General features: G+C 50.1%; 1 protein-coding gene across 1 annotated transcript; it reads right to left on the reverse strand.

Moving 5' to 3' along the window:
- Nucleotides 1-18,141: 18,141 nt before the first annotated feature.
- LOC142260786 (uncharacterized) lies at nt 18,142-52,828 on the reverse strand. Its single transcript, XM_075332082.1, has 6 exons — nt 52,672-52,828; nt 32,039-32,215; nt 31,833-31,956; nt 31,684-31,751; nt 31,380-31,482; nt 18,142-21,812 (listed from the first exon to the last, which is right to left on the reverse strand). Exons 3-6 carry the CDS (start codon nt 31,915-31,917, stop codon nt 20,203-20,205), a joined length of 1,866 nt encoding a protein of 621 aa, XP_075188197.1. The 5' UTR covers nt 31,918-31,956; nt 32,039-32,215; nt 52,672-52,828; the 3' UTR covers nt 18,142-20,202.
- Between the last annotated feature and the right edge of the window lie 19,261 nt (nt 52,829-72,089).

Consider the following 72,089-nt stretch of genomic DNA (forward strand, 5'->3'; position numbering starts at 1 on the left):
ACGAGAAACGGTAGAGGCATTTCACTCTCTCAAAACTCACTTCTCCAGAGCTCCCATCCTTCATCGTCCAGACATCTCCAAACCCTTCCTACTGGAGGTAGACGCCTCTTCGGTCGGTGCAGGTGCAGTCCTGTACCAGAAAAACGAACGAGGAAGGAAGCATCCTTGTTTCTTTTTCTCAAAGACCTTTTCTCCGGCCGAGAGGAACTACTCCATAGGGGATAGGGAGTTACTGGCGATGAAACTAGCATTCCAGGAATGGCGGCATCTCCTGGAGGGTGCGAAGCATCCATTTGAGGTATATTCTGACCACAAAAACCTCACATACCTCCAGACAGCACAACGCCTGAACCCAAGGCAGGCCCGTTGGTCTTTATTCTTCTCCCGGTTCCGCTTTATTATCCGCCACCTGGCCGGTGAGAAGAACGTACGGGCCGATGCCTTGTCACGTTGTATGGTTGTGTTGGAGGAGGACGAGGAGGAGCCTCGTCTTATACTACCCCCGGACAGCTTGAGGATGGTCACTCCCACTTCTTTGGACCAGGTGCCACCTGGCAAAACCCTCGTTCCCCCTGAACTACGGAACGAGGTGCTATCGTGGGCCCATGCCTCCAAGGTCGGGGGTCACTTTGGGGTCAAAAGGACCAGAGACCTGGTGACCAGGCATTATTGGTGGCCGAGACTACCCCAGGACGTACAGGAGTATGTGGGAGCCTGTATGTCGTGTGCTCGGAATAAGCCGTCTCGGCAGAGACCGGCAGGTCTTCTTCACCCACTGCCAGTGCCGGATCGTCCCTGGGAAGTGGTAGGGATGGACTTCCTGGGAGATCTGCCCAAGTCAGCAGGGCACAAGGTCGTATGGGTCATCACGGACCACTTCTCTAAAATGGTCCACTTGGTGCCTCTCCCACGACTCCCGACGTCACGTGCTCTCGCCACCTTGTTCATTCGGCATGTATTTAGGTTGCATGGCATGCCTGACAAGGTGGTGAGTGACCGGGGTCCCCAGTTCGCGTCTCGCTTCTGGAGAGAGCTCTGTAAGCTCCTGCAGATAGAGCTGAACATCTCCTCCGCATACCATCCCGAGACCAATGGACTAGTGGAGAGGACTAATCAAACCTTGGTAACTTACCTCCGCCATTTTATCTCCGCGCATCACGACAACTGGGCTAACCTCCTTCCTTGGGCCGAATTTGCCATTAACAATTCGGTCCATGAATCCTCTGGCCAGACTCCGTTCCTACTCAATAACGGACAACATCCCAGAATCCCGGTTCCGATGCCCATTACGTCACCCGATACTAGAGTGGAGGATTGGGCGACCAAGGCCCGGGAGATCTGGGATGACACCCAAGAGGCTCTTAAGAGGGCTAAAGACCGGATGGTGACAACGGCTGATGTCCGCCGTCGCCCTGCACCATCCTTCGCCCCTGGTGACCTAGTATGGCTGTCCTCTAAGAATGTTAACCTACGGGTACAGGCAGCCAAATTCGCCCCTAGGTATCTGGGTCCGTTTAAGGTACTACAGCAGGTAAACCCGGTGGCATACCGACTCCAGCTCCCTCCACGCTGGGCTATAGCCAACACCTTTCACGTGTCCCTCCTGAAACCCGTACGACTTAATAAATTCTCGGGGTCCCTGCCGGCTCAAACAGACTCCCCGTCCAACGACCCTGAGGTGGCAAAAATTGTGGAGACAAAAGTCATACAGGGCAAGAGGTACTTCCTCGTGGAGTGGGCCGGTCGTGGTCCGGAGCATAGATCCTGGGAGTTGGAGGATCATATCCGCGCCCCGGGGTTGATAGCGGCCTTCGAGCACGGGCAGGGGGGGGCCTAGACGGGGGGGTAATGTTACACCTCGTGGCTCTCCTGTGGCAAGGAATGAGACAGTCTCCTTGCCTGCCACGAGCGCTCCTGCTCAACAGCGCCGAAGGTCTGCCAGACTGCGCAGAGTGCAGGAGAAACCTCCTCAGAGAGGCAGCACGAGAGTGACACCTAGTGGTACTCCTGTTGCAAGAGATGAGGCGGTCTCCCATTCCTTGCCTGCCGCAGCTCCTCCTGCTCAGCAGCCTCGAAGGTCTGTGAGGTTGCGCAATGTGCAGAGGTTTGCTGTTCAGGGAAGCAGTGAGACTCCCGTTATCTCTACACATTATGAGACCGAGGATCCCGCCTCTATTTCCCAGAGGCAGGAGGGTGAGCATGTGCTATGCTTGGTGGATCCTGATTCGCCCACTGACGTCACACGGCTTGATGACAAGGCTGGTGACGTGGTGAATCCTGACTGGCCAGGCTGGGATGTCGTGGATCCTGATTGGGTCAAATCCGTCATCTCCGCCTCGCGCCCGCCCTTGGCTGGAGCTACACCTCCTTAAAAGCTCCTCCTGCCATCATGGCGGCGCGCGACCGTCCTTCTATGTTTGGATGTCTGGCAGCGTGCTGCCACGCCACTGCTCAGGCATTATCGTCTTCTGTGGGCTTGGCCCTTGCTGCTTAGGCAGCACCTGGTTTGCAGGCCGTGTCCCTGCCTTGCTGCTCCGGCAGTAGCTCCTTTGACAGGCCGTGTTCCTGTTCCAGGTGAGCTCCTCGAGTCTCCACCGGACTCACCTGGTTATCGAAAGCACACGTGCGTGGGCACCTCTGTGCTACCCTCGTGCCATATTCTCGTGACTTCCACTGGCACACGTGCGTGGGCACCTCTGTGCTTCCCCGTGCAACAGGTACACCGAGCCGTGTGATCCCTGCCATACAAGGGCAGACCGGTGTACATAGATCGTCTGTGACATTCCAGACGATCGCTAGCAGCAACCCGCTCACTCTTCACCCACCATAGCAGCGGTCCCTTACACCGCACAGTGGACCTTGACCGGCGGAGGCTGTCCATTCCCCATCTTGGCACGCTTCCCCGGGTCCCCCTCGTAACAGTTGTCCAGTCGAGAATGACAAGTCTGCAGTCACTTCGTGTGTCCCTCTGTATGACTGCACATTTGTGAATCCTCCCAGTGCACTCACTGTGTGCTACGAGGATTCTCCGGTGTCTGCACCGGGAACGGCGGTCAAGTATGCGATATGCAGAGTCCAAGCTAGAACCAGTCTAGGGGGCGCCACCTCGCTCAATATAAGTGCATTAAGTGAGGCCGTACCCACTAGACAAGTTCTGACTGCGAGTCTGCATATCGCATACTTGACCATTGTAAGTGCACTGGGAGGATTCACAAGTCTGCAGTCATAGAGTCACACAGACTGACTGCAGACTTGTCATTCTAGACTGGACAACCCTTTTAAGCTAAACTGTGTGTGATTTTTGTAGGGGAATCGTCACTTATATATATGTTTATTTATGTAAATGGTAAAATCATTTCACCCGACAAACAAACATTTTGCTTATGCATCGGGTGATCTGACAGCCGGTTTAGATAGATCAATCGGTTTCCGATTATTGGAAGCGTTGTAAATGCACCTTAAAGAGTAACTAAACTGTCGCGAGAAATTTTAGTTTTATGCCCAATAATTCTGAGCAGATTGGTGGGAATCTGGTCCTGAGACCCCCAACCACAGCTGAAAAGCTCGGGGGACAGAAGAAGAAGCGTTGAGACGTGAAACACGTGTCGGGATGCTGGTCCCCACGTGCACCCCTGGTCCTATGATTACTAAATAGTAAGTTTTTACACTGTAATTGACTGTTTTGGCATGGCTATTTAACTAGGGCAAATTTCTGCACCTGCCTTTTTCCTCTGCCTTGTATACAGCATGACTTACCCATCCTATCATTTAAACATCTATCCAGGGGCACGTGGGGTCTTTTCTATTTCTCCTCTGCACTCTATATACCCGTTGATCCTTGTTTGTCTGATTTATACTATCTTGAAGCATTGTTATAATAAATATTTATATTGCATGAATTTTGGCTTCATGAGATGGCTATTTCACTAGCTTGCAAAATTTAAAGACTTCTTTTTTTGTTCTGTGTTTTGATGTTCCTTGAAGTTGTTGCTTGACACATGATATGAGATTCAGGTCAGGTCCCTGTTTTCTTGTTCTTTATAATTTATTACATCTGTGAATCTATTGAGTTTTCAGGTGGAGGACAGGTTAGGAAACACTGGCATCTTCTTTTAAATTGAAATTGTATGAAGTGCTGGTCAGCAACTTCCTGGTGGCAGCAGCCTGAAAATTGTTCAGTTACTGGTTTTAACCACTTAAGGCTACTTTACACACTGCGATATCGGTCCCGATATCGCTAGCGTGGGTACCCGCCCCTATCTGTTGTGCGACACGGGCAAATCGCTGCCCGTGGCGCACAACATCGCGCAGATGCGTCACACGTACTTACCTGCCCGGCGACGTCGCTGTGACCGGCGAACCGCCTCCTTTCTAATGGGGCGGTTCGTTCGGCGTCACAGCAACGTCACTGAGCGGCCGCCCAGTAGAAGCGGAGGGGCGGAGATGAGCGGGACGTAACATCCCGCCCACCGCCTTCCTTCCTCATAGCGGCCGGGAGGCAGGTAAGGAGAGGTTCCCCGTTCCTGCGGCATCACACATAGCGATGTGTGCTGCCGCAGGAGCGCCGAACTACATCGTTACTGCTGCAGTAACGATAATCGAGAATGGACCCCCACGTCACCGATGAGCGATTTTGCACGTTTTTGCAACGATGCAAAATCGCTCATCGGTGTCACACGCAGCAACATCGCTAATGCGGTCGGATGTGCGTCATAAATTCCGTGACCCCAACGACTATGCATTAGCGATGTCGCAGCGTGTAAAGCCCCCTTTAGTATCTTTGAAAACCTGAAGCTGTTAAAATAAGCTAAATAAAACTGAAGGTATGTGCGGCAAGTGCTGATTTCATTCTTCTAGCGTTTAGCACTTTTTCAAGTGTGTTACAGAGTAGATCCGCATTAAATAGATGTCGTGCGCCCATAATCATAGCGTGAGTTGTCAGTAAGGGGCGCGACCACTTAAAGTGCCAAGGGCAGCACGAAGGCCAAATACAGCCCTGTCTGTAATGTGTACAGGCTCAGAGTGACCCACTAACCCTGACAAATAGTAGAATAATAGCTCCAACCTAAAAAAGCGTGAAAAGCTCGACCAGTGATATAATAACAAAACACCAGAAATCATCACACGGGCTGACAAGAAAGAGGTTCTAGAAAGATAGAGGATCTATGACCTTCCATGTAATGCCGGGGAGGCCGCGGAGTCACTAACAGCCGGAGGTCAGGAGGAAGGGAGACGACTAGTGGGGGCCACTATAGAAGGATTCACAGGGGTAAAACAGCAAATACAATGATTTATACATCTCATGCTCATCACCAGCTTTATTACATGAGAACACGTTGTGTGAAATGTCCGTGACCAACAGAAGAACAATAGTCAAAATATTCTTTAAAAGGGTTGGCCGTTACTTTATACTGTTCATGAGCAGTAACTGCCATACATAAGCTCTTCTGTAAATACTTTCCCAAATCCAGCTACAAAATGATCTGTTCTTCTGATCACATGATCTCTGCCTGAGAATCTCCTGACTGCCTGTGATGGTATATTATATACTGTGTGTATATATTATATATATATATATATATATGTACACACACACACACACACACACACACTACAGTTCAAACGTTTGGGGTCACTTAGATATTTCCTTATTTTTGAAAGAATACCCTTTTTTGTCAATGAAGCCAACATTAAATTAAACAGAAATCTACTCTATACATTGTTAATGTGGTAAATGACTATTCTAGCTACAAACATCTGGTTTTTAATGCAATATCTACATAGGTGTATAGAGGCCCATTTCTAACAACCACCACTCCAGTGTTCTAATGATATGTTGTGTTTGCTGTGTTAGAAGGCTAATGGATGTTTAGAAATCCCTTGAAAACCCTTAGGGTATGTGCGCACGTTGCTTTTTACCTGCTTTTTACCTGCTTTTTTGCTGCTTTTTCTTCTGCGCTGTTTAATGCCAAAATGGATGTGTTCTTCTATTCAAGCAAAGTCTATGGGAATTTGGGTTTCTTGTTCACACTATGTTGTTCAAAATGCTGCCTTTTTGTGGCAGAACTTTGGTCAAAAACTCAGCTTTGCAGTGCAAAACCCAAATGGCAAAAACAATTGACATGTTGCTTCTTTGAAAAGCTGAGTTTTTGACCAAAGTTCTGCCTCAAAAAGGCAGCATTTTGAACAACATAGTGTGAACAAGAAACCCAAATTCCCATAGACTTTGCTTGAATAGAAGAACACATCCATTTTGGCATTAAACAGCGCAGAAGAAAAAGCAGCAAAAAAGCAGGTAAAAAGCAGGTAAAAAGCAACGTGCGCACATACCCTTATGCAAGTATGTTAGCACAGCTGAAAACAGTTATGCTGATTAGTGAAGCTATAAAACTGACCTACCTTGAGCTAGCTGAGAATCTGGAGCATTACATTTGTTGGTTCCATTAAGCCCTTCACGACCGGCCAATTTTGCGCTGGGTTTTTTTTTCCACCATTCTTCTTCTGAGACACGTAACTTTTTTTTTTCAGTCAATATGGTCATGTGAGGGCTTGTTTTTTGCGAAACGAGCTGTACTTTTAAAAGAAACCATGAGTTTTACCATATAGTGCACTGGAAAACAGCAAACAAATTCCAAATGCGGAAAAATTGCAAAAAAAAGTGCGATGGCACGATTGTTTTTGAGATAATTAATTGACTGTGTTCACTATACAGTAAAACTGATGTGTCATTGTGATGCCTCAGGTCAGTGCAAATTCGTAGACACCAAACATGTATAGGTTTACTTTTATTTAAGGGGTTAGAAAAAATCAGAAGTTTGTCCGAAAAAAGTGGCGCACGTTTTACACCATATTCCGTGACCCGTAGCGTTCTCAATTTTCGGGATCTATGGCTAAGTGACAGCTTATTTTTTCTGTCTCGAGCTGACATTTTTAACGGTACCACTTTTGCACAGATGTTACATTTTGATTGCCTGTTATTGCATTTAGCGCAAAATTTGTGGCGACCAAAAAACATAATTTTGGTGTTTGGAATTTTTTTTTACGCTACGCCATTTCCGATCAGATTAATTAACTTTATATTTTGATAGATCGGGCATTTCTGTACGCGGCAATACCAAATGTGTGTAACTTTTTTTAACCCTTTAATTTTCAGTGTGGGTGAAAGGGGGGTGATTTGAAGTTTTAGGTTTTTGTAGTTTTTTTTAAAAGTGTGCGGTTCTCAGCCGGGTGAAACAATAAGTGACTCATGTGAGCTACAGGAGTCATCACATGACCCTGTGCTACCATGACAACCACCGGAAGTCACGTGATCACGTTTGGCCTGTAAGTACACGTTTACCGCGATCACCATTATAATGGCGCTGTCACATATTGACAGCGCCATTTAAGGGGTTAAACGGCACGGGCAGATAGCGATTCCACTCCTACCTAGCAGGCACACATGTTAGCTGTATAAATCAGCTGAAATGTGCAGCGATCTCCCGCTACTGCCGGCGGGAGACCCTATGACCTCTAGGACGTAATTTTACGGCCCGCGGTCGTTATGGGGTTAAACTCTCAAAATGGCCAGAAAAAAAGAATTTTCATGTGAAACTCGACAGTCTATTCTTGTTCTTAGAAATGAAGATGATTTCATGCGAGAAATTGCCAAGAAACTGAAGATTTCCTACAACGGTGTGTACTACTCCCTTCAGAGGAGAGCACAAACAGGTTCTAACCAGAGTAGAAAGAAAAGTGGGAGGCCGTGCTGCACAACTTCGCAACAAGACAAGTACATTAGAGTCTCTAGTTTCAGAAATCGACGCCTCACAGGTCCTCAACTGGCAGCTTCATTAAATAGTACCTGCAAAACGCCATTGTCAACGTCTACAGTGAAGAGGCGACTCCAAGATGCTGGCCTTCAGGGCAGAGTGGCAAAGATAAAACCATATCTAAGACTGGCTAAGGAAAGGAAAAGATTAATATGGGCAAAAGAACACAAACATTGGACAGAGGAAGATTGGAAAAAAGTGTTATGGACAGACGAATTGAGGTTTGAGGTGTTTGGATCACACAGAAGAACATTTATGAGATGCAGAACTGAAAAGATGCTGGAAGAGGTCCTGACACCATCTGTCAAGCATGGTGGAGGTAATGTGATGGTCTGGGGTTGCTTTGCTGCTGGTAAAGTGGGAGATTTGTACAAGGGAAAAGGGATTTTGAATAAGGAAGGCTATCACTCTATTTTGCAATGCCATGCCATACCCTGTGGACAGCGCTTGATTAGAGCTAATTTCATCCTACAACAGGACAATGACCCAAATCACACCTCCAAATTATGCATGAACAATTTAGGGAAGAAGCAGGCAGCTGGTATTCTATCTGTAACATAAGGTGTTTGGAGGCGGTCACCTGACGGCATCAGCTGATCATTTAAGGCCAGCAGTGCAGGTTGGCTTTTTACCACCCAGCCAGTTTAAACATCAGCTGATGCTGTCAGGTGACCGCATCAGCTGATTACCGGCAGATCCTGGAGTGATTGGACGGGAGTCTGTAGACAGGTGAGTATAGTTTTTTTTTTCTAATGATGCATCAGCTGATTGTATAAACGGCTTTTAAACAACCAGGTGATGTCATGTGATTCAGGTCCTTGAACCTCACACTCATCTGATCGCTTTGCCTTACTCCTGGCAAACAGATCAGATGATATTGGATCCGGATTGGACATCGTGGGACCCTCGACCCAGGACTACGGCGGAGAGGGGAGGGGAGATTTAGTTCAATAAAGATGGCGTCACTAATTGTGCTGTGTTTTATTTCTAAAAAAAATATTTTTCTGTGTGTTGTGTTTTTTTATCTTTACTAGAAATTCATGGTGGCCATGTCTACTATTGGCGTGACACCATGAATTCCGGGCTTAGGGCCAGCTGATAATACACAGCTGTCCGGAACCCCATTATTACCCAGCGAGCCAGCCGGCACCAGGGTCGCTGGAAAAGTTGGATACAGCGCCAGAAGATGGCGCTTCTATGAACGCGCCATTTTCTGGGGTGGCTGCGGACTGCAATTCGCAGTGGGGGGCCCAGAAAGCTTGGGCCACCCTGTAATGAGGATTCCAGTCTCCAGCTGCCTAGTCTTACATGACTGTACACAAAAATTGGGCAAAGCCCACGTAGTTTTTTTTTTTTTAATTATTTAATGAAATTTATGAAATAATTAAAAAATGGGCTTCCCTATATTTTTAATGCCCAGCTGTGTACAAATAGGTAGCTGGGGGGTTGGGAGCAGCCCATACCTGCTTGCTGTACCTGGCTGGCATACAAAAATATGGTGAAGCCCATTTCGATTTTTTTTATTTTTTTTTTTAAATAATTAAAAAAAAAACAAAACACATAACCCTAACCCAAAGGTTAGGGGTAAAAATAAATGTGTGTGCTACCGCTGCATTTTCTATTGCTAAGGCTAACCCAAGCAGCTACTGGCTGCTAACCCCCACTGCTTGGTGTTATCTTCACTGGCAATGTTTCCATCCAGGGAAGCCCTTAAAGTTTTTTTCCAAAAAAGTAAAAAAAAAAAAAAAAGACATGGGCTTTGCTATATTTTTGTATGCTAGCCAGGTACAGCAGACAGCTACGGGCTATCCCCAACCCCCAGATGCCTATTTGTACCCAACTGGGAACCAAAAATATAAGGAAGCCCTTTTTTAATTATTTCATGAATTTCTCGATTTTTTTGTTTTTATTTTACTCACTTATTGTCATGTTGACTATTGGATAATGGGGAACCAGGGCACCTGAGCTGAAACTAGGAGTCTTTATGCTATCCCTAATCTCAGGGATACGCCTGATGGTAGACAGGCATGAGTTTCCTTCCTGTCTCTGCTCCTGACCGTTTCTGATCCGATTCCCCCTCCCCCCAGCACATGAGAGTGATGAAACCCACAGATAAAGTCAGACAAGACAAAACTACAACTGTCTCCAAGCATGCACACACAAAGGTAAAGACAATAAGAGATGTAAACTCGGGACTACAGAACAGGAGAAGGACTTAGGTATTCTCATTACAAATAAGCTGAGCAGCAGCACTCAATGTCAAGCAGCAACTGCAAAAGCAAACAAGATTTTAGGGTGTATAAAAAGAGAGATTAGATCCTGTGATCCCAACGTATTGTTACCCCTCTATAAATCACTTGTAAGGCCACATCTAGAATATGGGATCCAGTTTTGGGCTCCACATTTTAAAAAGGACATTCAGAAGTTACAGCCAGTTTAAAGGCAGTTAACTAGACTATTACAAGGACTGGAGGCCTCCCATATGATGACAGGTTGATAAAGTTAGATTGATTTAGCTTAGAAAAAAGACGTCTCAGAGATCTAATTTATACAACCCCTGGCAAAAAATTATGGAATCACCTGGCTCTGACGATGTTCATTCAGTTGTTTAGTTTTGTTTATAAAAAGCAAATCACAGACAGCACAAACTAAATTCATTTCAAATGGCAACTTTCTGGCATTAAGAAACACTAAAAAAAAATCATGAAAACATAATGTGCAGCCAGTAACGGTTACTTTTCAAGACCAAACAGGGTAAAAAATTATGGAATCTCTCAATTATGAGGAAATTATGGAATCATTAAAAACAAACAAAAAGACACTCCAATACATCACTAGTATTTTCTGGCACCACCTCTGGCTTTTATAACAGTTTGCAGTCTCTGAGGCATGGACTTAATGAGTGACAAACAGTCTCTTCATCAATCTAGCTCCAACTTTCTCTGATTGCTGTTGCCAGATCAGCTTTGCAGGTTGGAGCCTTGTCATGGACCATTTTCTTCAACTTCCACCAAAGATTTTGGTGTGGGGATCCACACAGAGGAAATGCTCCAGAAAAATAGATCAGTAATAACGTTCTGTCTCCAATGGCAATTTAGTAGTGGAATTAAGAGGATCAATGTCCCAGATTTCAATAAAAAATATTTATTAAAATTAATAAAATACAATGCATTTCGGCTGTGAACCAGCCTTCTTCAGGCATATAACTCAATTTATTTATTTTACTTATCTAGCGCCGTTAACTCTGCAGGTTTACAAACATTATCACCATTGTTCCCAAAGGAAACAAGGAAAGGACCCCCTAGAGACAGGCTCCTATAGACTTATTTCACTAATTGACCAACACCAAAATATTATGTCTAAAATAATGGCTGAACATTTGGCAGGGGTGCTTCCTCAGTTGGTGAAACTGGCTCAGGTGGGGTTTGCTAAAGGGAGGGCTGCAGTTAAGAACATAAGGAAGGTTTTGACAGTGTTGGACGAGGTAGGATGACAGCAACACTCAGGTGACAGACCAGCTCTCCTAACTCTAGATGCAGAGAAAACATTTGATAACGTCAGTTGCGAATGGTTGGGGGCGACACTGGACACTTTCAATTTAAAAGGCAAATTTAGAACATACTTGGACGGAGTATATAACAGCCATACAGCCAGAATACATACTCCTGGATTCCTCTCTGCTCCTTTTCACCTACACAAAGGGACCAGACAGGGCTGCCCAATGTCGCCATTGCTATTTAACCTGGCCATGGAACCCTTTGCTAGATATGTGGAGGAGACTGATCTATTTGACGGAATTAAAGTAGGCAAGGATATAGTCAAAATTGCTCTTTTTGCAGATTACATCATATTGTTCCTGTCACGACCACTAGCACAGTTAGGGGATATTTTTTATTTTATTCAGAAATTTGGATAATAATAATTAAAAAAAACGGCTTGCGGTCCCCCCAATTTTAATACCAGCTAGATAAAGCCATACGGCTGAAGGCTGGTATTCTCAGGATGGGGAGCTCCACGTTATGGGGAGCCCCCCAGCCTAACAATATCAGTCAGCAGCCGGCCAGAATTGCCGCATACATTAGATGCGACAGTTCTGGGACTGTACCCGGCTCTTCCCGATTTACCCTAGTGCGTTGGCAAATCGGGGTAATAAGGAGTTAATGGCAGCCCATAGCTGCCACTAAATCCTAGATTAATCATGTCAGGCATCTCCCCGAGATTCCTTCCATGATTAATCTGTAAATTACAGTTAAAAAACACACATACACGAAAAATCCTTTATTAGAAATAAAAAACACTAACAAAGTCCCTCATCACCAATTTATTAACCCCGACAAACCCTCCATGTCCGGCGTACTCCACAGTCCTCCAGCGTCGCATCCAGCTGTGCTGCATGAAGGTGACAGGAGCTGCAGAATACACCACCGCTCCTGTCAGCTTCACACAGCAACTGAAGACAGCCGCGCGATCAGCTGAGCTGTCACTGAGGTTACCTGGATCTAGCGGTGGATGCAGCGGTGGCCGCGGGTAACCTCAGTGACAGCTCAGCTGATCGCGCTACTCACCGCCGCATCGGTCAGCTCCACACAGCAACTGAGGTGAGTATCGCGATCAGCTGAGCTGTCACTGAGGTTACCTGGATCTAGCGGTGGATGCAGCGGTGGCCGCGGGTAACCTCAGTGACAGCTCAGCTGATCGCGCTACTCACCGCCGCTCCGGTCAGCTCCACGCAGCAACTGAGGTGAGTATAGCGATCAGCTGAGCTGTCACTGAGGTTAATCGCGGCCACCGCTGGATCCAGCGGTGGCCGTGAGTTACCTGACTGACAGCAGCTGATCGCGCTACTCACCTCAGTTGCTGTGTGAAGCTGACCGGAGCGGCGGTGTATTCTGCAGCTCCTGTCACCTGCATGCAGCAGAGCTGGACGCGACGCTGGAGGTCCGTGGATTACGCCGGGCATGGAGGGCTTTGTCGGGGTTAATAAATTGGTGATGAGGGACTTTGTTATTGTTTTTTATTTCTAATAAAGGATTTTTTCGGGTGTGTGTATTTTTTAACTGTAATTTACAGATTAATCATGGAAGGAATCTCGGGGAGACGCCTGACATGATTAATCTAGGATTTAGTGGCAGCTATGGGCTGCCATTAACTCCTTATTACCCCGATTTGCCAACGCACTAGGGTAAATCGGGAAGAGCCGGGTACAGTCCCAGAACTGTCGTATATAATGTGTGCGGCAATTCTGGGCGGCTGCTGACTGATATTGTTAGGCTGGGGGGCTCCCCATAACATGGGGCTCCCCATCCTGAGAATACCAGCCTTCAGCTGTATGGCTTTATCTGGCTGGTATTAAAATTGGGGGGACCGCACGCCGTTTTTTTTAATTATTTATTTATTTTACTGCACAGTATAGACACGCTCACCGGCTGCTGTGATTGGGTGCAGTGAGACACCTGTCACTCAGCGTGGGGGCGTGTCTCACTGCAACCAATCATAGGCGCCTGTGGGCGGGGAAAGCAGGGAATATGAGATGGCTGTGTGCAGAGCACAGCGTGCCCGCCGGTATAAAGGCTCGGTCACGCTGTGCGGGCCGGCCAATCACTGCAATTCCACAACTAACAGGGCTGTGGCATAGCAGTGGTCTGCCAGCCAATCCCTGCATGAGGGCTGGCTCTCAAAAGAGCGCCAACATGCAGGGATGATGACCACGAGAACAGCACGAGTATCGCGAAATTATTCGGTACCCGCCGAGTAGCCCGAGTACAGTGATACTCGTGCGAGTACCGAGTAGTAACAAGCATACTCGCTCATCACTAATAGTCACTAAATGACAGACTGACTATTTATTATATGAAAGGTTTTTTTGAGGAAGTTTGCAACAATGATATAGGTATCAAAATATTTAGTAATTATCCAGTCTGTTCAATCACTGTTTCAGATCTCCTGATTCGTAAAGTCTATAGTGTCGGAAATACATCAATTCCAAAATCAGACCATCATTCAAATGTAAATCAGTGTTATTTCTCAGATTATAGTCTGTCACTAAAATATTGATGTGAGAAGGTTCAGATAACCGGCAAGCTGGCGAAACTAACGCACCTAGATTGCAAGTTCACTCAGTCACTGAATAAGGCCCCTTTCACACGTCAGTGATTCTGGGACGTTTGTGCTTTTTTTTAAACGTACCAGAATCACTGACATACGCAGACCCATTATAATGAATGGGTCTGCTCACACGTCAGTGATTTGTCACTGCACGTGTCTCCGTGCGGCGTACCCGCGTGTGCGTGATTGCTGCACGGAGACATGTCCATTTTTTTCTGGCATCACTGATGTTCCACGGACCACGCAGTGGTGTGGTCCGTGAAACACGTGCCAGAAAAAAACGTACTTTTAAAATAAAAAAACATTTTAACTCACCCGGCGTCCAGCGATGTCCTCTGCAGCCCGTGCAGCTTGCTCCTTCTATGCCGGCTGATTACTGTCGCGCATATTCATTATGCGCGACACAGCCGACCCGGAAGCAGCTGCTGCAGGGGTCACCGCCGGCCGGATGCTGCGTCGCGGGAGTGATCAGCACCATGGACAGCGGGAGCGGGCACAGGTGAGTGAATCTCTAAGTGCAATCACGGGCCACGGAGAACGGAGCCCGGATTGCACTTAGACAACCCACGTGTGCCGTGATTTTCGGCACACGCAGGGACATGTGCGTGTTTTACACGCCAGTGAAAAACGTCACTGTTTTTCACTGACGTGTGAAACGGGCCTAAGGCTGTTTATACAAATACTTCTCAAAAACGGGAGATGCATGGATCAAAAAATGCTCGTCAGTAAGATGCAGAAAAATCTCCTTATAGGCACAGTACCGCCATTAAGTAAATACAACTAGTGCATATCCGATAGACACTATCTATGTCTCTTGTTAAAACTATTTGTACAGGTGGTTAGCATAAGCGGTAATGCAAGGATCTAAAAATGTTCCTCATACGTTGGATAGAATATAGAAAATCTTTTATAGATGCAGTACCGCTGGTGTAATCTAAATAGAAAATATCACTACGGCTAGTGCATATCCCACAATATACACAGAAAACTACCGGTATAATACCGCAAGTGTATAATATTGGTTTTAACTAAACATACCCATATAAAAGACGGGAATATTGTTCCATGCATCATATGGACCAGTTTGTATTGGTCAGATCCCGCTTGTCTATAGTAGCACACAATATCTCCAACCCAAATGACACATCTGTTGACAAATATATAAATTATCTAGAAATAGAATTGTATATATTAGAAACCTAAAACCAAAACAGCTAAAAACATAACCCCCCATAAAAAACCTCATCCCGAAAGGACGTCATAAACAAGGAATAAATGCATTTTGATAGACCTATGCTGCGGAAAAGGACATCGTACCCATAATAAACATTCTTTCATATACAGTTAGGTCCAGAAATATTTGGACAGTGACACAATTTTCGCGAGTTGGGCTCTGCATGCCACCACATTGGATTTGAAATGAAACCTCTACAACAGAATTCAAGTGCAGATTGTAACGTTTAATTTGAAGGCTTGAACAAAAATATCTGATAGAAATTGTAGGAATTGTACACATTACTTTACAAACACTCCACATTTTAGGAGGTCAAAAGTAATTGGACAAATAAACCAAACCCAAACAAAATATTTTTATTTTCAATATTTTGTTGCGAATCCTTTGGAGGCAATCACTGCCTTAAGTCTGGAACCCATGGACATCACCAAACGCTGGGTTTCCTCCTTCTTAATGCTTTGCCAGGCCTTTACAGCCGCAGCCTTCAGGTCTTGCTTGTTTGTGGGTCTTTCCGTCTTAAGTCTGGATTTGAGCAAGTGAAATGCATGCTCAATTGGGTTAAGATCTGGTGATTGACTTGGCCATTGCAGAATGTTCCACTTTTTAGCACTCATGAACTCCTGGGTAGCTTTGGCTGTATGCTTGGGGTCATTGTCCATCTGTACTATGAAGCGCCGTCCGATCAACTTTGCGGCATTTGGCTGAATCTGGGCTGAAAGTATATCCCGGTACACTTCAGAATTCATCCGGCTACTCTTGTCTGCTGTTATGTCATCAATAAACACAAGTGACCCAGTGCCATTGAAAGCCATGCATGCCCATGGCATCACGTTGCCTCCACCATGTTTTACAGAGGATGTGGTGTGCCTTGGATCATCTGCCGTTCCCTTTCTTCTCCAAACTTTTTTCTTCCCATCATTCTGGTACAGGTTGATCTTTGTCTCATCTGTCCATAGAATACTTTTCCAGAACTGAGCTGGCTTCATGAGGTGTTTTTCAGCAAATGTAACTCTGGCCTGTCTATTTTTGGAATTGATGAATGGTTTGCATCTAGATGTGAACCCTTTGTATTTACTTTCATGGAGTCTTCTCTTTACTGTTGACTTAGAGACAGATACACCTACTTCACTGAGAGTATTCTGGACTTCAGTTGATGCTGTGAACGGGTTCTTCTTCACCAAAGAAAGTATGCGGCGATCATCCACCACTGTTGTCATCCGTGGACGCCCAGGCCTTTTTGAGTTCCCAAGCTTACCAGTCAATTCCTTTTTTCTCAGAATGTACCCGACTGTTGATTTTGCTACTCCAAGCATGTCTGCGATCTCTCTGATGGATTATTTCTTTTATTTCAGCCTCAGGATGTTCTGCTTTACCTCAATTGAGAGTTCCTTAGACCGCATGTTGTCTGGTCACAGCAACAGCTTCCAAATGCAAAACCACACACCTCTAATCAACCCCAGACCTTTTAACTACTTCATTGATTACAGGTTAACGAGGGAGATGCCTTCAGAGTTAACTGCAGCTTTTAGAGTCACTTGTCCAATTACTTTTGGTCCCTTGAAAAAGAGGAGGCTATGCATTACAGAGCTATGATTCCTAAACCCTTTCTCCGATTTGGATGTGAAAACTCTCATATTGCAGCTGGGAGTGTGCACTTTCAGCCCATATTATATATATAATTGTATTTCTGAACATGTTTTTGTAAACAGCTAAAATAACAAAACTTGTGTCACTGTCCAAATATTTCTGGACCTAACTGTATATATATATACTGAATTGAATGTCCAATAGGACAGTAACCTTAATTTAGTCATAGGAAAGACCCAAACCCATTGTAATACTTATTGTATGTTCTGAGGATTTCGATAGCGTTAGGGCAATGACAACCAGAGACGAGTTCTGGGTACAAGATGTTTATAATATGTAACCACGGTAGATACACAACGGAACAAACACAGTAGAACAAACACACAAAATACCTTCCCGAAACGGAGCGAAGGGAATTCCCGGGACCACGCACCGGACTCCCCCAGGGAGACCACCAGAGCGAACCCCTATACAGGGACTGTCCAGCAATCACCCCGGAAGGCCTAAATGCGCAGCAGCCGGGACACAAGGGGCAAGTGGTAAGGTCCAGAAGTGTCCGTACGGGATGATAGTCCAGAGTGGTTACGAACCGGAGGGAAACCGGGCAGAGTGCTGACCGAAGATGGCAGACGGAATCCAGGCACAGCTTGAAGAAACCGGGTATGGTCCAGAGTCGGTCGGTAGTCTTTCAGGAGGATCCAGAGGCAATCAGGATTTGGAAGCAGCAAAGCAGGAGCACACAGCAAGCAGTATACTCAGGCACTGGACTAGGCTTAGAGGCGGCCTTTTAAGCAGCTGGACAGGAAGTAGGGCAACAGAACAGTAAACTCCATGTTAACTGAGGGCAAGCTCATTCAAAAGAGAACTGGAAAACCCGGAAACCTGACACCCATTACTCTCATTCAAGCCCCCATTAAGCTTGGGCCCAAGAGGGGGCAATTTGGGTCATCTATTGGCCAAGGTTGAATGCAAATAGATTTATCGCCTTGGTTCCATGACCCCTCAGGGCTTGAAGGAGAGTAATGGGTTTGTGTCTTTCCTGAATGACTAAATTAAGGTTACTGTCCTATTGGACATTCAATTCAGTATATAAAAAAGAATGTTTATTATGGGTACAATGTCCTTTTCCACAGCATAGGTTATCAAAATGCATTTATTCCTTGTTTATGACGACCTTTCGGGATGAGGTTTTTTTTATGGGGGGTTATGTTTTCAGATGTTTTGGTTTTAGGTTTCTAATATATACAATTCTATTTCTAGATAATTTATATTTTTGTCCTGCTGCAATTTGGGCCCCCAGAATGATTCATTGTCTTTATGATGTAAAGAAGGTTTCCTCAAGACTTCGCTTTTTTTTACTTTGGACCATGGATGACCATTGAATAGAAGAGAAAAAGAATAAAAGAGAATGAAATTATATTTATTCAGTGCTTAAATTGTATATATATTGGTGTCTGCTGATCACGTCAAAATTGGTGTGTACACACGCTGTATATTAATATTTATTATCAATATTTATTTGATGCTATAAGATATAACTTCATACAATTTATCATTATGCATTAAGCGTGATTAATTAATATATACCAGTATAAATGAAAAATGCCTGTAAGCTGACTGAATATGCACTAGCTATGTATAGATATCTTTGACAGGCTCAATGCATGCGTGGTTCAATGCCTCTCGATTTTCTAACTCTGTGCCGAATGGATCTATGTGCGCTCCATGCATGCGGTCCAGCGCGCACAGCCGGATCATCGATCAGCTGAGCTGTCACTGAGGTCACCCGCGGCCACCGCTGTATCCAGTGACAGCGGGTAACCTCAGTGACACCTCAGCTGATCGCGCTACTCACCTCAGTTGCTGCATGGAGCTGACAGGAGCGGCGGTGTCTTCTGCAGCCCCGGTCACCTTCATGCAGCAGAACTGGAAGCGACGCTGGACCATCCTGGATTACGCCGGACATGGAGGGCTTTTTGGGGTTTATTAAATTGGTGAATCAGAGAATTTGTTTATGTTTTTTATTTCTAATAAATGACTTTTTCAGGTGTGTGTGTTTATTTAGTGTAACTTACAGATTAATCATGGAAGGTATCTCGGGGAGATGCCTGACATGATTAATCTAGGATTTAGGGGCAGCTATGGGCTGCCATTAACTCCTTATTACCCCGATTTGCCAACGCACCAGGGCAAATCGGGAAGAACCGGGTACAGTGTATGCGGCACTTCTGGGCGGCTGCTGGCTGATATTGTTAGGCTGGTGGGCTCCCCATAACGTGGAGCTCCCCATCCTGAGAATACCAGCCTTCAGCCGTATGGCTTTATCTGGCTGGTATTAAAATTGGGGGGGAATCGCACGCCGTTTTTTTTTAATTGTTTATTTCACTGCACAGTATAGACACGCCCACCGGCTGCTGTGATTGGGTGCAGTGAGACACCTGTCACTCAGCGTGGGGGCGTGTCTCACTGCAACCAATCATAGGCGCCCGTGGGCGGGGAAAGCAGGGAATACGAGATTGTTTAATGAGCGGCCGGCTTTTTCAAAATCGTAAAAGCCGCCGGAGCAGTGTGAATGCCGTGCAGCACCGCTCCGGGGATCGGTGAGTATGAGAGAGGGCTGCTAACTTCAGTCACTCAGGGGATTAGCGGTCACCGGTGAGCCCTTCACAGGTGACCGCTAATCACGACGCGGCACAGACAGAGCTGCAGCATTACAATGAAGTCGGGTGAAGTTCACCCGAGTTCATTCTGATCGTGCGGCTCTGTCTGTGTCTGCTGTCATCTGCCATTCAGCTCTGCTACATGGCTGTCTGTGTCTGCTGTCAGCGGCCATGTAGCAGAGCTGAATGGCAGATGACATAGTAAAAAATACGCATTACACACGCATTACACACGCTAGTAAAATCATTAATTTATTCAGAAAAAGCATCGCACTTTGCGTTGCACTTGGACCTAATCTGAACTAAAATCAGACGAGTTTTTTTCAGCCCAGTCGGACCGATTTTACTCGCATAGATGTGTTTCCAGCCTAAGGCTATGTGCCCATGCTGCGGATTTCGCGCAGATTTTACCGCGGATTTACCGCGGATTTCCTGAAAATCTGCAGCAGCGGCACTTCCAAGCCATTTCAATGGCATTTTGGAAATGCTGTGTCCATGCTGCGGATTTTTCCGCGGCGGATTTGCCGCGGATTTTGATCCGGAAAAATCTGCAACATGTCAATTATTGTTGCGGATTTTGGTGCGGATTTTGGGTATAGAATGGGGGAAAAAGAAAAAATCCGCATCAAAATCCGTAGCAAATCCGCGGTAAATCCGCGGCAAAAATAAGGTGCGGATTTGCCGCAAAAGTCGCGGATTTTCATGCAGAAAAATCCGCAGGTACATTCTACCGTGGACACATAGCCTAAGAGTTCATTTACTGCTATAACATTTACCAGTTTCTAAAAAAAAAAATAAATGTCTTCTACCTTGTGTGAACTGTCATGTGTCTAACAAAAGCGGATTTGTGAACAAAGCATTTCTCACATTCTGGACAAGAATATGGCTTCTCCCCTGTGTGAGTTTTTATATGCCCATCAAGCTGTGATTTTCTAATAAAACAATTCCCACATTCTGAACAAGAAAATGGCTTCTCCCCCATGTGATTTTTTATATGCATATCAAGCTGTGATTTTCTAATAAAACATTTCCCACATTCTGAACATGAAAATGGCTTCTCCCCCGTATGAGTTTTTATATGCATATCAAGCTGTGATTTTCCAATAAAATATTTCCCACATTCTGGACAAGAAAATGGCTTCTCCCCAGTGTGAGTTTTAACATGCATATCAAGCTGTGATTTTCCAATAAAACATTTCCCACATTCTGAACAAGAAAATGGCTTCTCCCCAGTGTGAGTTTTTATATGCCTACTAAGCTCGCTTTTCTGAATAAAACATTTCCCACATTCTGAACAAGAAAATGGCTTCTCCCCCGTATGAGTTTTTATATGCATATCAAGCTTTGATTTTTTAATAAAACATTTCCCACATTCTGAACAAGAAAATAGCTTCTCCCCCGTGTGAGTTTTTATATGCATATCAAGCTGTGATTTTTCAATAAAACATTTCCCACATTCTGAACAAAAAAATGGCTTTTCCCCCGTGTGAGTTTTTATATGCATATCAAGCTTTGATTTTTGAATAAAACATTTCCCACATTCTGAACAAGAAAATGGCTTCTCCCCCGTGTGAGATTTTATATGCCTATCAAGCTGTGATTTTCCAATAAAACATTTCCCACATTCTGAACAAGAAAATGGCTTCTCCCCAGTGTGAGTTTTTATATGCATATTAAGCTGTGATTTCTGAATAAAACATTTCCCACATTCTGAACAAGAAAATGGCTTCTCCCCCGTGTGAGTTTTTATATGCATATTAAGCTGTGATTTCTGAATAAAACATTTCCCACATTCTGAACAAGAAAATAGCTTCTCCCCCGTGTGAGTTTTTATATGCATATCAAGCTGTGATTTTTCAATAAAACATTTCCCACATTCTGAACAAGAAAATGGCTTTTCCCCCGTGTGAGTTTTTATATGCATATCAAGCTGTGATTTTCCAATAAAACATTTCCCACATTCTGAACATGAAAATGACTTCTCTCTTCTGTGAGTTTTTATATGGTCATAAAAATCTTCGTTCTGAATAAAATGTTTCTTACATATTGGACATGAATATGATTTCTCCCCCATGTGAGTATTTAGATGTACAACAAGATGTGATTTATAACTAAAACATTTTCCACATTCTGAGCATGAAAATGGGTTTCCTTTGTGAATTATTTCATGTAAAATTAGAGCAGACTTTTGAGTAAAACACTTTCCACATTGATTACATGAATACAACTTCTCCCCTGTGTGAGCTCTTTGTTGTTGACCATCCCTCATGTGGCTCTTATTTTGCTGAATAATCTGTGGTGAATCGGGAGATGGTTTAGACACATCAGCTGACGGATCTTGGGTGTGAAGAGCTGAGGGTTTATCTGGGATAATGACTTGCTCTTCATTTATATTCTGTATAATGCCAAAATCTTCTGTCAAAAGAATAAAACAGATTTTGTCATTTTAAAAAAATAGAATCCTAAAACTTGGTTTTCACTGATAATCTTAGGCCCCTGTGTCATGATTCGCCTCCCTATACACATGGCTAGGGGGCGAAGCCTTCTCTCGGGCCTCACTTCCGGCCCCTGCATGCCTTAAAAGCTGATACTTCCAGTGAACCAGCGCCGGCTATAAGCTTAGCTCTGCTTTGCCTGTGATTGCTGGTCCTGTGAGTGATATCCTGATCTGTCTGTTCCTGTGCCCCTGTGCCCTTGTCTGTGTTCTGTCCCCTGGTCGTCCCTCCTGTCCTGTGTCCTCCCTCCTATTTCCCCATCGGTTGCTTCCTCCGGTACTGACCATAGCCTGACTTTGACTTCGCTTCTGCTTGCTCCTCCGGTCCTGCTTCTGCCCGTACGGTGTTTGACCCAGCCTGTCTCACTATTCCTCACATACCCTGCAGTTCTGCCTCTCAGCTGTGCTGATTAGGCAGTGCATGAGAACGCTGTGCATTTCCTTCCTGGTTCTCATTGCTCTGTGTAGTGTCGTCTGCTGCAGAGCTCTGGCTCCCCCTGGTGGCAGCATTACAGTATAGCCGGCCCCAATAGGCTTTATCTCCCATAGGGAGGAAGAAAAGAAAAAAGCCATTTAATTCTTGGTAGTGGGATCCAACTTTGCAGGATACCAGACTGTAATGGATCCACTCAGTACTTTGTGCGAGCAAGTAGCCAACCTTACGCAGCTGGTGCAGGATTTGGCTGCAGAGCATCGCACCCTGGTAGCTTCACACAACATTCTGCAGAGTGAGGTTTCTGCTTCTGCGAGGGTCACCTCAGTGGCAGTTACCTCACAAACCGTAGGACAGCATAGTCCCACTGATGTCCAACTGACCTCCCTTGAACCCACGGTGATGCTCCCCGATAAATTCTCGGGGGAGAAAAACCTATTTCGGACATTTAGGGAGAGTTGCAAGCTTCATTTCACTCTCCGGCTTCGGTCCTCGGGGAATGAGATCCAGCGGGTGGGGATCATCATGTCGTTACTTAGAGGGGGTCCCTTGACCTGGGCATTTTCCCTACCCCCTTCGGCCCCGGAACGGCATTCGGTTGACCTCTTCTTTGACTCCCTCGGGGTGATATATGACGAACCAGACCGTGTACGGGTGGCTGAGGACAGGATCATGTGTCTCACTCAGGGAAACCACACTGCTGAGCTATATTGTTCTGAGTTTCCGCAGTGGTCCACTGAGGTACGGTGGAATGATTCTGCACTCAGGTGCCAATTCTGGAGAGGTCTTTCGGAGTCCCTGAAAGACGCATTGGCTCTGCACCCTCCTCCCAGCACCTTGGATGATGCGATGACGGAGGCAGTTCGTATGGACCGCAGATTACGGGAAAGAAGGGGAACCATGCGTGAGATTCCGCCCCCTCTACCTAGGGCACCTTCTTTGCCAGCTATGGAACGGATGGAAGTTGGAGCCATCAGTCCGGATGAGAAGGAGAGGAGAAGACGCCGAGATCTCAAGCTGTGCTTCTATTGTGGACACCATGGATATTGGAGGAAATACTGCCCGGCTTGCCCCTCCGCTAAACAGTTGTCGGGAAACTTCTAAGTCTGGGTAACGGTCGAGGAGGTTGCCCAGACTATCAGCTACCTTTCCTATCCTCCAATAAGATACTTCTGAATGTCGACCTCCGGGTCAAGGAGTTGGTCTGGTCTGCTACTGCCTTTATTGACTGTGGGTCCGCTATGAACTTCATTGACTCTGAGTTGGTCCAAAGATTAGAGTTAGGGACAGTGAGGTTAGAAGGACCCATTCAACTCCTGGCAATTGATAAAACACCGCTGCCTCAAAACCTCATTCGGTTTGCTACAGAAAAATTTACTCTGGTGATCGGGTCTCTGCATTCTGAAACGATTTCTTGTTTTGTAATGGCCAATCTCCCTGCTGGATTAGTGTTGGGGTATCTATGGTTAAGGTTACATAATCCCGTTATTGATTGGGAGTGTCGTACCATAGTCAAATGGAGTCCTGCTTGTCATAAAAGGTGTTTACAATCTGTACCTGTGTTCTCCGTAAGTCCTGAGGGTCTTCCGGAATACCTGAGGGACTACGGAGACGTATTCTCGGAAACAGAGGCCGAGGTTTTGCCGCCTCATCGCCCATATGACTGTGCCATCGATTTACTTCCCAATACCAAATTGCCCAAGGCCCGTTTATATTACCTTTCGGGTCCAGAAAGGGCTGCTATGAAATCATACATATCTGATAGTATACGTAAAGGGCATATCCGTCCTTCTTCTTCCCCTGTGGCTGCTGGGTTCTTTTTTGTAAAGAAGAAGGACGGAGGATTAAGACCATGTCTCGATTTCCGAGAATTAAACAAAATTACTGTGAAAAACACGTATCCGCTTCCACTCATCCCTGATCTCTACAACCAACTCTCTGAAGCCCGGTGGTTTACCAAACTAGATCTCAGTGGGGCCTATAATCTTATCCGTATTAGAGAAGGGGATGAGTGGAAAACGGCCTTTCTGACGTCAGAGGGGTTATTCGAGAATTTGGTGATGCCTTTTGATCTAACAAATGCCCCTGCGGTGTTTCAAAATTTCATCAACGATATCTTCTCTGATTTTCTTGGTCGTTTTGTGGTCATCTATCTCGATGACATTTTCATTTATTCTGCCCACAGAGATACGCATATTATGCATGTTCGCTCAGTATTACAGAGATTGCGTGATAACCATCTGTTTGCCAAGCTTGAAAAATGTGTTTTCTCTGTTCAGGAAATAGCCTTTCTTGGGTTACTCCTTTCTCGTGATGGGTTTTAAATGGACCCAGGAAAGGTGCAGGCTATCGTGGATTGGGTGCAACCCAGGGATATCAAGGCGCTACAATGCTTTTTGGGTTTCGTAAATTATTATCGAAGGTTCATTAAGGGATTCTCTCAAATTGCCAAACCATTGACTGACCTTACACGGAAAGGGGCGGATCTGCAGAACTGGTCGCAAACGGCTGTCCAGGCCTTTCTTGAGTTAAAGGACCGGTTCATGTCCGCCCCAGTCCTGGTACAGCCTGACCTCGAGGCACTGTTTGTTGTGGAGGTGGACACCTCAGAGGTGGGGGTGGGAGCTGTTCTCTCTCAGGGCCCCTGCTACTCTGACAAATCTGCGACCATGTGCGTTCTTCTCCAAGAAATTCACTCCGGCTGAGAGGAACTATGATGTGGGTAACCGTGAATTATTGGCGGTACAGTTGGCATTCGAAGAATGGAGGCATTTTTTGGAGGGTGCTGTTCACCGTATTACTGTCATCACTGATCATAAAAACCTTGGGTATATCGAGTCCGCCAAGAGATAGACGCCTCGACAAGCGAGGTGGGCTCTTTTCTTTTCTAGATTTCATTTTTGTATTACTTTTCGGCCGGGGTCTAAAAACGTGAGGGCAGATGCACTGTCTCGTAGTTTGGACCCGGTGTCACCTCCAGAGCCTCCTTCCTCCATTCTTCCACGAGGGGTGGTGGTCGCTGCCTTGTCGTCCGAGTTAGAGGCTGAGGTCAGGGAAGCCCAGTCCTCAGCGCCATCTTCCGCTCCAGACACTAAACTGTTTGTCCCTTTGCACCTCCGGTTACGGGTACTTCAAGAGTTCCATGAGTCCGTACTTAGTGGCCATCCTGGAGTTACAGCCACTCGCAGGGCTGTTGCTCGACTGTTTTGGTGGCCATCTCTTCACTCAGATGTTGCTCGGTTTGTGTCTGACTGTGCTACATGTGCCCGTGCTAAGGTATGTCGTAACCGGCCGGCTGGGGAACTGGTTCCATTACCTGTTCCTGAAAGACCATGGACCCACTTGTCCATGGATTTCATTATGGACCTCCCTGTCTCAAATGGTATGACTGTGATCTGGGTGGTGGTGGATCGTTTTAGTAAACAGGCACATTTTGTTCCCCTCTCCGGTCTACCTTCTGCTGCGGCCCTTGCCAACCACTTTATTGACCAGGTGGTTCGGTTACATGGGTTGCCCCTGAATATTGTGTCTGACAGGGGGGTACAATTCATTTCTCGGTTTTGGAGGGCCTTGTGCAGGCAGTTGGGAATTGAGTTGTCCTTCTCGTCCGCCTATCATCCCGAGTCCAATGGGCAGACGGAAAGGACGAATCAGACCCTTGAGCAAATCCTGCGGTGCTTGGTTTCTGCTCAGCAGGAGGATTGGTGTACGTTTTTGCCCCTTGCGGAGTTTACATTCAATAGCAGAGTCCATCAGTCTACGGGTACTTCTCCCTTCTTCTGTAATTATGGGTTTCACCCTCACTTTGGGACCTTCTCTAGAGTGGATTCGGGGTGTCCAGGGGCTGACTCCATCATTCAGCATCTGGGGGAGGTGTGGAAGGAGGTACGGCGGTACATCGTGACGGCTCAACAGTCCCAGAAATGCCAAGCGGACAAACGCCATTCTTTGGGACCTCCCTTTCAGGTGGGGGACAAAGTGTGGTTGTCCACTCAGAATACCAGGCTCAGGGTTCCATCTGCTAAGTTGGGTCCTAAGTTTATAGGGCCCTATGAGATCATCGAAGTGATCTACCCGGTGGCCTTTCGGTTGCAACTGCCCCAGACCTTGCGTATTCCCAATGTGTTTCATACCTCCTTGCTTAAGCCATTTGTTCCTTCGGTCGTGGATTCTCAGACCCTTCCGGCTCCGATACTGGTGGACGGTGAGGAGGAGTACGAAATTCAGCGTATTATCGACTCTCGTTGGGTTCGTAGTTCCCTCCAGTATCTGATTCATTGGAAGGGTTACGGTCCGGAGGACCGGTCCTGGGTGCCGGCTCGATCCGTGCGGGCCGATCGGTTAATTGTGGCTTTCCACCGGAAGTATCCTGGGAAGCCTGGGGGTCCGGTGGCCCCCCCCTTGAGGAAGGGGTACTGTCATGATTCGCCTCCCTATACACATGGCTAGGGGGCGAAGCCTTATCTCGGGCCTCACTTCCTGCCCCTGGATGCCTTAAAAGCTGACACTTCCAGTGAACCTGCGGCGCCGGCTATAAGCTTAGCTCTGCTTTGCCTGTGATTGCTGGTCCTGTGAGTGATATCCTGATCTGTCTGTTCCTGTGCCCCCGTGCCCTTGTCTGTGTTCTGTCCCCTAGTCGTCCCTCCTGTCCTGTGTCCTCCCTCCTATTTCCCCACTCGGTTGCTTCCTCCGGTACTGACCTTAGCCTGACTTTGACTTCGCTTCTGCTCGCTCCTCCGGTCCTGCTTCTGCCCGTACTGTGTTTGACCCAGCCTGTCTCACTATTCCTCACATACCCTGCAGTTCTGCCTCTCAGCTGTGCTGATTAGGCAGTGCATGAGAACGCTGTGCATTTCCTTCCTGGTTCTCATTGCTCTGTGTAGTGTCGTCTGCTGCAGAGCTCAGGCTCCCCCTGGTGGCAGCATTACACCCTGACTGAAGTATCATTGTGCTGCCCAGATAATGATTGTTTTATTACCAAGACAACTCTACAACATGTCCAAAAAGAATAGCAAACTAGGTAATAATTATATCCTGAATGTCATACCTGGCACCACATGCACAGTGTCCATGGCTGCCTTATATAACGCGACATAAGAGGAATTATACTTTATGATGCCATAAAACTGAGTGTCTAAATATTCTATAAAAAGAAAAGGACAGAGGACAGCGGCGCTCCATGTGTGAATCGGCCGAGCACAGCAACCAAAATATGGTCTACAGCGCTCACCCCACAAATTGTACTAGCAGGTACAACACTGGGAACAGCCCAAGAAAATCCTCCAGAAGCTGCTGCGCCGACTGCCCAAGGCAGGGAGTTGATCATGGAAGGAAAGGGGCTGCAGAGCGGGAGGATCCGGGCGCTGCAAAAAGAGAAGACGAGCCAGTGCAAGAGAAATCAATTCTTACAGAATACCGCTCTGCAGCCCCTTTCCTTCCATAAATCCTCTATAAGATGGAAGAGTCAGCAATAGACATGAGCAACCAAGGAGATACAGTGGAATCTTGGATTAAAGGTCACTTTACACGCTACAATATCGTTAATGAATTGTCAGGGTCACGTTGTTTGTGACGCACATCCGGCGTCATTAACGATATCGCAGCGTGTGATACTTACCTGCGACCTTTACTGACCTCAAAAGTGGTGAAAATCGTTCACCATGGAGAGGTCGTCCTAAAAGCAAAAATCGTTAATTGTTTATTATTGATGTTGTTCGTCGCTCCTGCGGCAGCACACATCGCTATGTGTGACACCACAGGAGCAACGAACATCTCCTTAACTGCCTACACCGGCAATGCGGAAGGAAGGAGGTGGGCAGGATGTTACGTCCCGCTCATCTCTGCCCCTCCGCTTTGATTGGCTGGCCGCTTAGTGACGGCGCGGTGACGTCGCTGTGATGCCAAACACACCTCCCCCTTGAGGGAGGGATTGTTTGGCAGTCACAGCGACGTTGCCGACCAGGTAAGTGCGTGTGACGCTGCCGTAGCCATAATGTTCGCTGTGGCAGTGATCACACGATATCGCATGTGCGATGGGGGGCGGGTGCTTTCACGCTCGAGATCGCTAGTGATATCGCAGCGTGTAAAGCCCCCTCAAGTCCATATGCGCACGTTGTGTTTTTTCATGCGCTTACGCAGTGTTTTAAACTGCAGCGTACATGCGTTCTGTGTCCACAGCAAAGTCTATGAGAATTTAGAAAATTCCATGCGCACGTTGCGTTTTAAAGTGCAGCGTTTTGCATGCCAAACTTTTTACAAAATCGATGCATTCTAAAAAGCAACATGTCACTTCTTTTGTCCGTTTTGGATGCTTTTCCCACTCTGTCCATGGGAGTGCAAGCTTCCAGAATGCATCCATTCTGCATTCAAAATACATCCAAAATGCAGCGTTTTGGCTGCGTTTTAAAATGCACATGCAGTGAAAAACCGCTGCAGAATGTGTGTCACGGAAGAACGCAACATGCACACATACCCTAATAGTAACTTGGTTTGACAGCGTTTTGCAAAACAAGCAAAGCTTTTTAAAAATGCATAACTTGATTTAAGAACAATGATTTGCAATAAGAGCAAATACTCACTGCACACACTTCCGGTTCCATCCATTCACTGCGCTCTGACCCGCTCTGCAGTTAACTTTCTGTATATAAGTACTATATACAGTATACCATTGTACAGAACATACTATATAGCATGTCTATTAATTTGCATTTGTGGATACAGAACTGTACTTCTTTTCTGCTAACCAGTACAGCACAAAGCTTGTAATGTAATTACTTGCTTGGGCACTATTCCTACCCCCACTAGGCTTACTTCTGTCCTTATTTTGGGAAGAATAGATTCGGGGTGTATTTTTTGTGTGTATTGTACTAGAATAAAGATTATCATATTTATACATAATGTTTTCTCTCTATAGTGCACCTCAAGTTAATTAATAATTCTATTTAAGCTAAAAAGCAGTATAATTTGTTTTATAATGTACAGTATTTTGTATTGCTGTAATAAGTTAATATAAATACTAATTATATTTGGGTTGTGGAATGAATTGTCTGCTTTTCAATTATTTTCTATGGGAAAATTCGCATTGATATAAGAGTAACTTTGTTTAAGAAAACAGCCCCGAAATGAATTATGCTCATAATCCAAAGTTCCACTATATTTGTTACATTTCAGCATCTTGTGATTAAAAAGAAAATAAATCTGAACATTTTCTCTCCTAGAAGAAAATCAGAATCTAGAAATGTTTTATCCTTTTATCCTAAACTCGTATCCTGCACATTCACTGACGAAATGACGTCAATAGAAGCATCGCTCAAGAATCCCCCCCCCAATATCAGGATTAAATTGCCGGACCCCGGACATCCTATCAGGACACAATGGGTTATATATAAGAGGTGACGCTCGTCTTTCATGTAACCATGATATTTGTTATGTGATAATAATGCTCTGCCATCTCTGTCTCTTCCTCCTCCCTGGTGAGCAGCATTACCGACCCTCAGAGTAGTAATCTCCATCCGCTCCTGTTATTTGGGTTTATGTCTCCATGTTCTGTATCTGTCACACACAGACATGAGTGTAATAGGAGATAATGGATTTGTGGCGCCCTGGACAAGCCAAGACGTCACAGGTACTGCAAGAACACACCCCACACCCCGGCTAGGCACATCAAAGTCAGACAAAAATCCTTGTTGCCTCCCTCCAGGGGCTGATGTCCACACCAGGGGGTGGAGCCAGGCAGTTGGCCCCACCCACCGAGGAGTTCACAGTCCTGGAGGCGGGAAAGGAGTGAGATGAGATCAGTTCTGGAGTGGAGAGAGTGAAGTAGCAGTGGAGCAGACTGACCGTGTCCGGGTACGTGGCCCGGGCACATACAGCAAGGTTGGCAGATGGTGGTGACCGTCTGCAGGAGAGGCCGATTGACGCAAACCGTAAGGACCGGGGACGGTCGGTGGCCCGCCAATACCGGACCGGGGAGCGAAGAGAAGCCAGCACCATTCGGCAGGGCCTACGGACCCCGACCAGGCTTGGAGTCGCCGTAAAACCGGTCAAATCCGTTAGCGAAGGGAACCTCCGGGGTTTCCCAGCAGCAAAGACCCGATCGAAGGCAACCGCTCAAACCGTGAAGGGAAATACAGTCACCGCCAAGGCTACAGTTCCCAGGGCCAGAGCCTGCGGGCAAAAGGGGCTCCCTCAGCATCCATCCAAGCTGGGGAGCGGGTTACCGGTGGGAAGCCATCAGAACCAGAAACATACTACAGGTGCAGGGAAAGGCAGTCACCGCCAACCTACCGGGAGAAAAGCCACCGCAGCCGTCTGTGGGACCCGTCCATCCAGCCATTTGTTTTACCGGAGGCTTTGCATTCGTCATTGGCTGAGTGAGTACCACTGTGCCGTGCGGCACCGCGCTGCCCCCGCAACCCTGCACCTCACCAAGCCCCGACATCCACCTTTCATTCACCCTCACCGGGCCCCGGGACAACCAACCCCTACCCACGGAGGGGGAAAACAACATCCAAGCTGCTCCCTGTCATCGCTCTCGGGATCCCCGTCCAGAGCAGCGGTGGTGTCACAACTTCACCACAACCGTGGGTGGCGTCACGGACAATACCCTCCAAACCCCCCCAAAACCTTCCCCTTTCACTCACGGGCGAGGAGCGCCGCTCGAGTCCCCGGATCCGGCCCACCGCTCAAGCCGCCGAGCAGCAAGCAAAGCAGCCCCGAGCCGGACCCGAGCGTGGTGAGCGCAGCGTCCCCTCCCCGCCCGCGACAGATTCTTAGTCCCTAAACTGGAGAAACCCCTCATCAGCCCTGACAGCGGATAATAGGAAAGAGCTGGAGCTGGTCCTCGCTCACATCGGCAGAATTCATGTCCAGCTGTATTTCTCCTCTATAACAACTGCACATCCCGTGTTATCACCTGCACCGGGATCACAGATTCATTCACATTTCATGTGTATTTTACATGAAGGGTTAATATACCGCTGGAGAAACTGACACAGCAAAGAGCGGAAAATAGGAATGTGTGACTTGTGTGTGTTATTGGGTGGTCTGTACTCACCGGGGCGGTGATCTGTAGGAATCTCCTCGTTACTCCACTGATCGCCCCTCACATTTCTCTCTGGAGAATTAATATTGTTCAGATCTTTATCCAGATCCAAAAGCTGCAAAACAAAATATTGTAAACGTCCCCGGGAATAATGGAGATAAGATCCGGACATGTGAGGTCTGTGGTCAGCTGTGATCCTGCCGTCTCCACCGCTCTCATTACACAAGTATAAAACATCTAATACTGGAGGAGAAAACAAGACTGAACACAAGGAGGTCACAGCCGTCTACACCTCATAGGGGAGATCTCCATCTACCTGAGGATCCTGTGGAGGAGGAGGAGGAGCGGGACATCTCTCTGGGGTCGTCCTCGTACTGGAGAGACCTGCAGGAGACACAGACAGGACGGACATCATTATTACATACAGATAATTATAGGCCGGGTGTATTCAGTCCTGTCTATTACCTGGTGATGTGCGGGGCTGGGGCTCCTCCATCATCACCTCCTTGTACCGGTCCTTGTGTCCTTCTAGATACTCCCACTCCTCCATGGAGAAATAGACGGTGACGTCCTGACACCTTATAGGAACCTGACAACACAATGATACCGTCATCACCCAGAATCCTCCAGTACCGTCCTGTATAATGTCCCAGCATTCCCAGCAGTGTCACCTCTCCAGTCAGCAGCTCAATGATCTTGTTGATGAGTTCTAGGATCTTCTGGTCACTGATGTCCTCATGTATCCGGGGATGAGGTGGAGGCCCCGGGATTGGGCTCAGGGTTCCTCCCCGTCCTTCAGACACAGGGGCCTGACAGCGATCACTAGAGATCTTCACTACTGTGTAATCCTGAGTGTGGAGACATTAATAATATCACTACAGACATTTCCAGAGTCCATCACCTCCCCGGTCATATCCTCTGTTATTCCCATAGATAATGATGTAATGTGATGACATCAGAACCTCTCACCTCCCCGGTCATATCCTCTGTTATTCCCATAGATAATGATGTAATGTGATGACATCAGAGCCTCTCACCTCCCCGGTCATATCCTCTGTTATCCCCATAGATAATGATGTAATGTGATGACATCAGAACCTCTCACCTCCCCGGTCATATCCTCTGTTATTCCCATAGATAATGATGTAATGTGATGACATCAGAACCTCTCACCTCCCCGGTCATATCCTCTGTTATTCCCATAGATAATGATGTAATGTGATGACATCAGAGCCTCTCACCTCCCCGGTCATATCCTCTGTTATCCCCATAGATAATGATGTAATGTGATGACATCAGAACCTCTCACCTCCCCGGTCATATCCTCTTTTATCCCCATAGATAATGATGTAATGTGATGACATCAGAACCTCTCACATCTCCAGTAAGATGGAAGATTATTTCCAGACTCAGGTTTAATATCTTTAGTTATTAGAAAATATTTAGAAAAGAAAACAACAGAATATCCTTTATTGTGAAGAGGATGAGATGATTTCCTCCATGTGTAGTGCGGGGTCTGTCGCTCATCCTCTCCTCCATGTGTAGTGCGGGGTTTGTCGCTCTCTCTCCTCCATGTGTAGTGCGTGGCCTGTCGCTCTCTCTCCTCCATGTGTAGTGCGTGGCCTGTCGCTCTCTCTTCCACGTGTAATGCGAGGTCTGTCGTCTCTCCCCCACGTGTAGTGCGGGGTCTGTCGCTCTCTCTCCCTCATGGGTAGTGCGGGGTCTGTCGCTCTCTCTCCCCCACGTGTAGTGTGGGGTCTGTCGCTCTCTCTCCTCCTCGTGTAGTGCGGGGTCTGTCGCTCTCTCTCCTCCTCGTGTAGTGCGGGGTCTGTCGCTCTCTCCCCCACGTGTACGTGTAGTGCGAGGTGTGTCGCTCTTTCCCCCCCATGTGTAGTGCAGCGTCTGTCGCTCTCTCTCCCCCCACGTGTAGTGCGGGGTCTGTTGCTCTCTCTCCCCCACGTGTAGTGCAAGGTCTGTCTCTCTCCCCCCCCACGTGTAGTGCGGCGTCTGTCGCTCTCTCTCCCCCACGTGTAGTGCGGGGTTTGTCGCTCCCCCCCACGTGTAGTGCGGTGTCTGTCGCACTCTCTCCCCCCACGTCTAGTGCGGTGTCTGTCGCACTCTCTCCCTCATGAGTAGTGCGGAGTCTGTCGCTCTCTCCCCCACGTGTAGTGCGGAGTCTGTTGCTCTCTCTCCCCCACGTGTAGTGCAAGGTCTGTCGCCCCCCCCCCCCCCACATGTAGTGCGGGGTCTGTCGCTCTCCCCCCACGTGTAGTGCAGGGTCTGTCGCTCTTCCCCCCCCACGTGTAGGGCGGGGTCTGTCGCTCTCTCCCCCCACGTGTAGTGCGGGGTCTGTCGCTCTCTCTCCCCCCCACGTGTAGTGCGGTGTCTGTCGCTCTCTCTCCCTCATGGGTAGTGCGGTGTCTGTCGCTCTCTCTCCCCCATGGGTAGTGCGGGGTCTGTCGCTCTCTCTCCCCCATGTGTGTCGCGGGCGGGGAGGAGGACGCTGCGCTCACCACGCTCGGGTCCGGCACTGCTGATGCTTCGCTTGCTGCTCGGTGGCTCGAGTGGTGGGCCGGATCCCGGGGACTCGAGCGGCGCTCCTCGCCCGTGAGTGAAAAGGGGAATGGTTTTGGGGATTTATTGTCCGTGACGCCACCCACGGTTGTGGTGAGGTTGTGACACCACCGCTGCTCTGGACGGGGATCCCGGGAGCGATGACAGGGAGCAGCGTAGTTGTTGTTTTCCCCTCCGTGGGTAGGGGGTTGGTGGGCCCGGTAAGGGAGGGATGTGGCAGGTGGGTTACGGGACCTGGCTAGGTGCAGGGTCGCAGGGGCGCAGTGGTACTCACTCAGCCAATGACGAATGCAAAGTCCTTGGTAAAACACACGGCTGGATGGACGGGTCCCACTGACTGCTGCGGTGGTTTCTGCTAGTAGGTAGGTTGATGGTAACTGTCTTTCCCTGCATCTTTAGTATGTTCTTGGTACTGATGGCTTCCCACCGTTAACCCGCTCCCCAGCTTAGATGGATGCTGAGGGAGCCCCTTTTGCCCGCAGGCTCTGGCCCTGGGAACTGTAGCCTTGGCGGTGACTGTATTTCCCTTCACGGTGTGAGCTGTTGCCTTCTATCGGGGCTTGACTGCTGGGAAACCCAGGAGGTTCACTTCGCTAACGGATTTGAGCGGTTTTACGGCGACTCCAAGCCTGGTCGGGGTCCGTAGGCCCTGTCGAACGGTGCTGGCTTCTCTTCGTTCCCTGGTCCGGTACCGGAGGGCCACCGCCCGTCCTTGGTCCTTACGGTTCACTCCAATTGGCCTCTCCTGCAGACTGTCACCACCGTCTGCCAACCTTGCTGTATGTGCCCGGGCCACATACCCGGACATGGTCAGTCTGCTCCTCTACTACTTCACTCTTTCACCCTCAAAACTGATCTGACTTTCCTTTTCCCGCCTCCAGGACTGTGAACTCCTCGGCGGGTGGGGCCAAACGCCTGGCTCCACCCCCTGGTGTGGACATCAGCCCCTGGAGGGAGGCAACAAGGGTTTTTGTCTGACTTCAGTGTGCCTAGCCGGGGTGTGGGGTGTGTTGTTGTAGTACCTGTGACGACCTGGCTTGTCCAGGGCGCCACATTCCCCCTTAGTAAAATGCAGACCGTCCGCGGGCTGCCCGTCCATCACCGGTTTTATTTTTCTTAACTGTAAAAGAGTAAAACATGTGTAACAACAAGCATTTTTCATCAATCATCCCACAACGGGAGGCACATTCTTAAACGTTACTTAACGGTTGTCTATTTTTATTAAAACGGTTACGGCTTCCGCTCTTCTCCCACCCAAACAACCTGGCCCTGATGCTGCCCCTAAGAAGTGGGCAACACCCCTTGACCCCAGTCCTGAACCAAGTTGCCCGAGCGGGTACGGTCTCTTTCAGGGGACCCGCGTCCATGGGGACCCCTGAACCCCCGGAGGATCGCCACTGGTTACGGCAGTGGCGGGCCTGGGCCATCCCTTTCCTCCAGGCCCATCTGTTATGATCCGGAACCATGGAAGACCACCACAAATCATTGGCAAAAGGTGACAAGAGCATTGGCAACTAATCTGGCCGCCATCCCCTTACTAACCATCACAACTAGAAGTAGCCGAGGGGTGAACTAACATCCTGTGCACCGCGAACCCAGCCGGAGAACTAACTATCCTAAAGGTAGGAAAGATGAATAACTCTCTGCCTCAGAAACTAGACAAGAATAGCAAGCCCCCCACATTCAAAGACTGCGGTGATATAGGAAAAACACAACACACAGGTAGATGACAGGATTAGCAAAATGTGAGGCCCCCGCTGACTAAAATAGGAAAGGACAGGAAAGGGACTGATGGTGGCCAGAGAAAAACCCTGCAAAATACCAACTTCCTGATAGTACAAAAAGGCCCTCAGATCACTAGATCTGAACTCCGTCCTATACCAGGTGCCCTTGTCATACCAATGAACAGAAAACAAGAATCATAACAAAGTCAACAAGCCACAAACACATGGACCCAAAGGAGCTATACTCCACACAGAACTGCAGGGAGTTCCCTAACAATCCACTGAGGGGAAAAATCCCTACAAGCAAATAACCTGAAACCAACCACAGCAAATGACAAACCCAGATAAACAAAAGAACCAGACAATAAATAAAGAGCAAGCACTTATCTGGGGAGGATGTGGTGTAGAGCAGGATAAAGCAGGCTGGAGATACAAAGAACAACTGACATCCGGCAACAGCCTGCAATCAGACCAGGATTAAATAAGCAGAGAGTTAGCAAAGGAAACACCCACTGCACAACACACCTGGTCCAAGTCCAAACTATTCCTGGCCACCAGAGGGAGCCTCCCAGCAGCCAAAACATAACTAACATTCACAACAGTGCCCCCCCCCTTGAGGAGGGGTCACCGAACCCTCACCCACGCCACCGGATCGCTCGGGATGAGCATGATGGAAGGCGCGAACCAACCTGTCCGCATGAATGTCAGAAGCCACAACCCAAGAGTTATCCTCCTGCCCATAACCCTTCCATTTCACAAGGTACTGAAGCTGACGCCTACTGCGACGGGAATCCAGAATTTTTTCGACCTCATACTCCAGATTCCCTTGTACCAAAACAGGGTCAGGAGGCGCTGCTGCAGGAACTGCTGGCTCCACATGTTTCTTCAACAAGGACTTATGGAAGACATTATGAATCTTAAATGACGCAGGCAGAGTCAAACGGAAAGATACAGGGATAATAATCTCCGAAATCTTATAAGGTCCAATAAATCTGGGCTTAAAATTTAGGAGATGGAACTCTCATAGGAATATTTTTAGAGGACAACCACACCATGTCCCCTACTTTAAACCGGGGACCAACAGTCCGACGCCGGTTGGCAAACTTTTGGGCAGTTTCTTGGGACCGAAACAATTTATCCACTACCTGCCCCCATATCTGCTGCATTCTGTTGACCACCGAATCCACCCCCAGACAGTCAGATGCCTCAAGCTGCCCTGAGAGGAATCTAGGGTGATACCCAAAATTGCAGAAAAAGGGGGACACCAACGTGGTAGAGCTAGCTCTATTGTTAAGGGCAAATTCAGCCAAAGGCAAAAACGAAACCCAGTCATCCTGATCCGCAGAAACAAAACCCCGTAAATAGGTCTCCAGGGTCTGGTTAGCCCTGTCAGTCTGACCGTTGGTCTGAGGATGAAACGCCGAGGAGAAAGACAGCTGAACACCCAATTTGGTGCAAAAAATCCTCCAAAACCTGGATACAAACTGCACCCCTCTGTCAGAAACAATGTTTTCGGGAATACCATGCAAACGAACAACATGTTGGAAAAACAAAGGCACCAACTCTGATGAAGACGGCAACTTATATAGGGGAACCAAGTGGACCATCTTGGAGAATCTATGAACAAAAAGATAAGGTGACAGATGGAAAATCAATGCAAGATAGAGGGCCACTCAAAATAGCAATGAATAAATATAGAGAACTGAGTTTTATATGGCCAAGCATAATTCCAGAAGGAAAATTAATAACTAGTACACCCATATAGATAAACAGGTATTTATTACAAAATTCCACATACAAAGCAGGGGTACTGTTAATAAAAAACAGGTTATCAAATATAAGAAGGTGAAGGGTTAAAGAACAATCAGAGATCACCCTTCCAAGGGCCCGGACAGCGTTAATCAAGTATTCTGCATAGGTGAATGTACCGCACACCCCAAAGGGAAAAGTCACATTGTATGGCCTACCAATTATGTCTAGAGGCACAGGGAAAAGCCCATGGGTTGTGCAGGGGTTAGAGCAACAGCTTACCCATATCAGGTTCCTATGCAGTAGCCGTGTCCAGGGTCCAGTAAAGAGGGGGAGAAATGCCCCGACGCGTTTCGCTTAGTTGCTTCCTCGGGGGGCGGTGTACTAGTTATTAATTTTCCTTCTGGAATTATGCTTGGCCATATAAAACTCAGTTCTCTATATTTATTCATCTTGGAGAATCTGTCACAGATCACCCAAATCACAGTCATTTTCTGAGAGACGGGAAGCTCTGAAATAAAATCCATAGAGATGTGCGTCCAAGGTTTCTTCGGTACAGGCAAAGGCAATAATAGCCCACTAGAACGTGAACAACAGGGCTTGGACCTAGAACAAACTACACATGACTGCACAAAACGACGGACATCTCGGGACAGAGAAGGCCACCAAAAAGAGCGTCTCACAAGATCCCGAGTACCAAAAATGCCAGGATGACCCGCCAAAACAGAGCAATGAACCTCAGAGACAACTCGGTCTCTCCATTGGTCTGGGACAAACAGTTTCCCTGTAGGATATCTCTCAGGTTTATCCCCCTGAAATTCCGCCAGTGCCAACCGCAGATCAGGCGAAATAGCCGAGAAAACTACACCATCATTCAGGATAGTAGACGGTTCGACAACCTCCAAAGAGTCCGCGCAGAAACTCCTGGAAAGGGCATCGGCCTTAAAGGGAACCTGTCATCAGAAATTTCGCCCAAAAGCTAAAAGATTCCCCCTCTGCAGCTCCTGGGCTGCATTCTAGGAAGGTCCCTGTTATTATTGTGCCCCATGTGAGACCAAAATAAAGCCTTTATAAAGTTCTACCTTTTTGTATGCAGCTTCTGTAAATCCGTCACGGGGGCGGGCTCTCTGCCGTCCGTTATTCTTTGTCATGTGATAGGGGCGTGTTCGAAATACTATCACATGACAAAGGGACGTCATTCCTGGAAGCAGCCCATACAGTCTAGCATTTACACTGAGCACAGTGTGAATGCTGGAGAGGTTTGCGCGCTCAAGAGATTATGGCCGGGTACTTGCTGATAACAGTCACAGTCCCGTCCATAATCACTTGCCTGCGCACACGTCGCCAGCGATCACACTGCTCAGTCCTGTGAGACTGGCACTGGGCATGCGTGGGGATGGCTGGAGCAGTGGGCGGTGCATCAGATATGGAAAGGAGCGATGGGGGCGGCATACAGGACCAGGGGGCAGAATAACGGACGGCAGAGAGCCCGCCCCCGTGACGGATTTACAGAAGCTGCATACAAAAAGGTAGAACTTTATAAAGGCTTTATTTTGGTCTCACATGGGGCACAATAATAACAGGGACCTTCCTAGAATGCAGCCCAGGAGCTGCAGAGGGGGAATCTATTAGCTTTTGGGCGAAATTTCTGATGACAGGTTCCCTTTAACATTCTTGGTGCCCGGCAAAAAAGAGACCACAAAATTAAACCGGGTAAAAAAACAAAGCCCACCTGGCCTGCCGAGGATTCAACCTCTTGGCCGATTCCAGATAGATGAGATTCTTGTGGTCCGTAAGCACCACAACTTGATGCCTAGCCCCCTCCAACCAATGCCTCCACTCTTCAAATGCCCACTTCATAGCCAATAATTCCCGGTTCCCCACATCATAATTCCATTCAGAAGGAGCAAACTTCGAGAGAAAAAGGCACAGGGCTTACGTTTACCCGAAGTAGCGTCTCGTTGAGACAGAACAGCACCTGCTCCGATCTCTGAGGCATCGATCTCAACTTGAAATGGGCGAGACACATCAGGTTGCTGCAGAACTGGGGCAGAAGTGAATCGCCTTTTAAGCTCCTGGAAGGCCACAATTGCCTCAGGGGTCCAATGCTCAGCATCAGCTCCCTTCTGTGTCACATCTGTCAGAGGTTTGACAATGGCAGAAAAATTGGCTAGAAATTTACGGTAAAAATTAGCAAACCCCAAAAACCGCTGCAGGGATTTTAGAGAAGTCGGTTGCACCCAGTCGTAAATAGCCTGAACCTTAACCGGGTCCATTTCGATAGCGGAGGGAGACAGGATGAAGCCCAAAAAGGAAATCCTTTGCACCCCAAAGAGGCACTTTGACCCCTTAACGTACAGTGCATTATCCTTAAGTATCTGAAAAACATCCCATACTTGCCCAACATGAGAGTCCCAATCATCAGAAAAAATCAAGATGTCATCCAAATACACAATCAAAAATTTACCAATAAGGTCCCAAAAAATATCATTTATGAAGGCCTGGAAGACGGAGGGTGCATTAGTGAGCCCAAAAGGCATCACTAGGTACTCAAAATGCCCCTCAGGAGTATTAAAAGCCGTCTTCCATTCATCACCCTCCTTAATACGGATGAGATTATACGCACCCTTGAGATCCAGTTTCGTAAACCATTTGGCTCTCTTCACTCTAGAGAACCGATCAGACATCAGAGGCAAAGGGTACTGATATTTGACCGTAATTTTATTAAGACGACGGTAATCAATGCAAGGCCTCAACGAACCATCTTTCTTAGCAACAAAGAAGAAGCCGGCACCCAAAGGAGAAGATGAGGGCCGAATGTGCCCCTTCTCCAATGATTCCCTGATGTATGACCGCATGGCATCATGTTCGGGCACAGACAAGTTGAAAATCCGCCCCTTGGGAAATTTACAACCGGGCACCAACTCAATGGCACTGTCACAGTCCCGGTGTGGGGGCAGAGAATCAGATTCCTGGTCATTAAATACATCCCAGAAATCAGACAAGAAGGCCGAAACATCAACTGCCTGAGCAGACGTGGATGACACAGAAAGGTCCTGATGCACACCTTGACAACCCCAACTAGCTACCGACAAAGATCTCCAGTCAAGAACCGGATTATGGGTCTGCAACCACGGAAATCCCAGTACCAAGGTATCTTGTAGATTATGCAATACTAAAAATGTACAAGTTTCCTGATGCGCTGGTGCAGCTCTCATAGGCACCTGGGTCCAAAATTGGGGTTTATGTTCTGCCAAAGGGGTAGCATCAATGCCCCTTAAATGAATAGGAGTTTGCAAAGGAACCATGGGGAAACCACAATCCCTAGCAAACCCAAAATCCATCAAATTGAGCGCTGCCCCTGAGTCCACAAAGGCAAATGCAGAAAAGGAAGACAATGAGCAAATCAATGTGACAGACAAAAGAAACTTTGGTTGCAAAGAACCCACAGTAACAGAAGTAGCCAATCTCCTTTCACGTTTATGGCAGACAGATGTTATGAGAAGCGTCTCCACAATAGAAGCACAGTCTATTCTTCCGTCTGAACCCCTGCCGACTAGCATTAGAAAGGACCCTATCACACTCCATAGGCTCCAAAGGCTGTTCCACATGCACAAAACCAGCAGGTATCTTCCTGCGCTCACGTAAACGCCTATCAATCACAATGGCCAAGGTCATAGTGGCATCAAAACCAGAAGGGACGGGAAATCCTACCATTACATCCTTCACAGCATCGGCAATACCCTTCCGAAAAAGAGCCGCAAGTGTCGCGGGCGGGGAGGAGGGTGTCAGCACACCGCGCTCACCCCTTCTGCTCGGGTCCGGCAGTTGCTCCTGGTGGCTCGAGCTGCGGGCCGGATCCCGGGGTGTCTCGAGCGACACTCCTCGCCCGTGAGTGAAAGGGGGGGGTGTTTGTTGGGGTTATAGTTCGTGACGCCACCCACGGTTGTGGTGATGGCACCACCGCTGCTCAGTGTGGGGGTCCCGGGGATGGTGATGGGAGCAGCCAGGTGTTGTGTTGCCCCTCCGTGGGTAGGGGTTGGTGATCCCGTGGCCCGGTGAAGAGATGTAAAGTGTAGGGCCTGGAGGGCGCAGGGACGCGGGGGCAGCGCTGTGCCTTGCGGCACTGTGGTACTCACTCAGCCTGAGACACGGACACAGTTTGTACGGTAAACCAACGGCTGGTAGGACGGTCCCACAGACGGCTGCACCTGCACTCCCGGTAGGTGACGGTGACGTCTCTCTTCCTTGCACCTGTGTTGTCTGATGGTATCGGTGGATTCCCTCCGGTTACCCGCTCCCCGACTGCAATCTGGGCCGGAGGAGCTCTACACTTTGCCCGCAGGCGCTGGCCCTGGGGAAACTGGTGCCTTGGCGGTGGCGGTGTCTCCCCGGTAATGGTCGGGCTGTTGCCGTCAATCGGGACTTTGTTGCTGGGGGATCTACGTCCCCTTCACTGACGGATTCGGCAAATTGGGCGACTCCTAGCCTTGCCGGGGTCCGAGAGGCCCCTGCCCTGGTGCTGACTGTCCTTCGGAACACTGCTCCAGACCACCGGGCACACAGCCAACGGGGTCCTTCCAGGAACTTCCGAACCGTCCCACTCCGGACAGTCACCGCCGTCGCTGACCTTGCTGTTCTAGCCCTACACACAGCTGGGCTCTCAGGCTTTGCACTCTCTCTGCGCTGTCTCCACTTCTTGCTTTTCTCCTCTTTCACTTCTCTTACTTTCACTTCTCTGTTGTTTACTCCTTTCTAGCCCTCAGCTCGACTTCACTCTTCCCCTGCCCGGGGCTATCTGCTGTTCACTCAAGCCCTGCCTGGGCTACTCTGCCTGGTTACTTCCTGCCTCCAGAGTTGTGAGCTCCTTGGTGGGCGGAGCCAACCGCCTGGCCCACCCCCTGGTGTGCATCAACAGCCTACTGGAGGAAGGCAACAAGGATTTTTGGGTTAGCTGATGTGCCTACCTGGAGTGTGGGGTGTGGTGGTGTTGTTACTCGTGTCCCCTGGCTTGCCCAGGGCGACACACAAGCGCATCATCATTCCATTTGGTAAGGACCGCCCACTTTCGAAATTTCTGACAAAACGTTTCTGCAGAATCCAAACCCTGAATTAAGGACAACAAGACCTTTTCTGCTTGGTCCACAATATTGGGTTCGTCATATAATAAACCCAAGGCCTGAAAAAAGGAGTCCACATCACTGAGAATCGGATCATCAGACGCTAAAGAGAAGGCCCAGTCCTGAAGGTCACCACGCAGCAAGGAGATGACAATCTTAACCTGCTGTACGGGATTCCCTGAGGACTTAGGGCGCAGGTCATAAAATAATTTACAATTATTTTTGAAGCTCAAAAATCTCGACCTATCTCCTGAAAAAAATTCAGGAACAGGAATCTTAGGCTCTGCAAGGGGAGTCTGTGCAAGATAAGACTCTATACGACGAACCTTAGCATCAAGATGAGCAACACGCTCATCTAATTCATCCATGCTAGAAAAAAAGAAATCTTCCACAGAACCCAAAGAAAAAGAGGAAAAACACCAAAAAAAAAAAAATTTTCTCAGCAGATTTTTTTTTTCTTCTTCTTAAGAGTACCCTTTAAATTTGTGGGCCGGATGTACTGTTATGATCCGGAACCATGGAAGACCACCACAAATCATTGGCAAAAGGTGACAAGAGCATTTTCAACTAATCTGGCCGCCATCCCCTTACTAACCATCACAACTAGAAGTAGCCGAGGGGTGAACTAACATCCTGTGCACCGCGAACCCAGCCGGAGAACTAACTATCCTAAAGGTAGGAAAGATGAATAACTCTCTGCCTCAGAAACTAGACAAGAATAGCAAGCCCCCCACATTCAAAGACTGCGGTGATATAGGAAAAACACAACACACAGGTAGATGACAGGATTAGCAAAATGTGAGGCCCCAGCTGACTAAAATAGGAAAGGACAGGAAAGGGACTGATGGTGGCCAGAGAAAAACCCTGCAAAATACCAACTTCCTGATAGTACAAAAAGGCCCTCAGATCACTAGATCTGAACTCCGTCCTATACCAGGTGCCCTTGTCATACCAATGAACAGAAAACAAGAATCATAACAAAGTCAACAAGCCACAAACACATGGACCCAAAGGAGTTATACTCCACACAGGACTGCAGGGAGTTCCCCAACAATCCACTGAGGGTGAAAATCCCTACAAGCAAATAACCTGAAACCAACCACAGCAAATGACAAACCCAGATAAGCAAAAGAACCAGACAATAAATAAAGAGCAAGCACTTATCTGGGGAGGATGTGGTGTAGAGCAGGATAAAGCAGGCTGGAGATACAAAGAACTACTGACATCCGGCAACAGCCTGCAATCAGACCAGGATTAAATAAGCAGAGAGTTAGCAAAGGAAACACCCACTGCACAACACACCTGGTCCAAGTCCAAACCATTCCTGGCCACCAGAGGGAGCCTCCCAGCAGCCAAAACATAACTAACATTCACAACACCCATCCTCCAAATCTGCCTCTCCGGAGGCGGTAACGGTATAAGCCAGACATTTTTATTTACATGCCACAAGTTTGTGGTTGCCCTGCAAGTTCTCGGGCTTGTCCGTAGCAGTTCCTACGCAAACGGTTGCAGAAAGTCCCTACGGGGACTAGTTGCCGGCAACAGCCGGTTCAATCACGGTGCCAATCAGGTAACTTCTTCGGTTGATTCATTCTTTGCTTATCATTCAAACTTTTAAACTGGTAGTCCCAACGGGGACAACTTGCAGCGGGGCTCCGCTGCCATCACTGCTCATTCTCGTCCTCCTCCCCCGGCCCTGGGTGGAAGATCACGGGCACCAGCCCCTCCAGCGCATAGCAGGCGCGACGAGGAAGGGCTGCCTGGTATCCGCTGTTTCCGCTCCGGGGGCTGTAAGTGGCCTCCATGCCATACAGGGAGACGACTCCTTCGTCCTCCTCCGAAACCGGCTCTGTGTCAGGCCCGGAGTCACTATCATCCGTCCCTGCGCCAGGCGGGTTGCCGCCAGCTGCCGCAGTCTCCGGGCTCGCCACTCTTTCGGCTACCGCTACGAGGGGGTGTGTGCCAGATGGATCAGCAGCAGCGGGACGCACGGGCAGGGAAGACGGAGGCGGCATGGGGGCCAGAGGTAGACCGGGTCCCTCAGACGCAGCGGCCGGTCCCTCGGGGACACAGGGGCGTGGGTCACTCACCAGCTCCTCCATCATGGCCTCCATTCCGTACACCCGGGCGACCGCAGCTACCTTCTCCACCTCCTCGGCCCACTGCTCCATCAGGAGACATATCTGACTCCGGTAGCACCGGCAGATCCCCGCCGATCGGGCCCGGAGCCATTCCGCTGTTCCGGGCACCGGTTCCGTAACCTCTGCGTAGTTGGACAGGGCAGACATGTTGGTAGCGGTATTTTCCAGGAACCAGAAGATCGCTGCAGAGTCCCGGCGTCCCTGCTTTTATAGCCACGAGCTACATGCGGCCAGGCGCCATCCGTCCCCCTTAGTCTTTTTCCGGCTCCTCCTCTACAGGGGCGAGGTTTCGGCTTTCGCGCCTCCACTGCTCGAGGAGACGCTCGAGCGGGGACTTTTTGCGCCCAAAATGGCGGCTTTGCAAAATTTTCGGCCGGACACCTCCGGCGGTCACAAGGCGCACCTCTACCAGACGGCAGAGCGGTAAGATCCTGTTAGTGACACCAAGTTGTCGCGGGCGGGGAGGAGGACGCTGCGCTCACCACGCTCGGGTCCGGCACTGCTGCTGCTTCGCTTGCTGCTCTGTGGCTCGAGCGGTGGGCCGGATCCCGGGGACTCGAGCGGCGCTCCTCGCCCGTGAGTGAAAAGGGGAATGGTTTTGGGGATTTATTGTCCGTGACGCCACCCACGGTTGTGGTGAGGTTGTGACACCACCGCTGCTCTGGACAGGGATCCAGGGAGCGATGACAGGGAGCAGCGTAGTTGTTGTTTTCCCTCCGTGGGTAGGGGGTTGGTTGTCCCGGGGCCCAGGGAGGGAGGGATGTGGCAGGTGGGTTACGGGACCTGGCGAGGTGCAGGGTCGCAGGGGCAGCGCGGTGCCGCACGGCGCAGTGGTACTCACTCAGCCAATGACGAATGCAAAGTCCTTGGTAAAACACACGGCTGGATGGACGGGTCCCACTGACGGCTGCGGTGGTTTCTGCTCCCGGTAGGTTCATGGTAACTGTCTTTCCCTGCACCTTTAGTATGTTTTTGGTAGTGATGGCTTCCCACCGGTAACCCGCTCCCCAGCTTAGATGGATGCTGAGAGAGCCCCTTTTGCCCGCAGGCTCTGGCCCTGGGAACTGTAGCCTTGGCGGTGACTGTATTTACCTTCACGGTGTGAGCTGTTGCCTTCTATCGGGTCTTGACTGCTGGGAAACCCAGGAGGTTCCCTTCGCTAACGGATTTGACCGGTTTTACGGCGACTCCAAGCCTGGTCGAGGTCCGTAGGCCCTGCCGAACGGTGCTGGCTTCTCTTCGTTCCCCGGTCTGGTACCGGCGGGCCACCGCCCGTCCCCGGTCCTTACGGTTCACTCCAATCGGCCTCTCCTGCAGATGGTCACCACCGTCTGCCAACCTTGCTGTATGTGCCCGGGCCACGTACCCGGACACGGTCAGTCTGCTCCTCTACTACTTCACTCTTTCACCCTCAAGACTGATCTGACTTTCTTTTTCCCGCCTCCAGGACTGTGAACTCCTCGGTGGGTGGGGCCAACCACCTGGCTCCACCCCCTGGTGTGGACATCAGCCCCTGGAGGGAGGCAACAAAGGTTTTTGTCTGACTTCGGTGTGCCTAGCCGGGGTGTGGGGTGTGTTGTTGTAGTACCTGTGACGACCTGGCTTGTCCAGGGCGCTACATGTGTAGTGCGGGGTCTGTCGCTGTCTCTCTCCCTCATGTGTACTGCGGGGTCTGTCGATCTTTCTCTCCACCATGTGTAGTCTGGGGTCTGTCGCTCTCTCTCTCCACCATGTGTAGTGCGGGATCTGTTGCTCTCTCTCCCTCATGTGTAGTGCGGGCTCTGTCGCTCTCTCTCCCCCCCTATGTGTAGTGCGGGCTCTGTCGTTCTCTCTCCCCCCCCCATGTGTAGTGCGGGCTCTGTCGATCTCTCTCTCCCCCATGTGTAGTGCGGGGTCTGTCGCTCTCTCTCCCCCATGTGTAGTGCAGGGTCTGTCGCTCTCTCTCCCCCATGTGTAGTGCGGGATCTGTCGCTCTCTCTCTCCCCCATGTGTAGTGCGGGGTCTGTCGCTCTCTCCCTCATGTGTAGTGCGGGGTCTGTCGCTCTCTCTCCCTCATGTGTAGTGCGGGGTCTGTCGCTCTCTCTCCCCCATGTGTAGTGCAGGGTCTGTCGATCTCCCTCTCCACCATGTGTAGTGCGGGGTCTGTCGCTCTCTCTCCCTCATGTGTAGTGCGGGATCTGTCGCTCTCTCTCCCTCATGTGTAGTGCGGGGTCTGTCGCTCTCTCTCCCTCATGTGTAGTGCGGGGTCTGTCGCTCCCCCCTACGTGTAGAGCGGGGTCTGTCGCTCTCCCCCCCCCCACGTGTAGTGCGGGGTCTGTCGCTCTCTCCCCCCCACGTGTAGTGCGGGGTCTGTCTCTCCCCCCCCCCACGTGTAGTGCGGGGTCTGTCGCTCTTCCCCTCATGTGTAGTGCGGGGTCTGTCACTCTCTCTCCTCCATGTGTAGTGCGGGGTCTGTTGCTCTCTCCCCCTCATGTGTAGTGCGGGGTCTGTCGCTCTCTCTCCCCTTCATGTGTAGTTCGGGGTCTGTCGCTCTTTCTCCCCTTCATGTGTAGTGCAGGGTCTGTCGCTCTTTCTCCCCCTAATGTGTAGTGCGGGGTCTGTCGCTCTCTCTCCCCCATGTGTAGTGCGGGGTCTGTCGCTCTCTCTCCCCCATGTGTAGTGCGGGGTCTGTCGCTCTCTCTCCCCCATGTGTAGTGCGGGGTCTATCGCTCTCTCCCCCATGTGTAGTGCGGGCTCTGTCGCTCTCTCTCCCCCATGTGTAGTGCGGGGTCTGTCGCTCTCTCTCCCCCATGTGTAGTGCGGGGTCTGTCGCTCTCTCTCCCCCATGTGTAGTGCAGGGTCTGTCGCTCTCTCTCCCCCATGTGTAGTGCGGGGTCTGTCGCTCTCTCTCCCCCATGTGTAGTGCGGGGTCTGTCGCTCTCTCTCCCCCATGTGTAGTGCAGGGTCTGTCGCTCTCTCTCCCTCATGTGTAGTGAGAGGTCTGTCGCTCTCTCTCCCCCATGTGTAGTGCAGGGTCTGTCGATCTCTCTCTCCACCATGTGTAGTGCGGGGTCTGTCGCTCTCTCTCCCTCATGTGTAGTGCGGGATCTGTCGCTCTCTCTCCCTCATGTGTAGTGCGGGGTCTGTCGCTCCCCCCTACGTGTAGAGCGGGGTCTGTCGCTCTCTCCCCCCCACGTGTAGAGCAGGGTCTGTTGCTCTCTCCCCCCCACGTGTAGTGCGGGGTCTGTCGCTCTTTCTCCCCCCCATGTGTAGTGCGGGGTCTGTCGCTCTTTCTCCCCCTCATGAGTAGTGCGGGGTCTGTCGCTCTCCCCCCATGTGTAGTGCGGGGTCTGTCGCTCTCTCTCCACCATGTGTAGTGCGGGGTCTGTCGCTCTCTCTCCCCCATGTGTAGTGCGGGGTCTGTCGCTCTCTCTCCCCCATGTGTAGTGCGGGGTCTGTCGCTCTCTCCCCCATGTGTAGTGCGGGGTCTGTCGCTCTCTCTCCCCCATGTGTAGTGCGGGGTCTGTCGCTCTCTCTCCCCCATGTGTAGTGCAGGGTTTGTCGCTCTCTCCCTCATGTATAGTGCGGGGTCTGTCGCACTCTCTCCTCCATGTGTAGTGCGGGGTCTGTCGCTCTCTTTCCCCCCAATGTGTAGTGTCGGGTCTGTCGCTCTCTCTCTCCCCCATGTGTAGTGCAGGGTCTATTGCTGCACCCATTGTGGGAGCTTATGGCGGAGAGAGTATCCTAGTGAGGAGGAGAAAATGCCGAAAGCCATGAAACTGGTGACTGCGAGTAAATGTTTTGTTAAGAAATCCCCGATGTGTCACAATTCCTGCACAGCAGCTTCAAAGTGACAAAGTATGAAGTGAGAGCCGCACACCCCTCACAGGTCACACACACTCCGGAACCCCTCAGTGATGGCCGCACACCCCTCACAGGTCACAAACACTCCGGAACCTCTCAGTGATGGCCGCGCACTCCCCACAGGTCACACACACTCCGAAACCCCTCAGTGATGGCCGCGCACCCCTCACAGGTCACACACACTCCGAAACCCCTCAGTGATGGCCGCGCACCCCCCACAGGTCACACACACTCTGGAAACCCTCAGTGATGGCCGCGCTCCCCTCACAGGTCACACACATTCTGGAACCCCTCAGTGATGGCCGCTCACCCCTCACAGGTCACACACACTCCGGAACCCCTCAGTGATGGCTGCGCACCCCTCACAGGTCACACACACTTCGGAACCCCTCAGTGATGGCCGCGCACCCCCCACAGGTCACACACACTCCGGAACCCCTCAGTGATGGCCACGCTCCCCTCACAGGTCACACACACTCCGGAACCCCTCAGTGATGGCCGCGCTGCCCTCACAGGTCACACACACTCCGGGACCCGTCAGTGATAGACGCAGCACCCGAGCGGCCCGGCGCCCCCTTCCTGTTCAAAGCCAGTGAGAAACCACCGGGCTACAATAGAGCAGACGAGGCAGAAGACTCACACCGGCTTAATCCAAGGACAAACAACATAACAGGAATAACAGCAGAAGGAAGGACGGCGAGAGCCGGGGACACCGGCTGCGCTCCAGCCATGGTGGGAGTCGGGGACGCAGGCTGCGCTCCAGCCACGGCGGGAGCCGGGGACGCAGGCTGCGCTCCAGCCAGAGCGGGAGCCGGGGACGCAGGCTGCGCTCCAGCCCTCAGTGATGGCCCTCCGCTGGTAACACACTCTCTGGGACCCCTCAGTGATGGCCATGCTGCCCTCACAGGTCGCACACACTCCGGAACCTCTCAGTGATGGCCGCGCACCCCTCACAGGTCACACACACTCCGAAACCCCTGAGTGATGGCCGCGCACCCCCCACAGGTCACACACACTCCAAAACCCCTCAGTGATGGCCGCGCACCCCCCACAGGTCACACACACTCTGGAACCCCTCAGTGATGGCCGCGCACCCCTCACAGGTCACACACACTCCGAAACCCCTGAGTGATGGCCGCGCACCCCCCACAGGTCACACACACTCCAAAACCCCTCAGTGATGGCCGCGCACCCCCCACAGGTCACACACACTCTGGAACCCCTCAGTGATGGCCGCGCTCCCCTCACAGGTCACACACATTCTGGAACCCCTCAGTGATGGCCGCTCACCCCTCACAGGTCACACACACTCCGGAACCCCTCAGTGATGGCTGCGCACCCCTCACAGGTCACACACACTCCGGGACCCCTCAGTGATGGCCGCGCTGCCCTCACAGGTCACACACACTCCGGGACCCGTCAGTGATGGACGCAGCACCCGAGCGGCCCGGCGCCCCCTTCCTGTTCAAAGCCAGTGAGAAACCACCGGGCTACAATAGAGCAGACGAGGCAGAAGACTCACACCGGCTTAATCCAAGGACAAACAACATAACAGGAATAACAGCAGAAGGAAGGACGGCGAGAGCCGGGGACACCGGCTGCGCTCCAGCCATGGCGGGAGTCGGGGACGCAGGCTGCGCTCCAGCCACGGCGGGAGCCGGGGACGCTGGCTGCGCTCCAGCCAGGGCGGGAGCCGGGGACGCAGGCTGCGCTCCAGCCCTCAGTGATGGCCCTCCGCTGGTAACACACTCTCCGGGACCCCTCAGTGATGGCCGTGCTGCCCTCACAGGTCACACACACTCCGGAACCTCTCAGTGATGGCCGCGCACTCCCCACAGGTCACACACACGCCGAAACCCGCGAGAAAGAGCGCAACCCCAACAGAAATAACCATCTCTACAGAGTGGCTTGAATCAACAGTATCCCATGCACCGCTCCACACTTGTGCTGGTTGGTGCAGCTCTCCACCAGCTGCAATTTTGTAAAGAATCAAAACAATTCCAAGGCACAGAGAAGCCCCACTCCGTTTATAAATCCGTATTTGTTCCAGCATACAGAAGGAAAAAGTGCAAAAAAAAACCCCAAAAACGTTTCGGCTGACAAAGGCCCTTTTTCAAGCCATAAAAATTACATCTCTACAGACCGCGCTGCTCTACACTGCTAAGGCTGCTTTCACACTATGTTTTTTTACCATGCGACATGAATGTTTTTTTGCTGCAAAAGCGGATCCTGCTTTTACAGCAAAAAAATGTATGCAAACACATGTTTTATTTTGCAGGATCCTGTCACTTTAAGTTTATGGGCGGGCATTGGAGTCATGTGATCGGGAGTGAGGGGAACTGAACGTGAAAGACTGGGAGACGGCTTCTGTCAGCTGTGGAGGCTCATAACCAAGGTAAACATCGGGTAACTTGCTTGGATACCCGATATTTACATTGGTTACGAGCGTCTGCAGCTGCTAGGAGCCGGCTCCCTGCACACGTAACCAAGATAAATATCAGGTAACTAAGACCGCGGTTACCCGATGTTTACCTTGGTTACGAGCATCCTCCGCTCTCAGGCGGGGGAGAGTGGAGAGAGAGGGAGGGGGGAGGGAGGGAGGTGGAGAGAGAGGGGGAGGGAGGGAGGTGGGGAGAGAGGGGGAGAGAGGGGGGAGGGAGAGAGGGAGGTGGAGAGAGGGAGTGATCACGCGAGGCTGGTTTCTGTGCATGCTCAGTAGAGCAAGCAGGATCCTGTCTATCAGCATGCCAGCGTTCACCTGCGTTTGCGTGCTGTTTAGTCAGGAATCGGATCCAGCAATTTGCAGCATTGGGACGCAGCTCAAAATCGCTACAAGTAGCATTTTTGAAAAATGTTAAAAAACTGCAAGTCGCTGGATCCTCACTATAACGCACGCAAACGCAGGTGAACGTATGTTGACGCGAGTCCATTGCAAATGCATTGAAATGAAAACGCATTTGCACTGGATCCGTTTTTGCGTTAAAAAACGTTCATGACGGATGTTAAAAAAACGTAGTGTGAAAGCCGCCTAAGGCTGGTTTCACATCAGCGTTATTTTAGCTGCGGCATGAAAGGATTTTTTGCCGCAAAACCGGATCCTTTACAATTGCGTTGTCATTTTAATGCATTTCCAATGGAATTGCGGCAACATCCGGTCACATGCGGTTGTGTGCGTCACACACTGGATCCGTTGATTTGCGGTATTTTATCTTTTGTCAAAAATGCAACTTCCCCCCCTTAGTGTTTTTGTCCTCTGTCATAATACCGCATGTCAATGGATCCGTGATATTGCAGTGTATTTGAATGAGCGCCGGATCCTGCTGTACCGGAAGTCGCCGGATCCTGATAGACAGGATCCTGTTGTCTGTATTGAGCATGCCCAGAAAGCAGCCTGGCATGGTCAGTACCGAAATCTGTCTCTCAGACAGAAGACCAGGATCGTGGAGGGGTGAGAGGGAGTAATAAACATGGAGGCCCTAAGTGTGTCTGTGGATTTATTTCAAATAAAGTATTTTTTCTCTGTGTAGTCTTTTTTTTTAACCCTTTATTGGAGATTCTTAATGGTTGGGTCAAACGTGGCCTGACATTAAGAATCTCGGGCTTTATATCAGTTAGTAAACAAAGCTGGTATTAACTGTTTAATACCCAGCAGGCCACCCGGTGCCAGGCCCGATGAAGAGTTGGATACAGCGCCAGAAGATGGCACTTCTATGAAAGTGACACTTTCTGGGGCGGCTGCGGACTGCAATTCGCAGTGAGGGGGGCAGAAAGTTTGGCCCACCCTGCGCTGTCGATTCCAATCCCCAGCTGCCTAGTTGTACCTGGCAGGAGACAAAAAGTGGGCTAACATACAAAAATATGGCGGAGCCCACGTCATATTTTTTTTTTTAGTTTTTGGCCAAAAAAAAAAAAAGGGGCTTCGACTTCTGGGTGGTGGAGTTTGATGATGGCCGCGTTGTAGAAAAGCTCCCCACAGCATATTGCCCTATAGTCTGCTATCCAGGTCACTAAGGTCGGTGAATCACCGGAAAGCGGGATAAGGTCGGGACCAGGGTCGTGCTGCAGGGACCCAGCTTTCCCGAGATCCGGAGGTACCAGGGGTAAGTCTCACCAGCCAACAGTGGACGCTCAGGGAAGAAGCCTGACTACTCACCCACGCAGAGGCAGTGACGGCTCCACACAAGGCAGGAGGACGGTGACAGCGGGGACGGTGACTCTGTACAAGCCACAGCCAGTGTGAGGAGTGGGAACAGCAGCCGGATAAGGAGGAGCGTCCCTCACACGCGAGCTCCACGAGGCAGGGACACAGCGCTTGTTACACAGCGGAGGCTGAAGAGACATAAAGCAGAGCCACTCAGCTGAGCCATACAGGAGAAGGGGGGCTGCAGCCGAGGGTCTGTGTCTACATCCAGCACCTCCCCCTGAAGCACAGAGAGCTGACAACCAGGACCAGCAGCCTCATACAGGCCCAGCACGCCTCATACAGAGCCAGCACCAGAACCAGCACCAGCAGCCTCATACAGGACCAGCCCGCCTCATACAGGACCAGCACCATGACCAGCAGCCTCATACAGACCCAGCCCGCCTCAACCAGGACCAGCACCAGGACCAGCAGCCTCATACAGGACCAGCACCAGAACCAGCACCAGCAGCCTCATACAGACCCAGCCCGCCTCAACCAGGACCAGCAGCCTCATACAGACCCAGCACGCCTCATACAGACCCAGCACGCCTCAACCAGGACCAGCACCAGGACCAGCAGCCTCATACAGGACCAGCCCGCCTCATACAGGACCAGCCCGCCTCATACAGGACCAGCCCGCCTCATACAGACCCAGCCCGCCTCATACAGACCCAGCCCGCCTCAACCAGGACCAGCACCAGGACCAGCAGCCTCATACAGACCTAGCCCGCCTCATACAGACCCAGCACGCCTCATACAGACCCAGCCCGCCTCAACCAGGACCAGCACCAGGACCAGCAGCCTCATACAGACCCAGCACGCCTCATACAGACCCAGCACGCCTCATACAGACCCAGCCCGCCTCATACAGGCCCAGCACGCCTCATACAGGCCCAGCACGCCTCATACAGGCCCAGCACGCCTCATACAGGCCCAGCACGCCTCATACAGACCCAGCCTGCCTCATACAGAACCAGCACGCCTCATACAGACCGAGCACGCCTCATACAGACCCAGCCCGCCTCAACCAGGACCAGCACCAGGACCAGCAGCCTCATACAGACCCAGCACGCCTCACACAGACCCAGCCCGCCTCATACAGGACCAGCACGCCTCATACAGGCCCAGCACGCCTCATACAGACCCAGCCTGCCTCATACAGAACCAGCACGCCTCATACAGACCGAGCACGCCTCATACAGAACCAGCACGCCTCATACAGACCGAGCACGCCTCATACAGGACCAGCACGCCTCATACAGACCTAGCCCGCCTCAACCAGGACCAGCACGCCTCAACCAGGACCAGCACGCCTCAACCAGGACCAGCACGCCTCAACCAGGACCAGCACGCCTCAACCAGGACCAGCACGCCTCATACAGGACCAGCACGCCTCATACAGGACCAGCCCGCCTCATACAGACCCAGCCCGCCTCATACAGGACCAGCACGCCTCATACAGACCCAGCACGCCTCATACAGGACCAATAGCCTCATACAGACCCAGCCCGCCTCATACAGACCCAGCCCGCCTCATACAGACCCAGCCCGCCTCATACAGACCCAGCCCGCCTCATACAGACCCAGCACGCCTCATACAGACCCAGCACGCCTCATACAGACCCAGCACACCTCATACAGGACCAGCACGCCTCATACAGACCCAGCATGCCTCATACAGACCCAGCCCGCCTCATACAGACCCAGCACGCCTCATACAGAACCAGCCCGCCTCATACAGACCCAGCCCACTTCATACAGACCCAGCACGCCTCATACAGACCCAGCCCGCCTCATACAGACCCAGCCCGCCTCATACAGACCCAGCCCGCCTCATACAGACCCAGCCCGCCTCAACCAGGACCAGCACCAGGACCAGCAGCCTCATACAGACCCAGCACGCCTCAACCAGGACCAGCACCAGGACCAGCAGCCTCATACAGGACCAGCCCGCCTCATACAGACCCAGCCCGCCTCATACAGACCCAGCCCGCCTCAACCAGGACCAGCACCAGGACCAGCAGCCTCATACAGACCTAGCCCGCCTCATACAGACCCAGCACGCCTCATACAGACCCAGCCCGCCTCAACCAGGACCAGCACCAGGACCAGCAGCCTCATACAGACCCAGCACGCCTCATACAGACCCAGCCCGCCTCATACAGGCCCAGCACGCCTCATACAGACCCAGCCTGCCTCATACAGAACCAGCACGCCTCATACAGACCGAGCACGCCTCATACAGGACCAGCACGCCTCATACAGACCTAGCCCGCCTCAACCAGGACCAGCACGCCTCAACCAGGACCAGCACGCCTCAACCAGGACCAGTACGCCTCAACCAGGACCAGCACGCCTCATACAGGACCAGCACGCCTCATACAGGACCAGCCCGCCTCATACAGGACCAGCCCGCCTCATACAGACCCAGCCCGCCTCATACAGGACCAGCACGCCTCATACAGACCCAGCACGCCTCATAGAGAGCCAGCAGCCTCATACAGACCCAGCACGCCTCATACAGACCCAGCACACCTCATACAGACCCAGCACGCCTCATACAGACCCAGCACGCCTCATACAGACCCAGCACGCCTCATACAGACCCAGCACGCCTCATACAGACCCAGCACGCCTCATACAGGACCAATAGCCTCATACAGACCCAGCCCGCCTCATACAGACCCAGCCCGCCTCATACAGACCCAGCCCGCCTCATACAGACCCAGCCCGCCTCATACAGACCCAGCACGCCTCATACAGGACCAGCACGCCTCATACAGACCCAGCACGCCTCATACAGACCCAGCCCGCCTCATACAGACCCAGCACGCCTCATACAGACCCAGCACGCCTCATACAGAACCAGCCCGCCTCATACAGACCCAGCCCACTTCATACAGACCCAGCCCGCCTCATACAGACCCAGCCCGCCTCATACAGACCAAGCCCGCCTCATACAGACCCAGCCCGCCTCATACAGACCCAGCCCGCCTCATACAGACCCAGCCCGCCTCATACAGACCCAGCCCGCCTCATACAGACCCAGCCCGCCTCATACAGACCCAGCCCGCCTCATACAGACCCAGCCCGCCTCATACAGACCCAGCCCGCCTCATACAGGACCAGCACGCCTCATACAGACCCAGCACGCCTCATACAGACCCAGCACGCCTCATACAGACCCATCACGCCTCATACAGACCCAGCACGCCTCACACAGACCCAGCACGCCTCATACAGACCCAGCACGCCTCATACAGGACCAGGACGCCTCATACAGGACCAGCCCGCCTCATACAGACCCAGCACGCCTCATACAGACCCAGCACGCCTCACACAGACCCAGCACGCCTCATACAGACCCAGCACGCCTCATACAGACCCAGCCCGCCTCATACAGGACCAGCACGCCTCATACAGACCCAGCACGCCTCATACAGACCCAGCACGCCTCATACAGACCCAGCACGCCTCATACAGGACCAGGACGCCTCATACAGACCCAGCCCGCCTCATACAGGACCAGCCCGCCTCATACAGGACCAGCCCGCCTCATACAGACCCAGCACGCCTCATACAGACCCAGCACGCCTCATACAGACCCAGCACGCCTCATACAGGACCAGCCCGCCTCATACAGGACCAGCAGCCTCATATCTCCACACGTCCTGAGTGGAAGGGCTGGTCTCCATCTGCGATTAAATAATCTCTGCGATACTCGCCCAGAATGTGGGGTGTCATGCGTATGGTGTGCGGTTTGTTTCTCACCTAGCATTCGTATGACATGTGAGTGCTGTGCAAGTGGTATGTGAGTCTGTAGATTTTTCATACCAAGGATTCGTGTGACATGCGTATGCCATCCGTATTGTGATATTTTTCTCGTTCCCATAGGGTTGCATGGGGGTGCGAGAGCTGAGTCTCACTGACAATCGCAGAATGCTTCGATTTCACTATAAGGCCCTGTGCGCACTTACCGGATTTTGCCGCGGATATCCTGCGGTTTTGCTGCAGAAAATGTTCATAACATCTCTGCAGTGAATCACCAGCAAAACCTATGGGGAAAAAAAAATGCTGTGCGCACTGGGCGGAATTTGACAGCTGCATGTTTTGCTGCAGGATTCCCGCAGCAAAAACAATTGCATGTCAATTCTTTTCCGCACGTCGCTGCGGGATTTCACTCCATTGACTGCAATGTAATCGTTAAATCCCGCAGGGAATAACGCAGGCAGCAAATTCTGTGCGGTTCACTGCGTTTTCCTGCGTTATTCCCTGCGGTATTTCGCGGTTTACCTGCGGTAATGTACATCGCTGTCTGCGGTTTGCAGGGAAGTGATGTCATTATGACAGGAAGAGGAAGCGGAGCAGAGAGTAAACACACACACATCACACTCACACAGACACACACAGACATCACAGACACATAGAACACACATAGAAAGCAAACGGAAATATAGAAAAAAAAAACACGTGGGCTCCGCTGTATATTTACCATCCAGCCGAGGTAAGCACACAGCGGCGGCCCGGTATTCTCAGGCTGGGGAGGGCGAGGGGCAGGGTTAATGTCCCCCGCCTCCCTCCCACCTCCCGCAGCCGAGAATATCAGCCGCAGCTGCCCCGGGACTGTCGCATGTATTATGCGGCAGCACCGGCGTGTCCCCGGCTCTTCTTGTTGCCGTGATGCAGTGGCAATCAAGGTAATGTAAGGAGTTAATGGCGGCGGATCACCGCCATTAACTCCAGGCTTGATCATGGCAGCGTCTTTGAGACAGCTGACATGATCAACCCGTAAGTAAAGTGAAAAAACACACCATGAAAAATCCTTTATTTTAAATAAAACACAAATAAGCCTTGTTCACCCTTTTATTAACCCCTCCCGAAACAAAGCTCCGACGTAATCCACAGCTCCGGCGTAATCCAAGTCCTCCGATGCTTTCATCCAGCCGCGACTGACACAGACACTGCTGAATACAGCCTCACAGCGAGACAGCAGTGGTAACTACAGGGCATTTCCCACGTCCGGTAATGTGAACTCACTGCCGACCGTGGGAAATGCAGAGAGTGCTCACAGGGACTCTATCTATCTATCCTTCTATCTATCCCTCTGTCTGTCTATCTATCTATTCTTCTATCTATTCTTCTGTCTATTTCTCTATCTATCTCAGAATGAAATGACTTTTTTTTTCAATGTGCTTTATTGCATTGAATGCAATAAAGCACATGTACCAACCCGCATGCGACAAAACCGCGGTAAAACCGCGGCAAACCGCATGCGGTATTTGGGTGCGGTTTGCCGCGTTTTTTTACCGCGGGTGCGGTAATCTTTCAAAGCCTGCGGAATTTTCTTGAGAAAATTCCATTTTCCAGTGCACACAGGGCCTTAGGCCAGAGTCACACTTGCGAGAGACTCGCACGAGTCTCACATCGCATCACCCGGCGTGGCCACTCACTCTCCTGACAGGAGCGTGTCAGCTGCATGTATTTCTATGCAGCTGAGATGCTCCTGTCCGGAGAGCTGCAGGCCATGTCGGGTGATGTGATGCAAGACTCGCACGAGTCTCTCACAAGTGTGACTCTGGCCTGAGTGTGATTCATGTGGAGAAACAACGGTCAGGATGGCATGGTCACATAGATTAACACTGGTGTGAGTGCAATCCGATTTTGCTATTTACGTCCCGCTCATCTCCGCCCCTCCGCTCCTATTGGTAGCCTGCCGTGTGACATCGCAGTGACGCCGCACGACCCGCCCCCTTAGGAAGGAGGCGGTTCGCTGGCCAGTGCGACGTCGCAGGGTGGGTGAGTGCATGTGAAGCTGCCGTAGCGATAATGTTCGCTACGGCAGCAATCACATGATATCGCACCTGCGACGGGGGTGACTCGCCCACCCCAGGGCTATGGGACACCCTGTGCCGGGCCGGACTAGTCCGGAGGTAGTCAGTGGTGGCTGGGCCCGGCTCCGTGACCCTGGTGGGTGTCAGTAAAATATGTGGCTTGGTGAATAAAGTTTGTGTTCGTGACGCCACCTGTGGTCTGCGGCTATTAAGCCGCCGCTGCTGTGTGAGGCCTCCGGGGTGATGTTATAGCAGCAATGGTGGTACTGCTCCCCACAGGTGGAGCGGAGCCCCGGGGACACGGTTAGTGCTCGTGGAAGTCTATGAGGTTGTGTGGCTAACACGGTGCAGGGCGGACAGGCAATGAAAGAACCAAGCACAAACAACAGTCTCTTTACCTTTTTCTCTTTACTTTGGAAACAGTCCAGTCCTGGGAGACCGTTACAGGTGGTGATGGGGATCCGGTCGGCCTGGAAGTACTTGGGGTGATCTTTCTGGCCAGCTGAGTATGAGGACTACTCCTGTACTTTTCTTTGTTATGATAGGACCCTGCTTCTCTGAATCCAGCAATGGCCCTCTTTGCTGCTGGGACTGATGGTCCGTCCCTTTCCCTCTGTAGCAGGCTGCGCAGGCCCTCTCTCTGGTGCTTCTCTGCTGGAGTCCACACCGGGCCTTGATGCCACAGCTGTACTTTTGGGATGTTCTTGGGCCAGGTGCTTGCAGCTCTCCTGCCCTTCGGATTCGGCTACCAGGGAGTATGTTTAAGCCCTGGTGGCCACAGACTCCGATGTCCGAGTCTCTCCGCTGCCTCTCAGCTACTCCTGCTTCTCTGGGCCAAGCTACTCTAGCTCTAGGCCCCAGATTCACAGGACAGCTCACTCTGCGTCTGTTCACTTCTACTGCTCTCTACAGACTGACCACTACTTCCTCCCCCAGATCAGACTTAAGGGGATACTCCCTGGAATCCCAGGTTCAGAGCTCCCCCTGCTGGCCGGAGGGAGAACTGCGTTGGATGTTAAACTTGCTGGCCAATGGACCTCCCAATTACCTCCAGGCTCAGCATTAACCCTTTGGGAGGGCAATGCTGTTGTGGCGACCAGGTCCTGCGGCGCCACACTCCCCCTTAGTTAAATTCAGTACTCCCGGACTGTAGAAACAAAACATAACATGTTACAACATTTCATCCCATTATGGGAGGCGCATTACTTAAACGTTACAAACTTAAACACTACTATAAGAGTCCAGTGTGGCTCCCTGCCGGGTGTCCATTACACTGCTCCATGGGGGACCCGCCGCGATCAAACCCCCAACGTAGGCTCTGGGCGTGCGTCAGAGCATTGATGACCCCACTCTATGCACGCCGGACGGGTATTTCTTCAGTGGTGTTGAGCACACGTGTGCTAACTATGAACAATTTAGGTGTTGACCACCCATAGTCCAGTGGCCCAATTGTCCATTTACTTAATCGCCTAAGACAAAAAAGCATTTTATACACAACATTACAGACATTTCACATAACTATTTACATTCTGTTAGGTATTTTACTTTCTATGTTCTATACCTTGGAGGGGATAATGGTGTAGGGCTCGTTTTCCCACTGATCATCCAATTTATGCGTCCTCCGCTTCTTCTTGAGGACTTGCTCTCCAGGTGCTAAGGGAGTTGCTGGGGCTGTTTGATTGTAATGCTGCTCTTGTCTCGTTCTTGCTTGAGACAGGCTCCTCTCTACACATTCCTGGACCTTACGGTACCGTTGCTGCCGCTCTGTATCCCAATCCTCTATTTCCTGAACCGCCTCAGGTGACACAGTCCCCATCTCAAAGTCTACAGGTAACTTGCCAGGTCTGGCTCGCATCAGGTAAGCAGGGCTGCAGTTGGTCGAATTTACCGGGATATGATTGTATAAGTCTACCAGATCTGGTAACTTTTCTGGCCATTGGTTTCTTTCTTCCAAAGGTAGAGTCTTGAGCATGTCAATAACCACATGGTTCATCTTCTCGCACAATCCATTGGTTTGGGGGTGGTACGGTGTGGTTCTGATTTTCTTACAACCGTACATGTTACAGAACTCTTGGAACACTTCTGCCTCGAATGCAGGACCCTGATCAGTCAGTACCCTTTCAGGGTAACCGTGAGGTCGGCAAAAGTATGCCTGAAATGCTCTCGCTGCTGTTCTGGCTGTCTGGTCCTTCACGGGCACTACTACCAGGAATCGAGAGTAATGGTCCACAATGGTAAGGGCGTACACATAGCCTGACCGGCTTGGTGTTAACTTCACGTGGTCCAGGGCCACCAACTCCAGGGGCTGCTTCGTGACAATTGGCTGTAGGGGAGACCTCTGGCTGGCATCATCTTTCCGCCTCAGGTTACACGGACCACAGTCTCGGCACCACTTCTCGACTGTCTTTCTCATGTGCACCCAGTAGAACCGATCACGGAGTAGGGTCTCCAACTTCTTCCACCCGAAGTGTCCTGCATTATCATGATAAGCTGCTAGGACCATTGGAGCATCCCTCTGTGGAACCACTATCTGCCAGACGAGTTCATTCGTTCGCCAGTTGACATATCTCTTGCAGAGCTTGCCTTGATAGGTGAACAGTCGTCCCCTCTCCTTCCACCACTGCTGGGCTTCTTCTGGAGCATCTGGGCCAAGATGAGTCTCAGCTTGTGCTAGCTTTTCTTTGACCAATCGCACGGCCGTGTCACCGTTCTGTGTCTCTTCCCAATTGTGGTGGAGTAATGGGTTGACCGAGACCTCGTGCTGGCTCGAGCGCTTCACTCCTACAGCATGCTCACACTGGGAAACACCTTGGTGATGGAAAGCCGGTAACTCTATCTCTTCGAGTTCATCCAGGTCTTCTCCAGACTCGGGTAAGTGAGGCATTCTGGACTGCGCATCAGCATTGTTATTCTTCTTGCCAGCCCGATACTTGATGGTAAAGTCAAAGTTAGACAGCCGGGCCATCCATCGCTGTTCCAACGCACCTAACTTGGCTGTTGCCAGGTGTGTCAACGGATTGTTGTCCGTGAAGATGGTGAACTTGGCCGATGCCAGATAGTGCTTGAAGCGTTCAGTCACTGCCCAAACAATAGTGAGGAACTCCAGCTTGAAGGAACTGTAGTTTTCTGGATTCCTTTCTGTGGGCCGAAGCTTCCTACTGGCGTACGCTATCACCCTCTCTCTGCCTCCCTGCACCTGGGACAGAACTGCTCCCAGTCCCACGTTGCTGGCGTCTGTATACAGTACAAACGGCTGGCTGTAGTCAGGGTAGGCCAGAATTTCTTCTCCCGTGAGAGCCCCTTTCAGCCGGACAAAGGATGTTTCTAGTTGGCTGCTCCATTCAAATGGAGGGCTCTGCTTCTTAGCCTGATTTGGCTGGCCCACCAGGAGATCTTGAAGGGGCGCTGCTATCTTGGTGAAACCATCAATGAACCTTCGGTAGTAGCCCACCAGCCCAAGGAACTGCCGCACCTCCTTTACCGTGGTGGGTCTTGGCCAGTCCTTGATTACGGTGACTTTCTCCGGATCAGGTGCCACACCTTCTGCGCTGACCACATGACCCAGGTACTGTACCTTTTGGCTTCAAGAGGTGACATTTGGACGGCTTTATCTTCAGGCCATATTTCGACAAGGACTCAAACACTTCTGCTAAGTGCCTCAGGTGGTCTTCATAAGTCTTGGAGTAGACTATGACGTCATCCAGGTACAACAGCACGGTTTCAAAGTTGTGGTGGCCCAAGCAGCACTCCATCAACCTTTGGAATGTCCCTGGGGCGTTGCAGAGCCCGAATGGCATACAGTTGAACTCACAGAGGCCCATTGGTGTCGTGAATGCAGTCTTCTCCCTGTCCGCCTCTGCCACGGGAACCTGCCAATACCCACTGGTGAGATCCAAGGTGGAGAAATAGTTAGCTGACTTTAAGGCTGTTAGTGACTCCTCTATTCTGGGCAGTGGATAAGCATCTTTATGTGTAATGCGGTTAATTTGCCTGTAATCTACACACATTCTCATTGTACCATCTTTTTTCTTTACGAGCACTAGTGGAGCTGCCCAGGGGCTACAACTATCTCTGATAACCCCAGCCTCCTTCATTTCCCGTAACATTTCTTTGGCACGTTGATACTGTGCGGGGGGTACAGGCCGGTATCTCTCTTTAATGGGATGATGATCACCCGTGGGGATTTGATGTTCAACCCCTTTCACCTGCCCAAAATCTAGGGGGTGTTTGCTGAAGACCCGCTCGTACTCCTGTACCACCCGGTAAACCCCATGCTTTTGGTGTGAGGGGGTGGAGTTGGTGCCCACATGTAATTTTTGGCACCAGTCTTCCAGCTTCCCCTTGGAGCCATTGTCTTCCGCCTGGTCGGACGGGATCAAGGGTTCCACTGCTTTGATGGTATTGTTGCTGACAGTGTACAGTTTTGCTACAGTGGCGTACCGGGGCAATTTGGCTTCCTCCTCCCCACAATTCAGGACACGGACGGGCACTCTCCCCTTGCGGACGTCTGCTACCCCTCTGGCTATCAGGACTCCGGGTCTACTATCTAAATACACCGGTTCTACCAAGGCATGGTAGTCCTGACCCTTGAGGCCTATTGCTGCCCGACACCATATCAACATTTCACTTCTTGGGGGTATTGCAATGGGGAGGGGGTCACTTACCCTCACACTGCCAATTTCTCCTCCGGCCAGCTCTACCTGCTGGCTCCTCATCAGGGCTCTGATCTTCCTCTGTAGGGCACGCTGTTGCTCGGAGCTGGCAGTTTCAGACGCTGTTGCAACAAAATTATCACTTCGGCAATACAATTTTCTATCACATTTGTACCAATGGTTAGCAGTGGGTCAGATTCTTTGCGATCAATGTCTACAATTATCATCCCCTGACATGGCAATTCTACCCGCCCCACTTTAATGGTTACTTCTTTGTACCCAATTTGAGGTAAGGGCTGACCATTACTGGCCACAATTGTTAAATCATCATCTGGGCCATGGTCAATGTCTGAATCAGCCCAATATCTTTTGTACAGTTTATAGGGGATGGTTGTTACCTGGGACCCCGTATCCAGGAGGGCATTCAAAGGGATCCCATCCAGCACAAATAGGAAGGACCGGTCGTCCTCCCACATACTTGCTGTGGCTGGGGGTTGAGCCGGGCTTCCTTACACCTGGGGGTCGGCTCCTGGCCCCAGGCTCGGCCCATTTAAAGGACAGTGTCGTGCAATGTGGCCCGCCTGGCTGCAGCGGCGGCAGATCGGTTGTCCCGTTGAATCATACCGGTCGGTGTCTCTGCCTCGGGTCGGCGGAATCCTCCTCTGTCGCATCCATGGGACGTCATCTGGGCTGGAGGCCAACTCGATTCTTGCAGGTGATGGGGTCACTTGTAGAGACTGCATGGTCTTGGCAAGGGCAGCTACAGTCTTGGTCAGCTCCTGGACCTGCTGTCTGAGCTCGGCAGTGGGATCCTTTTCCAGGGACTGCGCCTCGGCCCCTGCAGCAGCTGGTGTTGCAGGCACCACCCCAGGGTACGTGATAGCAAGAGGCCGGGGGGATACTGGGTCATTCGGTGTAGATTCTCTCAGTACCCGGATGGCCTGGTCCTTAAACTTTGCAAAGTCCAGAGCAGGGTTCTGCAGGACCATGATACGCAGCTGGGTCCTGTGGGCATCTGACAGGAGCCCCTCTATGAACTGCTCAGTTAGGAGTTTGTGTTCTTCACGTACACTCTCTGGGTCCACCTGTTTAACTGCTTTCAGGGCCTCCTGCAAGTTTAAAGGGAACCTGTCAGCAGAAATTTCCCCTAAAACCTAACAGATTCCCCCTCTGCAGCTCCTGGGCTGCATTCTAGAAAGGTCCCTGTTATTATAGTGCCCCCTTTCTGACCCAAAAAAGAGTTTATATCGAGGTACCTTTTTGGCTTCTGAATCTCTAAATGTGTCACGGGGGCGGGCAGCCTGATGGCCGTTATTCTGCCCCCTGTTCCTGTATGCCGCCCCCATCGCCGATTTCTATACTTCTGGACGCCGCCCACTGCTCCAGCCATCCCCGCGCATGCCCAGTGCTCATCTCTCGTGGATGAGCACTGTGCCCAGTGTCACCGGTGGTGACGTGCGCGCAGGGTTTAGATTATGGGCGGTGCTGTGATGTTAATTACCAAGCAACCGCCCATAATCGCGGGACCACGCATTCCCCCTCGGCCTGCTTCTTTCTGCGCAAGCGCGCTGCAGCTGAACTCCTCCTGATCGGTGTAGTCACTGCTCCGCGCTCCTCCCATCTATTTCCTGCCTCAGGGCAAGATGGGAAGGAGGTGACGTGAGTTCAGCTGCAGCGCGCTTGCGCAGAAAGCAGGCCGAGGGGGAATGCGCGGTCCCGCGATTATGGGCGGTTGCTTGGTAATTAACATCACAGCACCGCCCATAATCTAAACCCTGCGTGCACGTCACCAGCGGTGACGCTGGGCACAGTGCTCATCCACGAGAGATGAGCACTGGGCATGCGCGGGGATGGCTGGAGCAGTGGGCGGCGTCCAGAAGTATAGAAATCGGCGATGGGGGCGGCATACAGGAACAGGGGGCAGAATAACGGCCATCAGGCAGCCCGCCCCCGTGACACATTTAGAGATTCAGAAGCCAAAAAGGTACCTCGATATAAACTCTTTTTTTGGGTCAGAAAGGGGGCACTATAATAACAGGGACCTTTCTAGAATGCAGCCCAGGAGCTGCAGAGGGGGAATCTGTTAGGTTTTAGTCGAAATTTCTGCTGACAGGTTCCCTTTAAGGCATAGTCCCTTATGCTGTCTGTGGCCCGTTGTTTGCACCCAAAGAATCTCATCTTTATCTCTGCTGCGGTGCGGGTGTCAAAAGTACTCTTTAGCTTGGCCAGTATCTGGGTTACTGTCCCTTTATCTGTATCAGGCCAGGACTTCACTTCACGCTGGGCCGCGCCGGCTAGCTGCCCCATTAATATGCCCACCTTCTGGCTCTCAGTCAGAGGATACACCCGGAACAAGCTGTGCAGACTTTCTCTGAAGTCGCTCAAGGTATGGGACTCCCCGGAGTACTGCGGCAGCCACTCCGCTCCCGGGATGTACGGCATTGTGATCGGCATTACCGGCGCTACAGCGGGGGCTGGGGCGACGGCGACTGGGATCGCGTCGGCTGGTGCTGCGGCGTCTCGGGCTATGGCAGCCACCTGCTCTCCCTCCGAGTCGGACATCTTCCTCCCCCTTAGTGAACCTCACCAGGCTCCGTTCACTTTTCAAATTCCCTTCTGGGTCGCGCGGGGTTAACAGCGCTCTGCTGTGATGGCGCGCTCCCTTTGCGCTCTTTGTCAGGCACGCCCCCCTTCTTCCTGCGCTCAGCGGGGCTAATGGCGGCGGCAGTTTTCAAACAGTGACACAATCTTTTAGGCACAGTTTCTGCAGGCGCACAGTACCCGGTGAAACCGGGCACGAAATCCTGTTCGTGACGCCAAAGTTGACTCGCCCACCCTAGGGCTATGGGACACCTGGTGCCGGGCCGGACTAGTCCGGAGGTAGTCAGTGGTGGCTGGGCCCGGCTCCGTGGCCCTGGTGGGTGTCAGTAAAATATGTGGCTTGGTGAATAAAGTTTGTGTTCGTGACGCCACCTGTGGTCTGCGGCTATTAAGCCGCCGCTGCTGTGTGAGGCCTCCGGGGTGATGTTATAGCAGCAATGGTGGTACTGCTCCCCACAGGTGGAGCGGAGCCCCCGGGGACACGGTTAGTGCTCGTGGAAGTCTATGAGGTTGTGTGGCTAACACGGTGCAGGGCGGACAGGCAATGAAAGAACCAAGCACAAACAACAGTCTCTTTACCTTTTTCTCTTTACTTTGGAAACAGTCCAGTCCTGGGAGACCGTTACAGGTGGTGATGGGGATCCGGTCGGCCTGGAAGTACTTGGGGTGATCTTTCTGGCCAGCTGAGTATGAGGCCTACTCCTGTACTTTTCTTTGTTATGATAGGACCCTGCTTCTCTGAATCCAGCAATGGCCCTCTTTGCTGCTGGGACTGATGGTCCGTCCCTTTCCCTCTGTAGCAGGCTGCGCAGGCCCTCTCTCTGGTGCTTCTCTGCTGGAGTCCACACCGGGCCTTGATGCCACAGCTGTACTTTTGGGATGTTCTTGGGCCAGGTGCTTGCAGCTCTCCTGCCCTTCGGATTCGGCTACCAGGGAGTATGTTTAAGCCCTGGTGGCCACAGACTCCGATGTCCGAGTCTCTCCGCTGCCTCTCAGCTACTCCTGCTTCTCTGGGCCAAGCTACTCTAGCTCTAGGCCCCAGATTCACAGGACAGCTCACTCTGCGTCTGTTCACTTCTACTGCTCTCTACAGACTGACCACTACTTCCTCCCCCAGATCAGACTTAAGGGGATACTCCCTGGAATCCCAGGTTCAGAGCTCCCCCTGCTGGCCGGAGGGAGAACTGCGTTGGATGTTAAACTTGCTTTCCAATGGACCTCCCAATTACCTCCAGGCTCAGCATTAACCCTTTGGGAGGGCAATGCTGTTGTGGCGACCAGGTCCTGGGGCGCCACAGGGGCGTGGACTATCGCGCTCAGCATCGCAAGCATCGGCTTGCGATGTCGTTGTGTGCAAAGTGCCCCTTAGTTTTGACCCTTTTTTGTAATCTTCTCTCTTTTGTGTTGACCTTCCATGCTTCACTTTGTTTATGCACCTTTTGTATTTTAATTGTAATTATTATATTTTTAATATATTTGTATTTCATTAATTTTTTTTGTTTCACTCGTGGCTACTCATTCGGTTTGGACCATTCAGCAGTTTTTCATCTTGCTGCTAATTACTGCGTATACATCCATCATCTCCAAATGCGTCCTTCAAATTTTTATCTTATATGGGCTTATGCTGTGAATACATCCTGTGCAACTCTCTGCAGTAGTGTGCATATATTCAATTTATTTAATTTATGTATTTTGGTGTCCTTTCTTTCTGTATTGGGTGTATATTGTATGATATAACATGTAATCCTGACGAACAGAGAAGACACCACAAAAACATCTGGCGAAACCTCTTTATCCATTCCAAAGGATACAAGTGGACCACATCCAGCTACCTAAAGTGGGGAAGTACAAGTATGATTTGGTAGTTGTTGATATCTTTACCAGTTGGCCCAAGGCCTACCCGGTAGTCAACATGACTGCTAGGGTCACAGCTAAAAAAAACTCATCACAGAAACCGTGTGCAGGTTCGGAATACCAGAAGTCATCGAAAGCGATCAAGGACCAAGCCTTCACAGCTAACATTTACCAAGAACTGTGGAATATGCTCGGAGCAAGTCTAGGACTGCATACTCCTTATCCTCAGAGCAGTGGGAAAGTGGAAAGGATGAACTCAACTCTGAAGACTAAACTGCTCAATGCCTCACAAGACAGTGCACTGCCCTGGACAGAACTTCTCCCTATAGTCCTGTACCTTGTCAGAAAGACCCCTGTTGCAAAACATGGCCTGACCCCCTTTGAAATACGTTTTGGTTCCGTCCCCAGATTAGGATGTTATTTCCCTCAAAATTTGTCTGACCACCATGACTCAGTTGTGCAGTTTGTTATTGAACTAAGTGAGAGTTATCAAAAACACATGCAGCAGTTTTCTCTTCTCTTCCAGATCCTGACACAGATCTAGCCACCCACACATTGAAACCAGGAGAGTGGGTTGTGGTTAAGAAACACGTCAGGAATAATTGTCTGGAGCCCAGATACGAAGGTCCGTTCCAGATAATCCTGGTGACTCCCATGTCCGTGAAACTCAAAGGCAGGACAACATGGATCCACGCCTCGCATTGCAGAAGGGTCGATCCACCAGAACTGCACTGAGTGTCCTGTTTGTATTTATCCTTTTCAAAAAAACCTTTATGGTCTCAGGCCATCATTACCAAAACAAATGAGGTGGTTACGATTTGGTACAATAGTACGACACAAGTTGAAGTTGTCACATTCAAGTTTGATTACTGTGATATTGTGAAATGTGAAATAGGACGGGTCCCCCACATGGGATGTCAGGCACACTTGAGACAGGGACAACAGTACATATGTGTTACAGGAAGTGGATATGGAGACACATGTAGCTCATGGAAGGCTGTTGGGTGGAATACAGGTGAAAATTGGGGATACAAACCAAGTGTAGCCTTAAAAAAACGGGATGAGAAAGGCAGATCTTTACTTACCAGGATGACACTCTCCCGTGCACCAGTCACTAGAACATGTACTATGATTAACCAGTGTAACCCTTTACTTCTCAACATAGAACACCCCCAACCACAGGATGAAGGTATATACCTTCTGGGTACACATATAAAGGGTGGACACAATGGTTGTAGACCGTTGGGAAAATTCAGGCTATCACAGATAACAAAAATACTACCAGTATTTCGAATGCTTACACATATTCAGACCTTTCACAGTATGGTAGCCATAGCCAATCCCACCATGGAAGGTGTATATGCAGTTGAACAGGGTTATACAGACACCAACCTGTGGTTAGAATGGATGAAATATACAGTACACCAAGCCAACAGGTCAGACTGTTATGTATGTGCAGGAGCCAGACCTCATTTAGGAACTGTCCCACTGAATTTAGATTACGAAGCTGAATTATGTCTTGTTAGTCTGTTTACAAATATGACTGAGGGAAATGCATGTGAAGAATGGAAAAAAAGATACCCGATAATAGCTAAGGCCTCCTCCCCTGGGAAAGGCATCACTATATATCCTGGCAACTATACCTGTTATAATGTGAGTGGTCAGGGGAGAGATATGGGTAGATTTCAAGATGGGTTCTGTGGATCCTATAGCAATCTCACCCGTGATCACTTAATTAACCAGGTACAGTCCGTGGCAGATGTGTTTTGGATTTGTGGGGATATGAAAATTCGATCACGAGTAGAAGGAAATTGGACGGGAGAATGCACTTTAGCTAAGGCACTTATGCCTATACACATAGCCCCCGCTGACCACACTGTCAAAGAAAATGACTTCATAGCGCACATCAAAATCAACTTACGGACTCGACGGAGTGCAGATGATGACCGTACCGGTAGAAAAACACTGAAAGGTTCTTTTGTCCCACATGTTTACATTGACGCTATCGAAGTGCCCAGGGGGGTCCCTGACGAATATAAAGCTAGAGACCAAGTCAGGGCGGGATTCGAATCCATTATCCCCATAATCACTGTAAATAAAAATGTAGACTGGATTAATTATATCTACTATAATCAGCAACGTTTCGTTAACTATACATGTGATGCCTTACAGGGACTGGCAGAACAACTAGACCCGACCTCCATCATGGCTTATCAAAACAGAATGGCCTTAGATATGATCCTCACAGAGAAAGGTGGAGTCCGTAAAATGGTGGGGGATGTTTGTTGCACATATATACCAGATAACACTGCAGTGGATGAGAAGGTCACCTTAGCTATAAAGAAACTTACTACACTCGAACAATTAAAGAAGAATTCAGGAGTAACCGACCCTTGGGGAGACTATTTTGGGCGGACGAGTTCTTTTAAAGGCTGGTTGATCCAGATAAGGACCGCCATAAGTATAGTATTAGTTATATTACTCGCCATTCTGGTTTGTGTAATTCCGTGTTTAAAGAAAACATTTTCCAAAACAGCTGAAGTTACATTAGGAGGGACCTTTCCTTTAGTCGAAACAGAAGACCTAAGTATGACAGACGATATGCCCATAAAGACTTAAGGCCCTATCACACACACAGATAAATCTTTAGCAGATCTGTGGTTGCAGTGAAATCATGGACATATTGTTCCATTTGTACACAGACAGACAGTTGTGCCACAAACCTGGCACGGATTGTCCACAATTTCACTGCAACCACAGATCTGCCGCAGATTTATCTCTGTGTGTGACAGGCCCTTAACATGACCCTTTCCCCCAGTTACAAAATGACTCTGCTAGAATAAACGGAAAAAGAGAGGACTTAGAGAACCTTGGGACATGGGAAAGCCCCACTACAAAGGGTGAGGACTCGCCTAGGAATCCTTGGTCTCAAACCAGTGAAGAAAACCCTTTCCGCTCTCCGCCCATGCCTCAACGTTCAATTAGGCAGGTCTTTCGCACAGATATCTCTACCTCTCTTACTAAGGGAACACAGTACCCTTAGAATTCAGAAATGGCAGAAATAAGTCTTTAGGGGGGACTGTTGAGGATAAGAATTGAGTAACCCAAAATACTTAATTCAGCCATTTCATAGATTTAGGTATGTAGTTTAGTTAATGTAATCTAACACACGTATTTATGAATGCTTTTGTTTTTTACTAACACAAAATATATATATATATATATATATATATATACGCATACACACAGTACAAACCAAAAGTTTGGACACACTTTCTCATCTCTAGAACAACTGTTAAGAGGAGACTTTGTGCAGCAGGCCTTCATGGTAAAATAGCTGCTAGGAAACCACTGCTAAGGACAGGCAACAAGCAGAAGAGCCTTGTTTGGGCTAAAGAACACAAGGAATGGACATTAGACCAGTGGAGATCTGTGCTTTGGTTTGATGAGTCCAAATTTGAGATCTTTGGATCCAACCACCGTGTCTTTGTAGAAAAGGTGAACGGATGGACTCTTTTTTTTTAAATCAGATCTTTTTTATTAAACAACTAACAATCAATACAGAGAAAATATATTGCATCTTATATAACTAGTAAAGGCGTACATTGAAAAAACATATGTTGTCTATAAATCAGGTTCTTCCTCTGTATAAAAAAAAAAAAAAAAAGAAGGATTCTCAGATCAGTTAAATAAATTGAGCCTACAAATAACGTGGCTCCACAGATAAACAAAGGTTTAAATTATGCAATAATACCTCAGTCTAATAGAAAAGTCTCCTCCATCAGCCGTGTCGCTCCGCATCATATTTCCATACCCGCTTGCCTCTCTCTCCCCGTTTAGTCATCAATCACACCCTTCCGGCCCCTCCCACAGCGCCGCTCAAAATCCCCTCCGCCACGTAAAACACTAGTTTTAACTTTTATTCCCCAAACGTTCCATTCACTGCAAGCACAACAGTAACCGGTCCAGCATTGCACCCTGCACTAGTGCCCCAGAGGGGAGACCCGGCGACTCCATCCATGGCTGCCAGATTTTGTAAAACTTTCTCAGTTTTTTCTTTTTAAATAAACTCCCCTTTCCAATCTAATGATGTTATTTAATTTATTTTTAAGCTCTGATAATGTTGGAGGTAGAGGATCTAACCAATGGTATGCCAGTATCTTCCTTGCTTGATACAGGATACGGGCTATTCCCAGGGCTGTTGGAGAGTCCAGGTCTACTCCTCCCTCCCACAGACTCAACAAACATAAACGAGGTGACGGCTCTATTGTGATATGATATATTTGGTCTATGAGTCCCAGGGTTTGTTTCCAGAAATCACCAATGTGTCCACACTCCCACATAACATGCATCAAATGGGCATCATCCTGTCCACACCTAACAAACGGATGGACTCTACATGCCTGGTTCCCACCGTGAAGCATGGAGGAGGAGGTGTGATGGTGTGGGG

Source organism: Anomaloglossus baeobatrachus, unplaced genomic scaffold (assembly GCF_048569485.1).
Source record: "Anomaloglossus baeobatrachus isolate aAnoBae1 unplaced genomic scaffold, aAnoBae1.hap1 Scaffold_186, whole genome shotgun sequence".
In the NCBI taxonomy this organism is placed as follows: Eukaryota; Metazoa; Chordata; class Amphibia; order Anura; family Aromobatidae; genus Anomaloglossus; species Anomaloglossus baeobatrachus.

Bases quoted from the DNA above. Each gene is read 5' to 3' on its own strand.
- LOC142260786 (XM_075332082.1), bottom strand. From the start codon at position 31,917: ATGGAGGAGTGGGAGTATCTAGAAGGACACAAGGACCGGTACAAGGAG. The intron at 31,752-31,832 runs GTAATAGACAGG...TGTCTCCTGCAG, and splicing joins CCAGCCCCGCACATCACCAG to GTCTCTCCAGTACGAGGACG. The intron at 21,813-31,379 runs GTGAGTACAGAC...TTCTTTTGACAG, and splicing joins TCCTACAGATCACCGCCCCG to AAGATTTTGGCATTATACAG.